The sequence below is a fragment of the Solanum lycopersicum genome, chromosome 11 (genome assembly GCF_036512215.1).
Source record: "Solanum lycopersicum chromosome 11, SLM_r2.1".
NCBI classification, from domain to species: Eukaryota; Viridiplantae; Streptophyta; class Magnoliopsida; order Solanales; family Solanaceae; genus Solanum; species Solanum lycopersicum.
Genome location: NC_090810.1, coordinates 9,268,502 through 9,340,590, shown reverse-complemented (window position 1 = coordinate 9,340,590; position 72,089 = coordinate 9,268,502). Strand labels below are relative to the sequence as shown.

The 72,089-nt window shown below is 34.1% G+C and overlaps 4 protein-coding genes and 1 long non-coding RNA gene across 5 annotated transcripts in view; 3 read left to right on the top strand and 2 right to left on the bottom strand.

Annotated features, from left to right (window-relative positions):
* Positions 1 to 1,229, top strand: part of LOC138339197 (uncharacterized) — a 2,204-nt gene extending 975 nt beyond the window's left edge. Inside the window, exon 2 of the mRNA XM_069290780.1 lies at positions 141 to 1,229. Coding sequence (XP_069146881.1) covers positions 141 to 1,229 — 1,089 coding nt within the window. The remainder of the gene's footprint in view (positions 1 to 140) is intronic.
* A 25,688-nt stretch (positions 1,230 to 26,917) lies between these two features.
* On the top strand, positions 26,918 to 29,087 carry LOC101266784 (uncharacterized). Its single transcript, XM_004250548.5, has 4 exons — positions 26,918 to 27,203; positions 27,509 to 27,638; positions 27,736 to 27,836; positions 28,370 to 29,087. Exons 2-4 carry the CDS (start codon positions 27,541 to 27,543, stop codon positions 28,867 to 28,869), a joined length of 699 nt encoding a protein of 232 aa, XP_004250596.2. The 5' UTR covers positions 26,918 to 27,203; positions 27,509 to 27,540; the 3' UTR covers positions 28,870 to 29,087.
* Positions 29,088 to 39,839: 10,752 nt separating this feature from the next.
* On the bottom strand, positions 39,840 to 41,338 carry LOC138339196 (uncharacterized). The gene is made up of 3 exons (XM_069290779.1): positions 41,141 to 41,338; positions 40,724 to 40,920; positions 39,840 to 40,668 (listed from the first exon to the last, which is right to left on the bottom strand). The coding sequence occupies exons 1-3, from the start codon at positions 41,336 to 41,338 to the stop codon at positions 39,840 to 39,842; spliced, it is 1,224 nt and encodes a 407-aa protein (XP_069146880.1).
* Positions 41,339 to 46,956: 5,618 nt separating this feature from the next.
* LOC104644505 (uncharacterized) lies at positions 46,957 to 48,975 on the top strand. The gene is made up of 4 exons (XR_011212383.1): positions 46,957 to 47,087; positions 47,393 to 47,522; positions 47,620 to 47,720; positions 48,254 to 48,975. It is a non-coding gene; the product is annotated as an uncharacterized lncRNA (long non-coding RNA).
* A 10,821-nt stretch (positions 48,976 to 59,796) lies between these two features.
* LOC138339195 (uncharacterized) lies at positions 59,797 to 61,314 on the bottom strand. Its single transcript, XM_069290778.1, has 3 exons — positions 61,222 to 61,314; positions 60,599 to 60,878; positions 59,797 to 60,515 (listed from the first exon to the last, which is right to left on the bottom strand). Exons 1-3 carry the CDS (start codon positions 61,312 to 61,314, stop codon positions 59,797 to 59,799), a joined length of 1,092 nt encoding a protein of 363 aa, XP_069146879.1.
* Positions 61,315 to 72,089: the final 10,775 nt, after the last annotated feature.

Genomic DNA, 72,089 nt, shown 5'->3' with positions numbered 1-72,089 from the left:
CCCCTCCCGAAGTACCAAGCTCTAGTGCCAAATTACTAGACAAACCCCTGCCCTAGAACCCAAGCTCCTCGCCCAAATACCCGCAATTATCAACAGGTTCCTCCCCCTCAGCAAAGTGGGTATGATCCTTCTCGTCCCAGGTTTGTACCGCACTGACTGAAAGCCGGAACAAACTCTTCGATAGACTATCAGCGGCCGGATACATCCACCCTGTGGGGCCCAAGCCCGTGGATGTCAACTCTAAGTTCTACAAACCGGAGCAAAGATGTTCTTATCATTCCAACAGTGTTGGACATGACACAGAAGATTGTATCAATCTTAAGCACAAGATCAAGGATCCGATCGACCAAGAGGTAGTCTCCCTCCAACCGGCAGTGCGAAACGTCAATACAAATCCGTTGCCGAATCATGGGGGTGGCAACATTAATATGATAGAAACGGACGAAGACGAGTGTGAAACCAAGAGGATTACTCCTGTTGCGCAGGAAGACTTGGAAAGGGTTGTCGCTTCTTTAACCCTCAAAGAAAAGAGAGATTTTGTTATTCTGACACCTACAAAGGTTGTTGCCTTGGTGACTTCGAAAGCTCTCGCCAAACCCAAGTTTGTCATTGAAACCGCTGTGGCCCAAGGCATGACTAGGTCCGGAAGATGCTACACTCCTGATGAGCTTGCTCTCGGAGGACAGAAGAAAGACCATGCCAAGAGGCCAATAAGCAAAGCAGAAGCAGAGAAGTTCTGGAGGAGGATGCAACCGAAAGATTATTCCATTGTCAAACACTTGGAGAAAACTCTGGCTCAGATCTCCGTGTGGGCCCTACTAATGAGTTCTCTGTCCCACCGGCAGGCTTTTATGAAAGCTCTTTATGATACGTATGTGCCCTCAGGTACAAGCAGCCATAACGTAGCTGCCATGATTCATCAAGTCATTCAGGGACACCGCTTCAGCTTCTGTGACGATGTGTTGCCAGCCGAAGGGAGATCCCACAACAAAGCTCTGCACGTCACTGTGATATGTCGTGGAAAGATCGTCAATCGTGTTTTGGTAGATAATAGATCTGGTTTGAATATATGCCTCTTGTCGACATTGAGGCAGTTGAGGTTTGACCTCGGAAAATTGGAGCACAACCAGGTTAATGTAAGAGCGTTTGATGGTGTGCAAAGAGACACATTAGGGGCAGTAAACTTGACCCTTCAAATGGGCCCCGCAGAGTTCAGTGCGAAATTCTAAGTGTTGGATATCGACACCAGCTATAACCTTCTTTTGGGAAGGCCATTCATTTACATGGATGGAGCTGTCCCCTCCACTCTCCATCAAATGATGAAGCTGGTATGGAAAAATGAGGAGCTAGTTGTTTAGGTGAGAGAAGTCACTCAGGCAAGCAGATGTCGGTCATTGACGAGATGTCGCAAGGTGCGGAGTTTTACACGGTGGAGTTGGTGAATGCCACCGATGAGGATTTTTCCCCGCAGTCCACCATGCCAGCCGTGTACAGAATGATCACCACAGTAATGCTGCAGAATGGGTTCGAGCCAAGTTTCGGAATTGGAAGAGATTCCCAAGGGATTATTGAACCTGTTCCGGTCCTTGCTAAAGGATCCAAATATGGCTAAACCGATCCCGCATCTTTATCAATCCTTTCCAATCCGGGAGTATGCCGAGCCTGAAGACTGTGGGGAAGGAATCTGTGACCTCTTCAAGGAGATCAATGCTATTATCGAGGAGGATATCGAGTCAGCTGGTATTCGTGATGCTGAACCAGGGGAGATGCTGCAGAACTGGACTTCCACGCCAATCCTGATGTCACGAACTCTTCGGTAGAAAGGAGTTATTTTATACACACTAAAATCGGTGGTTGTCCGGAAGAGGCCCAACACCCACCATTTCTGCATTTTTCTTAATTCTTCGAATTTTGAATTTTTTTGTGATGTTTAAAAAGGCAACATGGCCCTATGCCGTGACCAAAGTTTGCATTTTGTTTTAAATGAAAGCCTCTTTATTTTTAACTTTGTTTATTTAGTTGTTTGTTATACTTTACTTTCCTAATTTTGTTTGTTTATGATTTTAGTAACATAAGTTACAGACATGTCATGTCATGTCATGAGCTAAATGAACAAAATGAGACAAATGACAACAAGGTTGACGACTATGAAGAAGAAAGTGGGGAGCCAGATTATGTTGCCGAGGAATTTCGACAGTTTGAGAGTCAACATAAACCGAATCTAAAGGAGATGAAAATGGTGAATTTGGGAGATTCGGAATGTGTCAAAGAGGTTAAGATCAACACCTACCTGAATGAAACTCATAAGGAGAGCCTAGTTCATTTGCTTGCCGAATACAATGATGTGTTTGTTTGGGAAGTAGGTGATATGCAGGGGTTGATCACCGATGTCGTATCTCATATGCTACCTATCAACCCAGGGTTCGAGCCGGTAAAGCAAAAGACTCGAAAATTCAAGCCTAAACTGAGTTTGAAGATCAAGGAAGAAATCACCAAGCAAATAGAGTCTCGATTGGTGGAAGTAACCCAATATCCAACCTGGTTGGCCAATGTTGTTCCGGTCGCCAAGAAGGATGGAAAAATCAGGATCTGTGTTGCTTATAGAGATCTCAACAAGGCTAGTCCGAAGGATAATTTTTCGTTTCCAAATATCCATATTTTGATTGACAACTGTGCCAAACATGAGATGCAGTCATTTGTGGACTGATACGTAGGTTATCACCAAATTTTGATGGATGAGGAAGACGCGGAAAAAATGGATTTCATTACACCTTGGGGTGTATATCATTACAGGGTGATGTCGTTCGGCCTCAAGAACGCCGGTGCCACTTACATGAGATCCATAACGACTATTTTCCATGACATGATTCATAAGGAAATTGAAGTTTACGTGGACGACGTCATAATCAAATCCCGTGAGAGTTCAGATCATTTGACACACCTGAGAAAATTCTTTGAACGTCTGCGTCAGTACAACTTGAAGTTAAATCCCGCCAAATGCGCTTTTGGAGTTCCGACTGGGAAGTTTTAGGGATTTATAGTCAGAAGATGGGGTATTAAGCTTGAACCCTCCAATATTAAATCAACTCAAGAGTTACCTCCGCCGAAAACGAGAAAAGAGGTGATGAGTTTCTTAGGGAGGTTAAACTATATCAGCCGGTTTATAGCACAATCAACAGTGGTGTGTGAGCCTATTTTCAAGTTGCTGAAGAAAGACGCCCTAACTAAGTGGACCGAGGAGTGCCAAACTGCTTTCGATGCTATCAAGAGCTACTTGTCTAACCCACCGGTATTGGTTCGTCCGCGAGAAGGGAGTCCTTTGTTGTTGTACTTGTCTATTTCAGATAGTGCCTTTAGATATGTACTTGGTCAACACGACGAGACAGGAAAAAGGAAAGGGCTATCTACTATATAAGCAAGAAGTTTACTCCGTATGGGTCTCGTTACACTTTGCTGGAAAGAACATGTTGTGCTCTGACGTTGCTTGCTAAAAAATTGAGACATTATTTATCTTCGTATACTGCATATCTCATTTTCAGAATGGATCCATTGAAGTACATTTTCCAGAAAGCGATGCCGACTGGAAAGTTAGCTAAATGGCAAATGCTGTTGAGTGAGTTCGATATCGTGTATGTGACTCAGAAGGCAATAAAGGCAAAAGCTTTGGCTGATCATCTTGCAGAAAATCCCGTGGATGAAGAATATGAACCACTCAAGACTTATTTTCACGATGAAGAAGTATCCTTTGTGGGTGAAGATATTTCTGAAACATACCCAGGTTGGAGATTATTCTTTGACGGAGCGGCGATTCACCAAGGTAAAGGTATTGGAGCAGTCTTAGTATCAGAATCCGGTCAGCACTATCCCATGGCAGCTAAAACTCCAATTTAATTGCACAAACAACATGGCTGAATACGAAGCTTGTATTCTTGGTTTGAGAATGGCCATCGACATGAATGTTTACGAGTTATTGGTCATTGGAGACTCAGATCTTTTGATTCATCAAGTTCAAGGTGAATGGCTGCGAAGAACCCGAAGATTATACCTTACGTACAGTATGTGCAAAATCTGTGCAAAAGGTTTCGCAAGATCGAGTTCAGACATACTCCCAGAATACAGAATGAATTAGCCGACGCTCTTACCACCATCGCTTCGATGATCAAACATCCGAATACTGATTACATCGACCCGTTATATATAGAGTTGAAGGAACATCCAGTCCATTGTTCACATGTTGAATCAGAACCAAACGGTTTGCCTTGGTATTTTGACATAAAGAGGTACTTGGAGTCTGGGACATATCCAGAAGACGTTATATCTAATCAGAAGAAGTCGATATGCCGTATGGCTCTCAATTTCTTTCTAAATGGAGAAGTCCTGTATAGGAGGACTCCGGATTTGGGTCTTTTAAGATGTGTAGACGCTGCTGAAGCTGTGAAGCTTATTGAACAAATACATGCTGTAGATTGTGGCACACATATGAATGGGCTTACTTTGGCAAGAAAGATTCTTCGAGCCGGTTATTTCTGGATGACTATGGAGAATGATTGTTGCAAATTCGTGCAAAAATGCCACAAATGTCAAGTTCACGGCAATTTGATAAAGGTTCCACCTCATGAACTTAACGTTATGAGTTCACCTTGGCCATTTGTAGCTTGGGGAATGGATGTCATTGGCCCTATAGAGACGGCCGCTTCTAATGGACACAGATTCATTTTGGTTGCCATTGATTATTTTACCAAGTGGGTGGAGGCAGCCTGTTACAAGTCGGTAACCAAGAAAGTGGTGGCCGATTTTGTCCGCAACCATCTGATATGCAGATTTGGAGTTCCAGAATCTATCATTACTGATAACGGTGCAAATCTCAACAGTCATTTGATGAGAGAGATATGTGAGAAATTTAAGATTATTCATCGAAAGTCGACTGCTTATCGCCCCCAAATGAACGGAGCTGTAGAGGCCGCCAACAAGAATATCAAAAAGATTTTGAGGAAAATGATTGACAAACATCGAGGTTGGCATGAAATGTTGCCATACGCTTTACTAGGTTATCGAACGACGGTCAGAATATCGACTGGTGATACTCTATACTTGCTAGTATATGGAACAGAGACAGTCGTACATGTTGATGTCGAGATACGTCATTGTGGATCATCCAAGAAGCTGAGTTAAGTAACGCCGAATGGGTTAGCAAACGGATTGATCAACTAGATTTGATTGGTGAAAAGAGAATGATTGTCGTTTGTCATGGCCAGTTGTATAGACAGAGAATGACTCGCGCCTTTCACAAAAGAGTAAGAGCCAGAAATTTTGAAGTTGGCCAGTTGGTTCTTAAGCGTATTTTTCCTCATCAAGATGAGTTCAAAGGAAAGTTTGCGCCAAATTGGCAGGGTCCTTCATGGTTCGTAAAGTATTATCTAGAGGTGCTTTGGTCTTGTCAGAGATGGATGGCATTGTATGGTCCAAACCTAACAACTCAGATGGTGTCAAGAGATATTATGTGTGAAGTTTCATTTTGCATTTTCTGTTATTTACTTGTAATCGTTTTGTTTGCTTGCATTTATTCAATTTGAATTCTTATCCCTTTTGTAATGAACTACGTCTGACCTGAATTCTTGAAGACGAGATACGTAGGCGGCCTATGTCGGCTTCGGTCACTTCATTTATCCCTTTAATTATTTCTTTGTACCTGAACTACGTTCGACCTGAATTCTCAAGAATGAGATACGTAGGCGGCCTTTGTCGGCCTCGGTTAGTTTCTTTGTAAATTTTATTCTTGTTAACCTTTAAGGGGAACTACGTTTGACCTGATTCCTGCCTCAACGGGATACGTAGGCGCCACGAGGATTCGGTCAATTCTCCCGTAAGTTCCATTCCTCTTTGCAATAGAACAAGGACATAATTTTTTAGAGGGACTCAAAAATTCTCCAGAAGAAGCCTTCTCTTCAGCAAGTCAAACTAAAGATATTACGAGATCTACAACTGGGACAGAATTTTTGAGAAGATCTTAAAAATCCCGCGATCTGTTCAATTACAGTGGAAAGATAAGCAGGACAGTAATCTAAGACAAAAATTTTGAGAATGGCCTCAAAATTTTGATATGGGTCTTCCCTACATGTCCGGAGTGACTCTGAAACTCATCAGCGAATGTCAGATAGACCTTCAAGTGTCAGATTCAAAGAAGCTTGTTAAGCCTGATATGACATGACTTGGCAGTGACCTTTTCAAGATACTATTTCTTAAAAATTTTATTTCTCTCAAATTTTCTCTTTTATGTTTCATTGGTTTTGGCGTAAAATATTTTGTCTTATCTATCAAGAGTCGGGAAATTGGGAAATCAACCGGAGATATCAAGACAAGGAGTAAACAACTGAAGAAATCGACACAGATCAGTATGTTTTAAAATTGACAATTTTCCTGTGGATGTAGGTTTATAGCTTTGCTTTGAAATCAGCCCAATTCTCCCGACGAATGAACATGGAGAGCTCCAAAGAGGAGAAAACTCTCCCCAAAATCAGTAATTTTACTGAGAGCAGGAAGCGTTTCATATCGCTTATGTCGAAGACTTGGGAATGTGGTTTGCTTACTTCAAGCAATTTCCAACAATATTAAATTTACAAAGAGTGTCTAGCTAGATTCAAAGGTGAATAAAACAGGAATCTCAACGAAGATTTCACGATTTACGTAAAGGACGCTAATTGCATTACATTATCAAGCAAGATAATTATTGTCAATCAAGACAATGCATTGCCCTAGAAGGGACAGTTATTTTATTATTTTTATCGATCAAGGCCATATATTATCCGGAGGTCGTTTTGTTGTTATCATCAACAGAGACGATATGAGTATTCACGCATTGCAGAAAATCATGCATCGCAAAAAATCACGCATTGCGAAAAATCATGCATTGCGGAAAATCATACATTGCGGACAATCATGCATCGCGAAAATCATGCATAGCGGAAAATCATGCATCGCGGGAAATCATGCATCGCGGAAATCATGCATCGCGAAAAATCATGCATTGCGCAAAATCATGCATCGCGAGTTAGGAATTTATGCATCACGAGAAGATTTCATGTCTCGTCAAATTCATATATCGCAAGAAGACTTTATACCTCGCTAGAATTTATGCATCACGAGAAGATTTCATACCTCGCTGAAATTTATGCATTACGAGAAGAATCCATGCCTCGTTGAAAATCATACATTGCGGAAAATCATACATCGCGAGTCAACAATTATGCACAACGAGAAGATTTCATGCCTCGTCAAAAATTCATACATCGCGAGAAGATTTCATACCTCGCTGAAAATTTAGACATCGCGAGAAGAGTTCATACCTCGCTGAAATTTATACATCACGAGAAGAATCCATGCCTTGTTGAAATTTGTGCATCGCGAGAAGATTTCATGCCTCGCTGAAAGTTATGCATTGCGAGAAGATTTCATACCTCGCAAGAATTTACGTATCGCAGGAAGATATTCATGCCCTGCAAGAAGACATACATGGATAAAGAAAAGGAAATTTTGCATCCCAAGAGGGATATTTATTCATTGGCCTCAACTGCATTCTTTATTTTTGACAAAAGCAAACATCAAGAAAGTATCGAAGACGACGGCAAACGAAATATCGATATTGCATCATCATTTATTTATTTTAACATCAAATGAAGAGTACATTGAAGATTATATTGCAAAACACAAGTCATAAGCTTTATTTGATGTACGTCAGACCGATCGAGTCGACGTCGAATATTGAGGAGAACAATGAAGTGTCGACATGGTAAAAGACACTGTCTCCCATCCTAATTACATTTTAAGCTAACGAGTTTTTATCTCAGTCTTTTCCAAGAGCATCCAAAAAAGATGAATTCTCCAAAAACCACAGGTGCGAACAATATAAAAAAGGATGCAGCACAACGTGGAACTTTTCCTTAGCAGCAAACTGGGACACAGTCCAAAGAGGAATATCAAACTCTTAGGACGCGAGCAGAGGAACGAATTCCACCACAATCAAACCACACCCCTATCTTAAGGCATGTGGGTTTTTCTTTAGGTCTGTCAGTTTCAGTCTCGCATCTGGAAATTTTGATATATGTCGGAAGCAAGTTTTCAATCTGAGTGACAATGCGCCAAGATATTTGAAATTATGTCTGTGTAAGCTCTTAATTATGGGTGTGAAGCGCGCAACATTCATGGCTAAGAGGTTACAAGCCTCCTTTTCATACTTGTTTAATTTGTCACTTATCCAAAACCGAAGGTTATCTAGCATAATAGATTTCCTTTTCAACTGATCGAGTCGAACTACACACTACTTGATTCCTGAAGGTTTAAGGATATGTAGGCGGATTCAATGTTGAAAAATCGGCTGTATTCCAACATTTTCTCTCAAATTTTATTCTTGAGCATTTTGATACCTTCGAAATTCGGTATTGAGGTGGCTTTTGAATTCTTTCAAAATCGTGCGTTAAATCAAGCTTATTGAACTACAAGTAGCCCGAATTCTCATATAGCCTGAGATATGTAGGAAACTCATTTCAGGGGTTCGGCCATGATTCTTAAACCCTCTGTCAAATCCTTCCTTTAAAGATGAATGGGGTTGGTCAAAATTGGTTTGGTTAATTTCATTTCCCTCGAATTGCTTGCATAAACCCAAGTAAAATGAGGGACAGATGTTGACACCCAATTTTGACCTGCATCGGTATAAATTAATTCTCGAGCTTCGTAAGTTTTCCAAACAATTTAAATTAACTAGTTTTATAAATTTTGCAAAAATATAATAATATAATGCATGAACTTTATGTTACTTCGGATACTTTTATCATAACTTTAGATAATATATATACTTTATATCGTTATGTATATAATTATTATATTTTATGATTATTCAAAAACCATTTAAAAAATATTTTAAGTTTAGTAAGTATTCTATTAAGCTAGTTTAGTTTAAAATATGGTTATATTTTTAAATAACTATTTTACAATTTAAATAAATTACTAAATAAAGAAGCTCGTTAATTAATTATTACAAATTCGTTTTATTTACGTTTAGCCAGATTTATCATCTTAACTCTATTTGGCTACTTATTAAATTAACTCAAATCTCCTTCACATTCCCTTCCCAGCAGCCCACAAATTCCCTAAGCCCAATTCGTAGGCCCAACACCTTTCCTTTTACAACCATAATTGGGCCTTTATTTTATTCCCTTTCAGCAGCCCACTTCAACCCTTTTCTTTTTAATTCTCAACCCAAACTCCCAGGCCCAAACATTTTTTCAGCAGCCCACCTCAATTCTTTTAAACAACCATCCAACTAATAATAAATCCAGCCCATTTTTTCCCTATCCGGCCCACGAATCCGATCGGACCCAACTCCCCCTCTTTCATCCCCTTTCCCAGCCGCGATTGCCAGAAAAAATAGAACCCAGACGCCCAGAAAATTTCAGAAGCTACCCTCGTCTCTCTCACGCGCAAAACCTCTCCCCCAACGCCCTTCTCTCTCTCCTTCTCTCTATCGCGCGTGGATAAGCGAGGTAGCAACGGACACCTGCAGCTTTGCTGATGTCGTACGCCTTTACAGTTGTGCAAGACAACACAGAATCGTTATTGGCATCGTGGGATCGAGCCACGTCGCCTACTCGGTACAATGAAGCGATCTCCACCCTCCACCTCCCCTTATTCCGTTCGAATCGTCCATATTTGGATAAGGTTTTGGGAATTTGAATTCGTAAATGGGCCGAATATCTTGAAATCCCTCGTCTTACCCTCCCCTAATCAAAACCCTATTATTTATTCTATATAAACCCCCCATCTCCTTCAGAAAGGGGGTTGCAAATTTCAGAGGTTGGGAAAATTTGGTTTAGGCTTCATTATAGGGATTCTTTTGGGGTCTGATCTTAGGATTGTTTTTGAAAGAAGTTTCAGTCTTTCTTAGAAAAGTTTTCCAAAGAACATAATAGGTATAGAGATAAACAGAGAGAATTGAAATTTGGAAGGTTTGTTTCTGTTTTACCATAGTATATTCGCACCTCGACGTTCTATTGAGGAGTCTTAGTTATTATTCGAGTTCAAGTCGTGTGTGAATACCCATCCCTGCTCGCTTGATTCAGTTCGTTGCCGTTAAAAGGTAATTCCCTGCTGCGTATAATATTCTCGTCTTCTATATTTCTGAAATGACTCCTTCCATTACTTTAGAGGTTTGAACTGCTACCATGTTATAAAGTATTTGACCTTATTAGCTTTGTATGTGTTCTTTGTGAAATGTGATGTTGGCCAGATATGCAGTGCATCATCTGCTTCTCTTATGATGTGAGTTTCGCTAATTGCTAATCAATCATTGTTCATGGAATAGGCTGTCCTGGTTATTGTGTGTATGTCATCTCTTTGGGACTTTACTGTTGCACCTATGTAGGCATCTACATGTTTTTGATTTTATTTTTACTTTGATTCTTGATATTCAAGTATTAATCTCCCTATTCTTCCTCTCATTTAATAAAGTCATATTTATTTTTCAAACACAATACATGTTTTTTTTGTTTGCTTTTGTTCTGTCTTTCCGCTTGTTTATTTCGATTTGGATATACTTTACTCTTGATTTACATATCAGTAGTTTGTTTGTTTGCATTAACTTAGTTGATATGAGCCTTGTTTTGTTTAAATCTGTTCGTTTGAGTCAGATTTGGTTTTCTCCGGAAATTTTGCCTCCAAGTTAAGTTTTAATAGTCTTATAGTTAAATTCCTTGGGTAAAGAGTATATGACATTGAGTATTATTTGCTTGCTTTTACATGTTTGGTTATATGGTCTAGTTAGCTTAGGAATATCATTAAATATTTCTTCCTTTTTCTTTCAATAAGAAATATTACCACTCCTTTTGCTTCGATTATGTCTCATGTTTAAATGTGTAAAATTTTAGATGCGATAGAATAATTAGTCATTCTTTGTATTGTTGATGTTATGGGCAGATTCTAATTTTTTTTATTTTCTCTTCCTCCTCTATTTTGATGCATATAACATCGATTCGAGTCTATTTTGGACTCCATTCTCGCATTTCTCCGAGTTGCGGATCCTTGAGTCAGCCCGTTTCAAGTCTAGGAGGCCTTAAGGCCAATTTACAGGTCGAAATATGGCAATAGGTGCTGCTGGAAGTTACAGTTTGCAGAAACTTGACTGCAATTTTTTTTTGAAGTTGTGCACTTAGTTTATACACAGTGTATGCACTGATATATAGGTCGAAAATTCACAGGAAGTCCGAACTGAAAATCTGGGTTGATGACAGTGAAAATACACTGCTGAAAAGGAGTTTTCAACTTTCAAAAGTTGAAAAACAGGCTGATATACAGCCTGTACACGCAGATATTCAGGAACAGTATACCTTGAAGGGTTCATGACGACATTGGAAGAAGACTTGGATCCTCATTCTCCAAGTTGGGTAGGTCTTCACCACTTCGAGGACAATTCCATTTTCTAGCATTGGATGTTGATTTGTCTTAAAGACTCTTTGTTCATTCTCTTTCATTTGAATACTATAATTGTATAACATATATGTGGCTTTAATATTGATGTAAGGGATATGTCCAATTGTTATACTCTTGTTTAGACTGTTTAATATGAGACATCCATTTTGAGACTATGTTATGTACCTTATATTATATATACATGTGTCATAAATGTAGAAGACTATGTATTTTTTCCTATACGAATGGTTTATGTATACTCGCTACTAACATATTATGTGTAAGCGAGAGGTCAAAGTAAACCTCATGAAGTAGTCTAGACGAAAGTTTTAAATTTTTTTTCGTGTTTTTAACCTATGAAATGTAATGACGAATGCTAAGAGGCTAGTTTTAGTCCTCTTTGAGGACGACATCACCGGTTTCGTCTAGGGTGTACTTCCCGGATATGACATAATAAATATTAAAAGTATTGCTATGATGCCCCATTAAATGTTAAAATATTGTTGTTTTGAAAATTTTCCCAAGTTTAAATCCATCAAAATCTATTTTAGTCTTAATTGAATCACTTTGTTATATAATGTTAACTCTAGTATTATTTAATTGCGTAATTGAATTGACAATATCTTTTATGTGGATTACTCATGTACTAGGTGTTTTTGTCAATCGAGATACAATCGTTTTTTTGTGGATTGTTCATTTACTGGGTGATTGTGTCTATTGAATACGTACGTCCTCAAAAAAATCATTACTTTCAAACCGAATGAAACAGAAAAACTGAATCAAATCGACATTAACCAAACCGGGAGAAATTATTTATTTGTTTGGTTTAATTTGATTTTAGAAGTTTAAAAACTAACTGAATTGATTTAACTTTAATTTTAATAAATAATTGATCTAAACTTAACCACGAGCACCCCTATATATAAGTAAGTTAGATGACTGATTGTTTTAGATTAGTTTTTATCTAGATATGGTCTTGGGTTCAAATTCTTCATATGTGAAAGAAGAAAAAAGGCAAAATAAAAATTGTTTAAATCATTGCCGTAACAATTGTTAACATGTAACAATAAATTGCGATCAAGTGGTAAGTATCAAAAAATAAAAATCAAATAAAATTTCTTTTTCTTAAAAAGAGCAATGATTAAAACAAGATTCATCTTATATGTTATCGAACATCAAGTGAAAAACTTTTTTAAAAAACAATTATATATTAATACAAAATTCATATTATATTCTTTGATGTCAGTCATTAAATATGGGAAAATTTTATATATGGCAAACTTATTTGATTAAATACCATTATATGGGTATAGTTTACCTAATTACATTCTATGGGTATAGTTTAGTTATTTTAGGTATCTTTAATTTTGTATATAAGGTTTCTTTTGTTTTTTATTTATACAATTTTATTTTAAAAAGTGATTTGTAACTGAAGCGTTAAATATGCTAACAATAAATATAGATAATGCCATAATTTAAGGTAAACGTCCATTTTTTAAGGTAAACGTTCAAATTCAAATAAAAAAAATTCAAAAAAATAAGAATTATACAACAATTGAAACAAAAGATAAACTTGTTTTTGCTGTTTATGAAATAGTAGTTAATCATTTTTTTTTATTTTTTCTTTGTAATCGAATTCAGGTAAGTGTTCATTGGATGAAAATTCATATTTAATATTGCAATAATTATACAATGTTCTATTGGATTTACAAATTTTGATTTATGTGCGTTCGTTATTGTGGTGTCATAATTTATTTTATTTTTTTGAAAAAATAATTTCAAAATATGATTATTTTAAGCAGAAATTTCGTACTATACAATTATATACTTTTTGTTAATGTAGTATTTTCATATTATAAAGAAGATTAGTGTAAGCGAATACATGTAATCGTTGGTGATAATTGTATATAGCCATAAAGTAAGTGTTTTGCTTTTGATACAATTATATACTTTTTTTGATGTAGTATTTGTATATTAAAAAGAATATCACTGTAAAATCAATCAGTAATTTGATTGTATAATATATACAAAAACAGTCAATTTTTAAAAAAGTCATGTACAGATTAATTTTTTGTATATGTCTATAAACTTACCTTTTTTGTATATCAATATATGTACATGACTATAGTAGTTAAACATTGCAATATATACAACTGTCTAAATGACTTTGTATATGCTCCAATAATATATAAATTTAATATATACTAACTTCAATAATTTGTATATAACTACTAAAATATACAAATTACAATTTTTGTATATGTATATAAACTTAATATATACTAACTTCAATAATTTGTATATAACTAATAAAATATACAAATTATAATCATGTATGTAATTTTTTCATCTGTATAACTAAGTCCAATTACTTTTTGTATATATATACAAAAACAAAAATAATAATGAGCCTTTAATATACAATCTGCTACTACCACTATTAAGACTTAGTATATTATTCATTATACATAACTTAAAGTATGTATAAATTAATCAAATCTACAGACACATATACAAATATATAACTAAAACATGTGTGTACTAAACATGCAATATACTATATACAATTACGTGAATACAAAATTTACTTAAACAATAATTTTTTGTATATTGACATCTAAGTAACAAAAAAAATGTATCTAAATTTGTGTTTTAAGCCACTACCTCATGATTATGATGTTCTTCAGATCCGTCAACTTCACATGCATTTTTCTCTGAATCAATGTTTACTGCTTTCCTCTTTCTTCCTCCTTGTACAATTTTAATGCCTCTAGCTTTAGCATTGTTAATAACTTCTTGAACTGCCGTAGGGTCATATTTTTTCTTTGATCTCAATTCTTCCATTGTTTGTTCATGTTGAACTTGTTTTGAATTCACCATAGACCCTACATCAACCCCAAAAATCTTGAGTTAAACCCATTGAAAACGATGGTAAATTGTCAACAAAATTGACATGCAATGGAATACCTCTTGTAATCCTCATAGATGAAGATGATTCATTCATTCTGTGACTAATTTGAGATCTAATAAGAACAAACAACCGATTATTTCATCAAAAATTTTTTAAAAACATAAGAAACACAATACATATACAATTGTTGAATAAGAAAAAAAAGGAAAACGACTAAAATTTAGGAGTACCTACAAAAATTGAATTCAACTTCGGGAGGGAGTAATTGAATTTTGGACAATTTGAAATTCAAATCGGATAGAGTTATTAAATTGTAGGAGAAAAAGGTGGAATATGAATAGGAGAGATAATATTGTTTTGTGTAAAATTATATACAAAATTAAAAAAAAAAGATTTTTATACTATTGGTTATATAATAGGTGGTGGACCCCATTAATTATAGCAAAAAAAAAACTATAATTATAGAAAGTAAATAAATTAAACTATACCCCTATTATATAATTACTTATGAATGTTTGTCAGTCTATATAATTTTCCCTTATATTAATTCCATTGGTTAATATTTATATTAAAGATTTACCTTCTTTAGTTGATAAAAATGAAAAAGATATAAACGTAAGACCCAATTATCTAGACTATTGCCTTATCTAGAGTGTAGACTTGGTTTGAAAAATTAAAATTCATAAATTGTTCTTTTCATGTTTGATCAAGATCTGTTTCAAAAATTACTTTTAATTGTATGTAATTACATCGTCTGACCTTTTTGATTGAATATAGTCAGCAGGTATGTCACGACCCCAAACCGGGCCGCGACTGACACCCACACTTACCCTCCTATGTGAGCAAACCAACCAATCTAAACCTTAACATTTCAATGTTATATAAACATAAAGTAATGCGAAAGACTTAAACTCATTAATAAAAACAATTCAATAACTATTATTTCCCAAAATCTGGAAGTCATCACAATAAGAACATCTATGCTCAAATTACTAAACTAAGAGTATTCTAAGAAGCTAAAACAAATAAAAGCTAGTCCATGCCAGAACTTCAAGGCATCAAGACATGAAGAGGAAGATCCAGTCCAAGCTAGAAGCATTAGCTCACCCTGATATCCGGAGTAATGAAGACTGGCTAGAGTTACGGTTGAGTCGAAGATGACGGCATGTTTGCTGCACTCCACAAATAAACAAGAAGAAAACATAAAAGTAGGGGTCAGTACAAAACACGGGTACTGAGTAGATATCATTGGCCAACTCAAAATAGAAAACAATATATACCAAGTAATATCATAAAATCAACTATGATACTCAACATGTAGCAACAACAAGTACTATATCATTAACAATCACCGTCAAGTTCACACATGAGGACTCAAGCCTCAATACCATACTCATTTGGGAATTATGTTCATTAGATTGAGTATATTAACATCTTTCAAGATTCATTATCTTTATTTCTCTTGTGTCGGTACGTGACACTCCGCTCCCTCATATCCATTAATCCTCTTGTGTCGGTACGTGACACTCCGATCCCCTAAATCTACATGTCGGTTCGTGACACCCGATCCCCTAATTCTACATGTCAGTTCGTGACACCCGATCCCCTAAATCTACGTGTCGGTTCATGACACCCAATCCCCTAAATTTACGTATCGGTTCGTGACACCCGATCCCCTAAATCTACGTGTCGGTTCGTGACACCCGATCCCCTAATTCTACGTGTCGGTTCGTGACACCCGATCCTCTAAATCTACGTGTTGGTTCGTGACACCCAATCCCCTAATTCTACGTGTCGATTCGTGACACCCGATCCCCTAAATCTACGTATCGGTTCGTGACACCCGATCCCCTAATCTCATTCTATCAACTTATCAAGCCTTCTCCCTTACCAAGGCATCATCAATCTCATTACTTTAGTTCATCAAGCCTTCTCCCTTACCAAGGCATCATCATTAAAAAGAGATTAGGTTTTTATCAAGATTTGGGATTCAATAACTTCATCATGCTTAATATAATCACAATTATATAATCACGTTCATGCATGCATACAATTAAGCACATAGCAGGGTTTTACAATACTACCAATACATATCATTCTCTATTAAGAGTTTACTACGAAAGCATGAAAACCATAACCTACCTCCACCGAAGATTCGTGATCAAGCAAGCAAATTTTCTCCAAAGCTTTGTGTTTCCCCTTCTCGATCGACCCTCTCTCTCTCTTCTTGTCCTTTCTATTTTCTTTATTTAAACCCTTTTTCTTTTACCCTAATTAGTATATAATTAAGAATGAAAGATGACAATAATAACCTACTAATTAACTTAAGGTTACCTCTTTTAACCCCCAAGTAATTAGACTTATTAACATTAACCCACTAACTTTATAATTAAAGCAGGAATAGTCAAAAACGTCCCTTAAAACGTATCAAGAAATCCGACCCAAACTGGGATTACGCAACCTGCGACGGCCCGTCGTGCCTGCGATGGCCCGTCCTGCAGGTCGTCGCAAGGTTCAGAGACTGGATTTCCACTGAAGACTCTGTGACGGTCCGTCACGCCTGTGACGGTTCGTCCTTCCATTCCGTCACGAAGTTCAGAGAGTCGATTTTCAGTACCCAATTTCAGATTTTCTAAGTGTTTTGAAACGAGACCCTGCGACGGTCCGTCGTGCCCATGACGGTCTATCGTGGGCTTCTGCCAGTTTTTTCAGAATTGAAGTCTGCTGCTCAAAACGACTAAACAGGTCATTACAATAGATACCAATTTACCCATCGTTCGTCCCCAAACGATCACAAGAAGGAAAACAAGGGCGAAAAGGAGTACCTGAATCTATAAACAGGTGTGGGTATCTTTCTCGCATATCGACCTCCTTCTCCCAAGTTGCTTCTTCAACCGGCCGATTCTTCCATTGAACTTTGATGGATGCAATCTCCCTTGATCTCAACTTGCGAATCTCTCTATCTAGAATGGCAACAGGCTCCTCCTTATAAGACAAATTCTCATCAAGCAAAACTGAATCCCAACGGATAATGTAGTTTCCATCCCCATGGTATCTTTTCAACATAGACACATGGAATACCGGATGTACTCTGGACAGCCCTGGAGGCAAGACTAACTCATAAGGCACCTCCTCTACTCGCTTAAGTACTTCAAATGGTCCAATATACCTTGGACTTAGCTTACCCCTTTTACCAAACCGCATCACCCCTTTCATGGGCGAAACCTTCAGCAAGACTTGTTCTCCCTCCATGAACTCTAAGTCTCTAACCTTTCGATCTGCATATTCTTTTTGTCTACTTTGCGCCGCTAGAAGCTTTTCTTGAATAGATTTCACCTTCTCCATCGAATCCCTCAAGAGATCAGTACCCCAAGGTCTAACCTCGAATGTATCAAACCAACCAATGGGGGACCTACATCTTCTCCCATATAGTGCCTCAAATGGGGCCATATCAATGCTTGAGTGATAGCTATTGTTCTAGGAGAACTCTGCTAAGGGTAAGAAGCTATCCCAATGGCCACCAAATTCTATCACACATGCACGAAGCATATCCTCCAACACTTGAATCGTTCGCTCAGACTGACCATCGGTCTGAGGATGGAACGCAGTACTAAGGTCCAACCTATTACCCAATTCCGCATGCAATGTTTTCCAAAACTTAGAAGTAAACTGCGTACCTCTATCTGATATGATGGAGAGTGGAACCCCATGCAATCGCACCACTTCCGAGATGTAAAGTTTGGCTAACTTCTCTGCATTGTAAGTCACCTTGACCGGAATGAAGTGAGCAGACTTAGTTAACCTATCAACAATTACCCAAATGGAATCAAACTTTCCCAATGTCTTTGGAAGACCAACCACAAAATCCATTGCAATCCTTTCCCACTTCCATTCGGGAATGGGCATTCTCTGAAGTGTTCCTCCAGGCCTTTGGTGTTCATACTTTACCTGTTGACAGTTTGGACATTTGGCAATAAAATCCACAATATCATGCTTCATTCTACTCCACCAAAAGTTTTGTTTTAGGTCACAGTACATCTTGGTTGCACCCGTATGTATCGAATACCTTGAACTATGAGCCTCTGTCAGAATAGTGTTGATTAAATCATCGACGCGGGGTACACATACCCTTCCCTTGATTCTCAAAACACCTTCCTCATCGATTTGTGCTTCCTTAGCCTCTCCTCGCAATACCTTTTCTTGGATTCTGTGCAGTTTCTTGTCATCAAACTGTCTTCCCTTAATCTTGTCAAGAAAGGAAGACCTTGCCTCCACAGAAGCCAACAATCCTCCCTTCTCATTTACTTCTAATCTCATCAAGTCATTAGCTAGAGTTTGAACCTCTCTAGCCAATGGGTGTCTAGAAGCTTGCAAGTGAGCTAGACTTCCCATGCTTCCCGCCTTTCTACTTAAAGCATCCACTACAACATTCACCTTCCCCGGATGATACAAAATAGTGATGTCGTAGTCCTTCAGTAGTTCCATCCATCTCCTCTGTCTCAAGTTCAAATCTTTCTGAGTAAAGACATACTGTAGGCTACGATGATCCGTATAGACCTCACACTTAACCCCATATAAATAGTGTCACCATTGCTTTAATGTAAACACTACCACGGCCAATTCCAAATCATGAGTTGGATAATTACGTTCATGCACTTTTAATTGTCTTGAAGCATAAGCAATCACATTCTTCTCTTGCATTAGCACTGCACCCAAACCCGAATAGGATGCATCACAATAGACAATGAAGTTCTTACCCTCTACGGGCAAGGTGAGAATGGGTAAGGTAGTCAACAAAGTCTTGAGCTTCTGGAAGCTTTCCTCACACTCATCCGACCATACAAATGGAACATTTTGCTTAGTCAAGTTCGTCAGTTGGGAAGCAATAGAAGAGAATCCCTTGACAAATCGGTGGTAGTAGCTAGCTAACCCAACAAAGCTCCTTATTTCTGACACATTTGTAGGTCTTACCCAATTCTTTACTGTCTCAATCTTAGAAGGAACCACCATCACTCCATCCTTAGAAACCACGTGCCCCAAGAAGGACACTGCATCTAGCCAAAACTCACACTTAGAGAACTTGGCATAAAGCTTTTTCTCCCTCAACATTTCCAATACCATTCTCAAATGCTCCTCATGTTCTTTCTTGCTCTTTGAGTATATCAGTATATCATCAATAAATACGATCACGAAGAGGTCCAAATATGGCTTAAAAATCCCGTTCATCAAGCTCATGAAAGCAGCAGGGGCATTCGTAAGAACAAAAGACATCACTACAAACTCGTAATGCCCATACCTGGTTCTAAAAGCAGTCTTTGGCACATCCGTTGCCCGTATTTTCAATTGATGATAACCGGATCTCAAGTCAATCTTGGAGAAGACACAAGCACCTTGTAACTGATCGAACAAGTCATCAATGCGAGGAAGAGGATACTTGTTCTTTATGGTTACCTTGTTCAACTATCGGTAGTCTATGCATATCCGAAAGCTCCCATCCTTCTTCTTTACAAACAAAACCGGAGCACCCCAAGGGGATGCACTTGGTCTAATGAAGCCTTTGTTCAACAACTCTTGAAGTTGTGCCTTTAACTCTCTTAACTCCGCGGGAGCCATTCTATAAGGGGGTATAGAAATGGGGCGAGTACCCGATTCAAGATCAATATAGAAATCGATATCCCTATCTGGTGGCATACCAGGAAGATCTGAAGGGAACACATCTAGAAACTCACGGACCACCGAAACCGACTCAATCGAAGGTACTTAGGTAGTGTCATCCTTGAGATGTGCCAAGAAAGCTAAACACCCTTTACTAACCATTTTCTTAGCACGAAGAAAGGAGATGATACGCACCGGATTGGAAGTGTAGTCACCCTCCCACACTAACGGATCTGTCCCAGGCTTGACTAACGTCACCATTTTAGCATTACAATCCAAGATCGCAAATTGCGGAGAAAGCCAAGTCATACCCAGAATTACATCAAAATCATCCATTTCTAAGATAACCAAATCTACATAAGTGTTGCTCCCCACAAAGTTCACCAAACAAGACCTATATACCTTTTTAACTACCACAGACTCACCCACCGGAGTAGAAACACGAATAGGCATATCAAGTAATTCACAATGTAAATTTAGACCACTAGCAAATGAGGAAGATACATAAGAAAATGTGGATCCAGGATCAAACAATACAGAAGCCATGCAATCACAAATCAGAAGATTACCTGTGATGACAGCATCAGATGCCTCCGCTTCAGATCTCCCAGGGAAAGCGTAGCAATGGGCCTCTCACCCGTCTGTCCGTTGCCCCTACCATGTTGTGATGTAGTGGCTACAGGTTTCCCATCACCTCGGCCGTTCTGGTGACCACCATTACCTCGACCACCACGTCCTCCAGAATAACGACCTCTACTATGACCACCTCTACCTCTAACATTTGGAGGTCGGTAACTCTATTTTGGACAATATCTCTTAATATGTCCAATCTCCCCACATCCATAGCACTCTCTGAGTTCATGCATAGGTCTCTCAGAGAAATGTTGACCGGTCGGAGGTGGACCCCCAACTACAGTCTGTAGTGAAGACTGAATTGCTCGGACTGAGTAACCTTCGAAACCTTGTTCTCTAGAGTAAGAACCATTAAACTCACCTCCCTTTCGACACCTTTTTGATGTCGATGTCATGGTGAAGTCATCTGGCTTCACTCCTTCCACCTCTATCACGAAGTTTACCACCTCTTGGAAGGATTTTGCCGTAGCCGCTACCTGTAAGGCTGAAATCCGCAACTCTGACCTCAACCCCTTCACAAAACGACGAATCCGCTCTTGTGGACTGAAACAAAGTTGAGTGGCATATCTGGATAGTGCACGAAACTTATCCTCATATGAATTGACCGACATCCTACCTTGATCTAGGCTCAAGAACTCATCCCTTTTCCTATCCCTCAAAGTCCGGGGATATACTTTTCCATAAACAAGTTAGAGAATGAGGCCCAAGTCATAGGTGGTGCCTCTGTTGGTTGACACTCAACATGTGACCGCCACCACATTTTGGCGTTCCCTTGAAACTGATAACTCACGAACTCAACACCAAACTGTTATACTATACCCATCTTGTGTAGTAGTTTATGACAGTCAACCAAAAAATCGTAAGCATCCTCAGATTCAGCACCCTTGAAGACTGGAGGTTTCAATTTCAAGAACTTACTAAAAAGTTCATGATGATCATTTGTCATTGTAGACCCAGTAGTCAGACGTGGAAACGTGCCTATGTCCAATGAGGAATCCATACGAGGAGCCATAGTGGCTGCATGTTGTACCTCTGAAACCGGAGGTGTTGGTGCAGAAAACACTGGAGGTGCCTGACCCTGATCAGACAACCCACTAAGATAAGCGAGCAACTGATTTATCATCTCTGGGGTAGGCTGGGGTGGCAATCCCTCATTCTGCACTTGTTCATTTTCCCCATCCTCCCCTTCTCTTATTACCTCCTCAGTCGGTGGAGGAGTCACTGCCCTAGTATCAGATGGGCTAGGTGCTCGTCCTCTTCCCCTAGAGGACGTCCTCCCACGACCTCTACCACGGCCTCTTGCCGCTACTCTTCCTCTAGCTACAGCCCCAGTGGCTGGTTCAGACGCACCCTGTCCCATCGGTGCTGGTGTTGGCACGGTTGTTGCTCTAGTTCTAACCATCTGCGAAATAGAGTGAAGATGGTCAGATACAAATTTGTATCACCTAGATACCAATTGGACCCAAGTAATAGCACGAAAGAAAGAATGAAAGAATGGAATTTTCCTAAAGTCTTATAGCCTCTCAAAGAAAAGTAAAGGCGTCCCCCTACCGTTCCTTAAGACTCTACTAGACTCGTTCTTGTGTGATGAGACCAACGAACCTAATGCTCTGATACCAAGTTTGTCACGACCCCAAACCGGGCCGCGACTGGCACCCATACTTACCCTCCTATGTGAGCGAACCAACCAATCTAAACCTTAACATTTCAATTTAATATCAACATAAAGTAATGCGGAAGACTTAAACTCATTAATAAAAACCAATTCAATAACTATTATTTCCCAAAATCTGGAAGTCATCACCACAAGAACATCTATGCTCAAATTACTAAACTAAGAGTATTCTAAGAAGCTAAAACAAATAAAAGCTAGTCCATGCCGGAACTTTAAGGCATCAAGACATGAAGAGGAAGATCCAGTCCAAGCTAGAAGCATTAGCTCACCCTGATATCCGGAGTAATGAAGACTGGCTAGAGTTACGGTTGAGTCGAAGATGACGGCACGTTTGCTGCACTCTACAAATAAACAAGAAGAAAACATAAAAGTAGGGGTCAGTACAAAACACGGGTACTGAGTAGATATCATCGGCCAACTCAAAATAGAAAATAATATATACCAAGTAATATCATAAAATCAACTATGATACTCAACATGTAGCAACAACAAGTACTATATCATTAACAATCACCGTCAAGTTCACGCATGAGGACTCAAGCCTCAATACCATACTCATTTGGGAATTATGTTCATTAGATTGAGTATATTAATATCTATCAAGATTCATTATCTTTATTTCTCTTGTGTCGGTACGTGACACTCCGCTCCCTCATATCCATTAATCCTCTTGTGTCGGTACGTGACACTCCGATCCCTTAATTCTACGTGTCGGTTCGTGACACCCGATACCCTAATTCTACGTGTCGGTTCGTGACACCCGATCCCCTAAATCTACGTGTCGGTCGGTTCATGACACCCAATTCCCTAAATCTACGTGTCGGTTCGTGACACCCGATCCCCTAAATCTACGTGTCGGTTCGTGACACCCGATCCCCTAATTCTACGTGTCGGTTCGTGACACCCGATCTCTTAAATCTACGTATCGGTTTGTGACACCCGATCCCCTAATTCTACGTGTCGGTTCGTGACACCCGATCCCCTAAATCTACGTGTCGGTTCGTGACACCCGATCCCCTAATCTCATTCTATCAACACATCAAGCCTTCTCCTTTACCAAGGCATCATCAATCTCATTACTTTAGTTCATCAAGCCTTCTCCCTTACCAAGGCATCATCATTAAAAAGAGATTAGGTTTTTATCAAGATTTGGGATTCAATAACTTCATCATGCTTAATATAATCACAATTATATAATCACGTTCATGCATGCATACAATTAAGCACATAGCAGGGTTTTACAATACTACCAATACATATCATTCTCTATTAAGAGTTTACTACGTAAGCATTAAAACCATAACCTACCTCCACCGAAGATTCGTGATCAAGCAAGCAAATTTTCCCCAAAGCTTTGTGTTTCCCCTTCTCGATCGACCCTCTCTCTCTCTTCTTGTCCTTTCTATTTTCTTTATTCAAACCCTCTTTCTTTTACCCTAATTAGTATATAATTAAGAATAAAAGATGGCAATAATAACCCACTAATTAACTTAAGGTTACCTCTTTTAACCCCCAAGTAATTAGACTTATTAACATTAACCCACTAACTTTATAATTAAAGCAGGAATAGTCAAAAACGTCCCTTAAAACGTATCAAGAAATCCGACTCAGACTGGGATTAAGCAACCTGCGATGGCCCGTCGTGCCTGCGACGGTCCGTCCTGCAGGTCGTCGCAAGGTTCAGAGACTGGATTTCCACTGAAGACTCTGTGACGGTCAGTCACGCCTGTGACGGTCCGTCCTACCATTCGGTCACGAAGTTCAGAGAGTCGATTTTCAGTACCCAATTTTAAATTTTCTAAGTGTTTTGAAACGATACCCTGCGACGGTCCGTCTTGCCCATGACGGTCTGTCGTGGGGTCCGTCGCTTCTGCCAATTTTTCCAGAATTGAAGTCTGTTGCTAAAAACAACTAAACAGGTCGTTACAAGGTAATTGAGTTTAATTGACATATTGTATTACTTCTTATTTCTATTTCTATTTTTTCATTTTAATTTATTTCTTATTTCTATTATTTTAACTTTTTTAATATTCTAAAAAGTTCTAAAATTTTTATATTTTATTATTTATATTTTATTTTCTTTTCATTCTCAACATTTACTTCATATGATTCCACGTAATTTTTTGTAGTATCTAAATTTTTTATGCCATATATATTATTTATTGGCATAATATTGTCAGTATTATATTTTTTAAAATTAAAATAGAATTACTTGATGAGTTGGTTATAGAGTTAAATTTATCTTTTTCTAAGAGTATTATGATAAAAATTCTGTGTTGAATTTAGAACTTATGCTAGTATATTTTTAAGTGTCATTTACTTAGTAGTATTGACTTTGAGACTTCCCATTACAAGTTATTTATTTTTTAGTTAGACTTGATAGATTATCATTTTGTCAAATATTTTAATAATTTATGATATTTTATTTATAATATTAATGTTTTTGTCAAACCATGCATTTCATGATGTTCATATAAATCTTGCACTTTTATTTTTATGATATGAAATATACTAATTTGAAAAATATAAAATCAAATTATTTTTTTTTAAATATTAGTTAAGAACATGTATTTATTAATTATCATATTTTCAAAAGATAATATATATCTTATATATTTAATTTAATATCATTTATAAAACTTTTTAGTTGTACAATATAAGTTTTAAAATAATTGATTTATATACCACAATATATTAAACATTAGCTGAAAGAAATACATGAGAATGGCTAGTACAACATCCTAACAACGAGAAACGTTATTCTTAAAGAAAACAACATTTCAATGAACCTGACATAAATGCTAAAAACGCACACATTTTCTGGTATATTTCATCGCTTGTGTTCAACAATAACAATAACTAACCAATTCATGTCAAGGTCAATTATAGGAATTTTCCAATTTTTTTTATTGAAAATTCAATTTTCACATCACCATACCAATAGAACTAATTTATTCATATCTATTAATGCTAAGATCGAAATTGATTTTGTTCTCCTACAGACTTGAGCAAACAAAAAATACTTCATTATGTATTTATAACCTCCTCAGATTTCTCTTTAAAATCACTCAAGAAACAAAGATTTATATAACTAAATATATTATAGATTCAATCTTTCTTATTTTTTTTTGGATAATAAGTACTGAAATTTATAATGTTAAATACCTTTTTCACATACTTTTCAGAGACATAGTATCTAATTAATTATACTTTTGCCACAATATGTCTGAATTTCAATATTAATTTGTCAAAAAAAAAAACTTAAATTTCGATACTAAAGACGTCGATAACTCTATAAATACCTCATCGATCCTTCTTGATTCATTTCTCAATGACTTCCAACATAGTGGATCTTTATTGCACACCATTTCAAAGGAAAATAGCAATTACGGAAAGGTAAAAATGTAGATTCAATGGAAAAAGTAGGGGAACAATATGTATCTTTTGAGAGGGGTAATTCATTTATTCCTATCGAATATTATTTTTTGTAATGACTGAATTCTAAATATTTCATAAAGTTGAATAGAAAAATAAATCATAACAATTCATGGTAAAATTAATCATTATAAATATAAATATAATGAACGAATTCATATTCTAACATAAAACAATAAAAGTTAAAATTCACTTTTCTTATAGTGTAACAAATTCACTTGATTTCTTATCATAAAATTACCAAATAACTTATATATAGAGGAAATATCTCACAAAGTTACTCAACTATAAAAAATTATATAGAAAAATCGTACTTTGTTCTATACTAAAAAAGTTACTCAACTTAAAATTTTTCTCTTATAAAATCAAACAATTAAATTTGTCATTAAAAAATTACTTTTAGCCCTTTAAATTTAATGTTTGAAAAATAATACACTTTTTACATTTTAAACTATATAATATATACTCTCGATGTTAAATCAATGGCTAGAAATAAGCCATATATTTTTAAGATATGTCAATAAAAATCTCACTAAAACAAATTTTCTGTTCTCAAAATTTTTAGGATTACTATAAAACTTACTCACACATACCTAGAATTCTAGAATTTTTTTTGATGATATTTATTTTTTATTTAAAGAAAGTATTAAAGCCTATCTGACACACTCCGAAAATTCTAAGACCTAGATTAGAGCCTCACAAAATGAATAATGATGATTCTAGACCTAAATAAGTGTAAATAACTTGTTTAAGAAGTATTAGAACCAAAACGCCAAGAAATGATCATGACGTCTGGAAACTAGCGAAATTGAATAAGTGAACGTCCTTAGATCTTGTGAAGGTTTGGGAGTGTTGTATGAAGTCTAAAACTTGTAAAAAGACTTTTAAATAGATAAAATAATGTATGTAGGGTCAAAACGCCCAGGTCCGACCCCCCAAGGATCGCCCAAGGGGTCCACGAAGGGACCCCACTCTGGATCAAGCAAGCTGCCAAGAGGCAGAAAGCTTTTTCTCTTGGAGGGAGCCAGTCCGCGTCGCGAACTTGGCACACCCAAGGCCAAAAGTTTGGTCTGCAACGTGTACACATCGCGGACTCCTCTGGTTTGAAAATTCTTTTTGGAAATTTTGCGGGAGCAGCTTCATGACGCAGACTTGTTCCTCGACGAAAAATCTAAAATTTGAATTTGAGTTTGACTTCATTAAAGGGTCAACTTAAGTGAGGGTCTTTTGGGTATTTTAGAGGAGGGTTATATATTGATTTTAAATCAGTTTTCACCACAATTTTCCACCAACACCAAAATCCAAATCAAACCCAAAAGCTCTCACCTCTCTCTACTTTCCTCTCCATTCATCCTCCATTGAAGAAGTTTTGTAGGTTGAAGAAGAAGATCAAATCCTCCAAGATTCTACTCAATTTCGTGGTACTTCATCTTTAAGGTATAATTTCTTTCACTCTTGGAATTCTTTTTCCAAAGAGGTCCCTCCAAAAAGATGATTTCTAAATCCCTCAAAACTAGGATTTTTCTCCTCACATGGGTATTCTTTGAAAAACCAAAATTTTGAATCAATTGTGTTGGTTATATTGCCAAAACGAGAAAACTATTTAAGCTTTCTTAAGAAAAATCAACTTCCTGTAAGTTTTCCTTTTTCCCTTTTCAGTTTTAATGGATTAGTATAGTAAGATTATATATCCTTTGTTGAATTCATTAATAATTAGTGAATGATAATTTATTTAATTGCAGGAAAATGGTGAGTTTGTTATAATTAGTGGAGAATGGGGAATGTGATGGGTACATTATTATCAGGTTTTGGTGATATCGTTGGCAAATTGTTTGGTCATCCACTTGATTTTTTGTCTGGAAAAACTTGTAGGTATGTAAATATTTTTGACAATAATTAATCATATTCATTCTTTTTTAAAAAAAATCATATTTTAACATAGTTAATTAATTGATTAACATGATTTCAGTACAGTATGTGCCCCAACATGGGATTTTCTTTGTTATATAGAAAATTTTTGCATCCCTCAACTCTTGAAATCAGCCATGGTGTCAATCCTCTTATACTTTGGTTAGTTTCTTAATTTCGCGCTATTATATTATTCTGTTGTTGTTTATTTTGTTTTTAGGTTAGGTTTGCACCGGTTCTCTTATTAATTGTTATGTTTTCTTTATTTTTTTTAAAACCTAAAATTGTTGCAATTGAATCGAGGATCTTTGTCAAGGTAATAGCAAAGCCTCCTGCGTATACTCTATCCTCTTCGGACTCTATTCGTGAAATTTTCATTGCGTTTGTTGTTGGAAAATAGACTGATTGAATATGACTTCTTATGTAGAAGGTTTTTAATGTTAAAGTAAAAATGATATCAAGGAATATTTAAACTTCAATTTCAATTTGTCTTAGTTACTTTTTGATTCATTTTATTTGTCTTAGTTACTATTTGCATAGCAAAAGAATATTTACATTTTATTTTAAAAAGTTGAAGATTCTATGTCCGTATTTACACCAAACAGTTGTTAGTTTGATTCTCCTACTCCGAATCAAGTCAAACAAATCGAAATAGAAGTAGTAACTAACTTGATTTATCCTTTGTTTATTTGCAGTTTTCTTGTTCCTCTACTTGCTTTACAAGTTGGGAATTTGTCAGTGTATTTGTCACATACTTTGTAGAACTACATGGGCATGTTTCTCCACTTGCTTTTCAGCCTTAGATTGTTGTTGCCCTTGCATTTGTTTCAACATTCAGAAACTTCTTCTTACACCTAGGCATAATAGAAGAAGAAGAAGACATCAAAAAGATATTGAAGAAGCACTTGTTGATATTTCTAGTAACTCTAGTGAATCACAAGGCTCTATTAAATTTGATGATACAAAAAGAAGAAAATCATTGAGGGAACATAGAAAAGATCATATGAGAAAGTCTTTGAGGCCAAAGAGTCATCATATGCAAGTCCAAATTGTTAATGATTCAATCCATCACCACAAGAAGAAGAAGTTCAAAAATGGTCCTATCGATGATCATATTCGAGTGAGTAGAAGAACAAAATTTGCACAAAAGGGTATTTTCGTTAAGGGTTCAACACGTTCACGAAGGAGAGTATAAAAGACGGGGGTTCTCAGACTCTTCAAAAATCTCACAGGGTGTTTGTTTTATCTCACAATATATATAGTTTTGGAGAGTGAACAATATAGGTTTTCAATTCTATGGTCTTCTAAATCTTGTAAATTCTGAAGTTTTCGCCTAATATATTGTATAACTTGTATACTCTGATAGTGTAAAGAATTGTAATTCATTTAATATTGTTTTAACAAAGAATTTGGTTTGTATTTTATGATAATAGTTCACTTTTTTTTTGTTGACAGTAATCTGTGCTAAACTCTCCTCTGTTTCCTCCCTCCAAATACATATTAGAATTAATGGTGTGTATCATTTTTTATTTCTTAACCTTTGATCACCACTTCTCGGTTACCTTGCTCAACGCGGAGGCTAAACACACATGTTGTGCCTTCCCTAGGCGTTCAACGAGTAAGTCTTTGAGTTGTTCCTTTGTTCTAACATGAAGAGTTCTTTTAATCAGCTCTTGATGCAATTTCTATGACACCAACGAATAACGTAACCAAACTTAATAATGTATCTAGTCATCGATATCCTGGCTTGTGGTTATGAAAAGTAACATAAAATCTGGTCATGATCCTATTGTGTTGACATGAACAGGCCTAAACAAGTACGCTTCTGATGAATTTGAGAGGAATATTACTCATGTGAGATACACTTAGTTTGTGCATAAATTGACTACATAGCCAATGTTGGGCATCGATATAGTGAGATAAGCTAATTTGTATAGCTTTATCAAAGTGAAAAGCCTCCACAATATATGGTAAATGAGATGGATTCACAGGGGATGAGGAGGAAATAATGATAACAAGGATGCAGATTAATGACAACAAGATCAATGATAAAAGATGTAAAAACTCGGACTTTTTATCGGGTTTTAATGGTGTGAACAAAAAATGGAGGGTTGTGACTCTACTGAAGGATTGTAACTATGTCAAAGGATTGTGACCTTTATGAAAGGTTGTGTCCTTTCTAAAGGCTTGTGACCGTTTGAAATGTTGTGGTTATTTGTTTTTTCTTTTCATCTATTATTGTATCTGATTTGCTAATCTGAATACAGAAGTCAACAAAGATTTGAATCATTCTACGTATGTAACATGACCTGAACTCAATTAAGTTGATAGTATCTAGGTAAAGGTCAAGTCTTAAGTGGGGTTTGAACCGAAACTTCAGGTTCGCATGGACACTCATTATCTCTGAGCCAAAGAAAACTTTTTTCAGTACAGAATTTGACATATATATACAACGAAAATTTTCGTTGAAGGGTGTCCACACCCTTGGGTGGCTATAGCTCTACCATTGGTGGGAATTGTGTTAGGATGTGAATTAAGGTCATGAAGAAGCACAAAGTCATGTTGCTGGCTTATCTATCGATTTAGTTTTAATATAAACTTATATACAAGATAAGGTCAAACTTCAAACGATCATATTTCCCCGCTCAGCCACTGTACAAGGTCAACTTCAAAGCATATCTCCTACAATTTCTTCATGTTCATTTTCAAAATTATCTTCGTCACTCGAGTTGCTTAGCGTTTGTTCTTTGATATAATTAATTGATCAACATGATTTTAGTACAGCTTGTGCCCAAACATGGGATTTTCTTTGTTACATAGAAAATCAGCCAGGTGTCAATCCAGTTTCTTAATTCCTTACAATCTCTTATATATATATATATATATATATATATATATATATATATATATATATATATATATATATATATAATTATTACGTTTTCTTTTTTTGTTAAAACCTAAAAAATTGAGTTGAGGGTCTTTCTCGAAGTGATAGCAAGGCATGCATATACTCTATCCTCTCCGGATCCCATTTGTGTAATTGTTGTTAAGAATAGACTGATTGAAATGGCAAAAATATAAATGAGCCCAAACTATAACAGAGAATGAAATCAAGATATTTTGCATTATTTACCCTTTTGATTGTCTCAGTTGAATTGTTATATTTTTCAAACGAACTCATATATACTCTCTATTTCAATTTATTATGTATGTTAGAATGACAAAGATTTTGATAATTGACAAATACAGAAATAGATGAAAGAAACAGGTTGTAGAGACGTGTTCCTTACAGAACGAATCCGACTTGGATAAGGAGAACGTCAACCACGTGAATTTAGAAATTATAAAGCTGCGGAATTATTAGTTTTTCGACAAGCAACAAGTACAAAAAGTTTCCTTTTATAAAGGAGTTCAAAGCCAAGTGAAAGAAGGAAAACTAATTCCTATTTAAGGAAATTGTGTTTTCTTATTTATTTAAGGAAATTCTGTAGAAAAGAAGTCCAAGTAGAAGTCAACAAGGATTTGTAGAGGGCAAATACAAGTTGAATTATACAAGGATTTGTTGAAGTTCTGATCTATAAATATGGAGCTATTTGCATCAAAAAAATTGCGCACTTACATAGAGAGAAGATCAAAACACGATCAAGAATTTTGAAAAAGTTTTGAGATTTATTGGGAGTCTAGCAATTTGTGAGAAAAAATTTTAAGATTGTATCCAAGAGTCTTGTTTACAATTTGAGTTTTGTGAGTAGGAGTTGTTCGACAAGTTGTAGAATTGAAGAACATTGGAAGATATAAAATCGGGGGTTTTGTGTCTTTGGGTAGCTAGAAATTAGAGTTTATAATTTCTTAGCTAGGAATTAGAGTTTATAATTCCTCTAGGAAATAGAGTTTATAATTCCTTAGGTTACATAGCTTTGTAATCTTTTGTTGAGACTTGAAATCTAATAAAATGGAGTTAAATCCTACAGAGGTGTAGGTCGTAGTTTTTACCCATGTGAGTTGGGGTTTTCCGCGATAAAGTATTGTGTCATTATTTTATTTACTTCACAAAACGTAACTATTGTAATTTTTCAAAGGAACATATAAAATAAACCTGTTCCTAAGGCGAATTTGGGGGTCAGAATTCCAACAATTGGTATCAAAGCAGGTTATCTTTGAAGATTCTAACAACTCAAGATAAGATCATAGTGAATTTTGCACCTCCTCTTGGGCATGGTCAAGGGAAACACATCAACAGACCACCATTATTTAATGGATAATACTACTCTTAGTGGAAGACAAGAATGGAAGATTTCATTCAAGCTGAAGATAACCATCTATGGTTAGAATTACTAATGGACCATTAATTCCTACTATTACTGATAGTGAATGGAATAATGTACCTAAACCTACAGAAAAGTACGTACAAGCCGATTAAAAAATGTTAGGAAATAAAGCAAAAGCTAAGTGCATTCTGGTATGTGGATTAGGACCTGATGAGTTTAACTGTATCTCTAGTTGTACCTCTACAAAACAAATATGGGACTCTTTAAAAGACGCTCACGAAAGTACAACTCAAGTTCGTAAATTTAAAATTTCCAAACTTTGTTCTGAATATGAAGCCTTTAAGATGAAATTCGGAGAATCACTTCAAGATATGATCACCAGATTTACCACTGGTATAAACGAGTTAATATCCTTGGGCAAAGTATACACCACTGAGGAACAGGTAGACAAAGTACTAAGGACTTTGTCTAGATCACAGGAAATAAAAGTTACTGTAATCAGAGAAGCCAAAGATCTAACCAATATGAATAATGATGATTCTAGACCTAAATAAGTGTAAATAACTTGTTTAAGAAGTATTAGAACCAAAATGCCAAGAAATTATCATGACGTCTGGAAACTAGCGAAATTGAATAAGTGAACGTCCTTAGATCTTGTCAAGGTTTGGGAGTGTTGTATGAAGTCTAAAACTTGTAAAAAGACTTTTAAATAGATAAAATAATGTATGTAGGGTCAAAACGCCCAGGTCCGACCCCCCAAGGATCGCCCAAGGGGTCCACGAAGGGACCCCACTTTGGATCAAGCAAGCTGCCAAGAGGCAGAAAGCTTTTTCTCTTGGAGGGAGCCAGTCCGCGTCGCGAACTTGGCACACCCAAGGCCAAAAGTTTGGTCTGCGACGTGTACACGTCGCGGACTCCTCTGGTTTGAAAATTCTTTTTGGAAATTTTGCTGGAGCAGCTTCATGACGCAGACTTGTTCCTCGACGAAAAATCTAAAATTTGAATTTGAGTTTGACTTCATTAAAGGGTCAACTTAAGTGAGGGTATTTTGGGTATTTTAGAGGAGGGTTATATATTGATTTTAAATCAGTTTTCACCACAATTTTCCACCAACACCAAAACTCAAATCAAACCCAAAAGCTCTCACCTCTCTCTACTTTCCTCTCCATTCATCCTCCATTGAAGAAGTTTTGTAGGTTGAAGAAGAAGATCAAATCCTCCAAGATTCTAATCAATTTCGTGGTACTTCATCTTTAAGGTATAATTTCTTTCACTCTTGGAATTCTTTTTCCAAAGAGGTCCCTCCAAAAAGATGATTTCTAAATCCCTCAAAACTAGGATTTTTCTCCCCACATGGGTATTCTTTGAAAAACCAAAATTTTAAATCAATTGTGTTGGTTATATTGCCAAAACGAGAAAACTATTTAAGCTTTCTATGTGAGGAGTCTATATAAACTCCACATATGATATGCGAGAAATCTATGTATACTTCACTACGTAAAATTTTTAATTATTTCGCATTTTTGACTTATGATGTACTATGACGTATGCTAAGGGCTTGTCTAAGTCCTCTTCAAGGATAAGGACGCCAGTTACGCCTAGTGGATACTTTGGATCGTAACACTAAAAAATTTAAAAAATTATTTTTTTGAATCTATTAGACAATTATAAGTTATAACTGTCATAAACCATTTCTTTTGATAAAATCATAACTGTTATAAACATACTTGTATTATAGTGAATGTCTAATTATGTGGAGTCCTTTTAGGATATGGTTAAGAATCCTACTTGGGATAAAGTTAGGTTTCTCCTATAAATAAAGGGTTTTCCTTAATTGTAAAGAAGATCAATGAAATCTGAATATACTTCAAGATGAATAAGAAATCTTTTCTCTTCTCTCTATTTTATTCTTCTTCTTGTTTATATAGTTTCATAATATGTTATCAGCATGATTGTTCTATTTTTAAAGAATTGTTATAGAAGATGGCAAAAGTGCAAAAGAGATCTTGAATAAGTTATGCAATAAGATTCATATATCTTCAAGGTATGATTTACCTCTACGTTATAATTATTTATGTGATAGATTTAATGTTACCATCTGGAGTAATATCATGATCGTGAAGCGCCCCCTAGACGTAACCGGTGTCGTCGTCCTTGAATAGGACTAAGACTAGTCTCTTAGCATTCGTCATAACATATTATAGGTTAAAATGCAGAAAAATTATATTTTTTCATACATATAACTATATAGTGAGGTTTACATAGACCTCTCACATACTACATACAGAGGTTACATAAACTCCTCGCATAGGAAGCTTACATATGATTCTCACATAAGCAATATAACCAATATACTAAAAGATGGTCTAATAAGATCTTCTCATATAAAATCATCTAAAGCGGAATAGATCATTCGGGCATAGCCCTAAATTTCATCAAATTCCGACTCCTAAAATTCCATGAAATAGGTCGAGGCACACTAGCACATATTTCACTAATCTCCAGACGTCATGGACGTTCCTTGACATTTTAACTATAAAACCTCCTAAATGGTTTATAAACATTATTTTAGGTCTTCAAATAGTGTTACAAGTCTTGGCTATACATGTAAGACTCTAGATTAGGTCATATGAACTTTCGGAGTATTACAAGTAAGTATTTAAAGAGACTTGTCGACTTTTTAAACGTTTAATTTTAACCAATTGGGAAGAGAACTCCATAAGTAATTTTAATAATTAACTAAACACGATGTAGTGAAAGGTATGTTTTCAATCTTTATATAAGGTATGTGATTATTAAGCTATATCTATTAACTACTATTGTTGATTATAATAAATCAACAATCTCAATTTTGTGTGTAATTATAATATACAATCATATTAATGATTACCAAAAGTGATAAAATTACAATTATTTGAAGGCTTGAGGTTGAGCCTCAATGTGGGTAACGCGATAGACTTAAGTTTTATCGCACCAAAAGAATAAGACAATGGATTTATGTCCATCGATTTATGGCCTAAAACATTTTTAGATGGATAAGACATTGAATTTGAGTCTTCCATATTAATGATATAATAATGACTAAAGAAAAACTAATGTGTTTTTTATGAGAAGTCATGAACTTTACTAAATTTGCTCCATTATTAAAGTGAATGTGGTAGTAGTGCATATATAAAAGAAAACAAGTGATTGAATAATGCACATAAATATGGAATGAGGTACTAAAGCTATCATAATTTGATATATTCACATGTTTGTGTTCCATCACAAAGAATGAGAACTTTTGATAAATGCTAAAAATATAGATTCATTCACTACGACACAAAGAGGATTTAACATCCACTAAAAATAACAACGATTGTTATACCCTTTACCAGCCAATAGACTTTGGCCGCTGTATCAGGGGTTGGCAAAGGTTGTTGCGGCATTTCGGATGATCGCCGGTAAATCTAGGGTCTATTGCCGCTAAAACTCATTTGTTTTAGTGGCAATTGTTTGTGACAATTAGGTAGCCGCTAAATCCAATCCAAATTAGCTAGTTATGCTCATATAATGTCTATTTTTATAGCCGCTAGATCTAGCTACATGGCCAATAAATGCATTAGTTTTAGTGGCAATTGAGATGGCTGTTGAATCCAATACGAAATGGTTAATCATGAACATGTAGCGTCCATTTTTATAGTTGGTCAATTTAATATATTGCCGCTAAAAATTGATACCTCTAGCTACAATAATTTTCTAACAATTACAAAGGCTAGATTATCGCTTGAAAAAACACCTTAATTTTCATCGTTTTTTATGGCTAGTAAATTCGTCTAAAATTTGACCATAAATAGTTACATATTTTAACAACTAATTGCTTAGCCACCATTAATAATAACTAAATCAATTGACCAAATTATCTAGTTTGCACGTCTAGTGCTAAGTAGATAACTAGTAAATCCAACAAAATTGTCATTATAAGAGAATCTCTTAAAGGCAACTATGTGTTTTCAAATTCTAAAACATATAATATTAATTCATAAAACGTAATATATCTCAATCTATGTTAACAAAGAAGAAATTGTAAATCCAAAATATAGTATTACAACTTAAAATAACTGATATGATTATATAATCAATTTTGTCTAATAATGTCTTCAAAGAATTTCCATAATTGTTCATCACATCGTAACATTTTTGAACTTCAAACTATATGACCTGAATGAATAAAATATCAAACGAAGAAATATAGAACGACTTGTATAAAGTGTCACTAACAGGTTGCATACATTTCATAAGGAGTGGTGTTTCCTAATGTATACTTATTGTATTAGTATTTCTTAGATGAAACAAATAAGGATTGTGCTTGTTGTTGCTTCAAATCATAGCTTTTGGAGATACCACTCTGATCACCTACTTATTACCTTACACTCTTCGTACATTTTGTGAACTACATCTATACAATACGTAGTGAGATAAAAGATGACAAGATACAAGATTGTCATTTATATGAATATTTCCCACAACAAATTACAATATGTTTGCAACATTTCCCCCCTCTTATAAAGCAATAAATTAGTTTTTTTTGTTCAATAAGCAAGAATAAAATAAAAATATTTAACCAATGGGGAGACACCACGTGTATTTTTTTTTATTTTTTTTAAAAATAGTTTTCTGTTTTATCGGCTCCTTTTAAATCCATTATGGACCAAATTCATATACCTATAAATTATAATCTAAGACTCTTTAGTCAATTTAAATCCCAAATAGTTGGATTTACATTTATTCACACTCACGAGATTCGTCATTCATTTCTAAAGTTCAAACTTGAAAGTTTTAGTTAAGATTCAATGTCCGAAGCTTATAGGAGTTTCAACTAAATTCCGATCGCGCTCTGTAGGATCCATTCAGGAGTGGCGCTCCAACAAAATTTTTTTGATGAGCTTGAACCTGAAACCTCTGATTAATGGTAAAGCAATCTTATCAGTGCACCACAACCTATGTTGATCACCAATTCTAGTTAAAAGCAGAGAAATCACTGCCGTATTGTATGTGTAATAAGTGTGACAGAAGTATTTTTGAATTTTTTAATTACAAGGCCAACTTTTACTTGTCCTCTAAATCATGTTTTTTTGGTACATATTTCAAATTTCTTACAATGCAAAAACATAGAAAAGAAGAAGGGAAGAAAATAAAATTGCAGACTGCAGTTTGAAAGAATAACATAGGAGCAAGCTCGCAACACAAAAACCAAAAAAATAAGAATAGATAAAGAGATGAAAACTTTAATTAGGAGTTGCTTGAAGGAGTGTTGCGGCAAGCTAAGTTGCGCAGACTCTTCACTTTTGATGCCGCGCCCGTCTAGAATTCTTCAAAAATATACTACTTTTGGCGAATCCAACACGCACCCATTGACATTTTTGAAGAGTCCGTGCAACATAGGTGGCAATGTGAAGTCAGACATACTGAAAACAGGGAATAGATTTTCTGTTGTTATCACCTACACTGCTCCACTCACGCTATTTTATACCATTTGCTCTACCAATTTTACCTCCTTTCCCGTGAACTTCTTTTTTTCTAAACATAATCCCCAAGCCTTTTGGGAGGAATGACCTTTCTAGCCGTCTTACGTGGCAGTCCCATGTGCTCATCCTGAGTGGCATCCCAGTCAACACTCGTCTCATTCACAACATTACTCCCTTCCTGGAAATCAACCTTGTCCTAGAGGTTGGACTTAGCGAGATCCTCTGTATTAGGAACACTCAGATGTAGAGGAGTCACTTGCTGATCCGGAGTGCCAACACAACGCTTCAACATAGAAATATGAAAAACAAAATGGATTTTTGTATATTCAGGCAGTTCCAGGCGATAAGCAATAGGACCAATGCGTTTTAACACCTGATAGGGCCCGAAATAACACCTCCCAAGCTTATGATCTCGCTGCAGGCGTAGAGTATTCTGCCTGAAGGGCTTAAGTTTGACATACACACAATCACCCACTTCAAGGAAGGTATCAGTCGTAGGCTTATCAGCCAACCGTTTCATGCGATTCTGAACCTTCAACAAAGTATTTTTGAGGATGTGCAAGACTTCATCCCACTGCAAAAGATAGGAATCAACCAGTTCGCTTGCACTACTTCCCAAAATGTACCGAGCAACAGTAGCAGGTTCACGACCATATAATGCCTGGAAAGGGGTCATACCAGCTGAAGTTTGATATGAAGTATTATACCAAAATTCTGCCCATGGCAACATAGCAACCCATTTGGAAGGCACCTCAGCGACGTAGCAACGCAAATATTGCTCCACACATTTGTTAAGAGCCTCAGATTGCCCATCTGTTTGAGGATGATAGGCTGTACTCATGGCTAAAGTGGATCACTGTAAGCGATTAATCTCTTGCAAAAAAGAATGCAAGAACTGTGGATCACGATCTGTGACAATAGAACGTGGAGGGTCATGAAGCCTAATAATATCCACCACAAAGGCCTCAGCTACTGTACGAGTAGAGAAAATAGATGGCAATGGAATAAAATGAACGTACTTAGTGAGACGGTCTACGGCTGTCATTATCGTGGTCTTTCCATTGAAGATTTGAAGACAAGTAATGAAGTCCATTGCGATATCCTCAAAGACCTAGTTTGGAATCAACAATGGTTGTAATAGCCCAGCAGGATGTAGGTGAGAATTTTCATTTGTTGACATATATGACACGCAGCCACAAATGTTTGTACATCCTTGCGCATCTTTTTCCAAAAGAAATTAGATAAAAAACATAGAATGTGCGTGTAACCCCGGCAAGTCCTCCTATAGCAGTAGCATGCAACTCAAGTAGTAATTTATGACGCAACGGAGAGTCCGATGGAATCACTATCCTCCTTTTATAAAATAATATCCCTTCTTTGCACTGATAGTCATCAAATTTTTTATTCCCAAGATCCAAGGCTTGTTGTATTGGTACTAACTCGGGGTTGGTCTGATTAAGCTGCTTTAAATCAACCTCTATAGATAAAGAATTAACTGAAATAGTCATGAGAACATCCTCTGAAGTATGGGACAAGGCATCTGCTGCTGTGTTCTGTTTTCCAGGCCTATATAAGATCCAAAAGTCATAGCCGACAAGTTTTGTGAGCCATTTTTGTTGCTCAGGGGTCTGTTGGGTAGTTAAGTTACACAGTGATTGTTGATCAGTAAGGATAGTGAACTGACGCCCCAATAGATACTGTCGCCATTTACTCACAGCTTGAGTAATGGCAAACATCTCTCGGTGATATGTTGAAGCTTGTTGCATCCTAGAGCTTAACTTTTGGCTAAAGAAAGCAATAGGGTGGCTTTGCTATGACAAAATAGCTCCAATACCTCGCCCAGATGCATCAGTTTCCACCTGAAACTCCTGACTAAAATTAGGCAAGGCCAAAACAGGGGTAGAGATTAATTGAGATTTTAAAGTGTTGAAAGCATGTTGTTCAATTGCTGTCCATTTGAAGGAATCTTTGCGCAACAGGTCAGTTAATGGACCCGCAATAGATGCATAATGGTGAATAAACCTGCGATAATACCCAGCTAGCCCAAGGAAACTACGAACTTCTTTCACTGATCTTGGTGGCGACCACTGCTCAATAGTACTGATTTTTCCTGGATCTACTGAGAGGCCTTAAGCAAAGATGATGTGGCCTAGGTAATAGATAGAGGATTGACCAAACAAGCATTTTGAGCGTTTAGCCACAAGTTGATGTTGCCTTAACAACTGCAATACCGCTGCTAAATACTCCAAATGGTCACTCCAAGATGCACTATAGACCAATATATCATCGAAAAATACCAGAACAAAGCGACGCATATGTGGACGAAAAATTTCAGTCATAGTAGCTTGAATTGTTGAAGGGGCATTAGTTAATCCAAATGGCATTACTCAAAATTCATAATGACCATCATGAGTACGAAAGGCTGTCTTAGCCACATCCTCAAGCTTGACTTTTATCTGATGGTAACCTGATAACAAGTCCAACTTTGAAAAGAATTTAGCACCATGTAATTCGTCAAACAACTCATCAATGGTTGGAATAGGGAAGCGATCTCGGATTGTGATGGCATTGAGTGCTCGATAATCAACACAGAAGCGCCATGTACCATCCTTCTTACAGACTAACAACACCGGTGATGAAAATGGACTGGTGCTGGGCTGTATAACTCCATCTTTAAGCATATCTTTCACCATCTGCTCCATGACCTGCTTTTGGAAGTGCGGGTACCTATATGGTTTAACATTCACTGGTTGTGCCCCTGGGACGAGGTGTATCGAATGATCCTGAGCACGAGAAGGTGGTAATCCTGTGGGTTTCCGAAACACATCATGATATGACTCCAATAGACCACTCAAATTTGTGGTCATTTCACCTGCACAACTCCCTTCAGGAGTAATCATTGCCAGAAAAAAGAACGAAGCAATAGCATCAGTCGTTGTCATACGCCTTAAACTATGCAACTGAATTTGATGAGCATCAGTAGGTGGATCTCTCTTCCATAACCACTTAGACCCACGTAAAGTAAATTCAAATTCTCTTGTTGCATAATCAGTTATAACACACCCTAATGTAGCCAACCATGCCACTCCAAGGACTACATCCGCACCTTGGAAAGGAAAGACATAAAGGTCCTCGACTATAGTACACCCTTGAATCAATACGGTGACTTGTCTCACCACACCTTCACACGGGAGCCTTTGCCACTGCCCACCATAACTGCAAAACGGGGAATAACCTCAACCTTGAATTCTCTCCACGGAAGCGTCCAAACTCCACCGAAGGTGGTTTGTGACGGAAGTTAGGGGCTGTCGGAAAACGGTCATCATGTGAGTCCCTCTCCGGGCGTTGGGTTTTGCTTCCCACCACTTCCAGTAACAAAGAGCGAATGTCTGCGAGAATGGAGTCCTTCATACCCTGAACTGATTCTTCAACAAGTGACTTGAGTCTTTGGTCATCCATTGAAGACCTCTGGATGAAAGCACCAATGTAACAAATTGACACAGTGAACACTAACACCCTTATATTAATACTCTTTACTCAACTTACAAGTAGTATATATATATATATTGAAGTTCCTAGAATCAGAAATACAATATTAAATTGCAGAAGTAATAAAACTAATGATAGAAGAAGAAAGAGGTGAGAAACGTAAAAGAAATTGAGAGAAAGAGAGTCCAGTGATAACAACAGAAAATCGATCCCCTGCACTGCTCCACTCACGCTGCTTTATGCCATTTGCTCTGCCAATTTTACCTCCTATCACGTGAACTTCCTCTTTTCCAAACGTAATCCCCAAGCCTTTTGGGAGGAATGACCTTTCTAGTCGTCTTGCGTGGCAGTCCCATGTGCTCATCCTGAGTGGCATCCCAGTCAACACTCGTCTCATTCACAACAGTGGCGGGCTTCACCACAAAGATCTTGGTGAGTAGAATACTATAGGTTATGGGCAGCAATAGAGGAAATAGGGTTTTTTTTATTTTAAATTTTTTTCTTAATGTAATGGAAAATATTGGAGGGAAAATTAATGGACAAAAGTAGCGTTAAATTAGTAATTTTGCTGGACGATCGACTTTATTGTCATTAAAAATATCTTTTAGCGTCTATTGTTTATTTGTCGCTAATATTTCAGCTTAAATAATTAATTAGCGGCAAATGATGAATTGTCGCTAAATAATTGCCACCAAATCCTATTTTGTTGTAGTGATTCTTTAAAACGAATGAGGTGTAAGTCATCATGCTAGGCGTGGGAAAGATTGCAATCTTTGGTCATGTGGTATCACAAAGAATGTCTCTAAAAAGACATGTTTTATACATACAAAAGTTTATATATATATATATATATATATATATATATATATATATATGCATTTATTGTTGTTTATATAATTTTTCAATTAATTATTTATCCATGAAATTATGTACCCTTCAAGAACAAGATTATATTACAAATCACACTTTTTGTATTAAGGGCAATATGATCTTCCACTGATTATGTTGTTGCTTAAAGAAAAATTTTGATATAACTTTTGTCTTTTGGATATACAATACATATTCTATATCGATATATATTATGTATATAACATGTTAATATGCCATAATTTTTCGATCAAAAATATTCCATCATCTTTTGTTTTGATGATAGCTTCTTTTCATTCTAATTTAGATGATATAACACATTTCTTTCTTTTGTGGATTTTGAATTGACTAAAAAGGAGATGAGATTCCCTCCATTAAGTTTTCATTTCGTATTTGTTAACACTTGTATAAAATTAGTCTATATATATGATTGTGGGACTCAAAATTCATAAAACATTTAATTCTTCTAATTTAATGAAATTTTTCAGAACCAAGTTTGTTCTGCCAATATCCAATTATAATGAACATATTTTCTAAGTTATAGAGAAAATTGATGTTTGTTTAAGCTGATTATAAAATTGAAAAAATGAGTTTACTCACTTCATTAATTAATTTGTTTCATAACTAAAAAAATTATAATGTTTATTACCGCTAATGATATTCATAAATTACAAAAACCTTTGTTTATTCACTTTTCTACTAAAATGACATATCTCCTCAATTCCTTTCTATGATTCTATTCATTACCTCTACATTTAGTTTTCGCAAACTATAATGAATTTAGATTTTAGTCTATCATTTACACATCAACTATTCAAGATTTGCACGTAAAACATTTTTATGGTAACATATGTTTTTTCTTTATTTGTGGTTGTACACTTTTGGTAACATAGACATACTCTAATTTTTTTTAAAATTAATAAGGAAATACTACTGTATTGCTTTGTTCTTTTTATTAGCGGGTTGATCCATTTCACGACATACAATTCTTTTTATCTATTTATTTTGCTAAATAAACATGTCTCCTCAATTCCTTTTTACTTAATTCGTTATCTCTCTTTTTAAGACTTCTTTTCTTTTTTCTTTCATTTATATCATATAACAAATTTACTCAAAATTAAGTCATTTATTTATTTGTACATATTATATATTTAAAAACTCATTTATTTTATAATTATTTAACATTGAAAATGAGGGCAAAAATAAAAGAATTTTTCAACATCTCTCTTAATTTTGGACCAATTCACTTATTTTGAACTATGACAAAAAGGCTTCAACAATTTAACTTATTTTGAAATAGAAGGAGTATGTATTATTTATTAAAACTTGAGATTTTAAAAGTTTTGTACTAAAATAATGAAATTTTTTTCTTCTAACTGTTTCGTAATTAAATAAAATGACCACAACAAAACATACAAAATACACACTAAAATGAACTGAATAATTATTTTAGTGAAATATATTGAGTAAGAGTCTGTTTGGATGAACTTTTAAGTTGGTCAAACTACCTTAAAAGTCAGTTTTTGACTCATTAGAGTGTTGGACAATTATCAAAATAACTTATTTTAAGTCAAAAATGACTTATTTTAAACCAAAAGTTAAAAGTTAGGTAATTGGGTGTTTTTTTTAACTTAAAAGTCATTTTATATTAACCAAGTGTATTACGTTTTTGCCCTTAATTCTTTTATTACTTTTTATTATTATTATTATGTATTATTATTATAATTATTATTTTATTATTATTATTATTTTTATTATTATTTTTTTTATTATTTTTATTTTTATTATTATTATTTACTATTATTATTATTATTATTATTTTATTATTACTATTATTACTATTATTATTATTATTGTTTTATTATTTTTTTATTTTTTTATATTTTTATTGTTATTATTATTATTTATTTATTTTATTTTTTTAAATTATAATTATTATTATTATAAGTTGTGCATATAAAATTAACTTAAATAATAAATTTAAATTCCTTTTATAAATAATTTGTGACGATAAGAAATATGTGAATGACCGGAAATACTATTACTTATTGATGTAAAATATAAATTAATTTTATTTAATTTTTTCAAGTATAAAAACCTTAAATTAAATAAATTTTTATCATGTCAACGACTTTAAGGGTATTTCAGACATTCTAATCAAAAAAGTGTTTGTCAGCACTTATTTGTCAAACACATCAACAACTTTTTTTCAAATGCAACACTTTTATCCAGACATATAACTACTTATTTAAAAATAAGTTTCAGCACTTTAAAAGTTGTTCTTTTAAGTCAATCTAAACGGGCTCTAAATATAGATAAACTTTTTTAATTTGTGTGAATACAAAAAGAAATTATAAATAATTTCAATATGATATAAAAACAAACAATAACAGAAACTCTTATATACTAAAAGTCTTACTTATTCTTTTTCTCCAATTCTGTGCTTTTTTTGTCATTATTTAAATTGTAATTTTCTCTAAATAGTTATACATTTAGTGAATTTTGTAACTCCTCAAGAGTTAAAATATTCACTATTTATTATTTGTACAATTATTCTTTGATAATTAAAACAAATAAAAATGACTATAATTTTGTATCGAGTTGTTTTTTGAAATATTAATATTGGTTGCTTTTCAATTTTATTATTATAATTTTTTATATTTATATTTTATGTGATTGAGATAGTTAGTCGTTCTTTCCTTTGTATTACTATTGACATGCTTTTTGTAATTTTCATATTTTAACTTGCATAATTTTCTTTAAAAATAAAGAATTTTATAAAAAATTATATACCTAACAAGTATGTTTTTTTTGTTAAATAAATCATATTGAAGAACTATATTTAAAAAGCTCTAAGTTCAGTAGTTCCTTCTATAAAAATAAGCATCCATACTTTAAAAAACAAGGAGGACAGATTATATACGTATTTGCTTTCCATATATAACAAAATAATACGAAACAATATGTTAGTGAAAAAATTTACAAGATAATAAAATTGCAAAATTACAATTGAAAATAAAATAAAGAAATTAATCTCTTCAGGTTGAGGCGCGGATATCTCGCTCTCTTTAGGGAGATTCAAGTCCACTGCAGCAAATGTTTTCACCGGTCCAGCAATAGTCCTCTTTGACTTGTCCCCTCCAGAATACAACAGCCTTCACAAAGTATAACTCAACAACTCTGGACAAGAGTTGAGTCCAAAGCTCCACAAAAAAGAACACATCCCTTCAACTAATAAAAACTCCCTTTTAGACTAACTCTTTCACTCTTTGTTTTCTCTTGTGTTTTGTGTGTACCAAACCAAATGAAGACCACCACTATTTATACTACAAGAAGTCTTCTTAGCAATGAATAGGAAGATAATGGAGGTAGTAAATAATGAAGATAATGGCCTTAGGAGTTTATAGGTTACATATGTTACAATAGGAGTTACATAGGTTACAAAGAGTAATGGAGAAATTAAGAATGAAATAAAGTGATGGACAACCAATGCTAATGGATGATGTAGAAGTTATCCATTCCAATGTTTATTGGAATGTTTTTATCTCACAATGAATTCAACTAATAAAGCATAAAGTAATGGCACTACATGACTACCAAGTCAAAGATGAATGCCTATCAATGGTCATTCTTATAACTCCAAAATAAAGCAATTTAATATGTTAAATATTAATATTAAAATGCTAATAACCTAACACAATATCTTACAAAATTGAAACAATTATTATAAACATTTTATAGTTTTATTAAGTATTGTTCATATTTCTTCTTTTTTAGTAAGTGCTAATTTATAAAAGAAATTATTTTTAAAATAATTGTTAGTTCACGCGAACATAAGTAGTATATAATAAATCAATATATTTCTAATAATTGATTTAACATCAATTGGTCTATTATTACATTTAATTTAAAATGTGAAAGAGGTATAGTTTCTCAAATTCAAAACGTTGAGGGTGTAAATTACAGTGGGTTTTATCTAAAAGCAAATTTAATTGAGTAATTTTACAAGGAAAAAAAATTACTGACTTTTATGTATAATTTCTCGTTTATAAGATAAGAATTAAAAGTAATCTCCCACTGTTGCTATCACATGAAACGTGAAAGAAAGTAGTTATATTTACTGTTTTTTTTCCTTTTGGCAGAAGAATGGCTAATTAATTAAATATTCTTGTCATTATTTATTGAGTGGAGAATATATATGGTCATTAATTCATTCTAAGGTGGAGTTAAGGTTAGGAGTTTGGAAGTTTTAAATTAATTTTATTTGGAAGTTCACGTGTTAATATATATGTATATATATTTGTTTATTTTTCAATATAAATATAAGATCTATGAAAAAATTAATGATTTATCCGAACTGATAAATCACCACCTATCTCCGTCTCCGTCCACTTGATTTTTTGTCTGAAAAGGCTTGTAGGTATGTTAATTTTTAGGGCAAAAATTTCTCTTTAAGGGTGAAAGAAAAGAAATTAAAGGGTAAAAAGTATGAAATTTAATATTTTTATGAAATTATTTCTTAATGTTTTAAAAATTTTATTTATATTACACACTTTTAACTCATTAATTGAAGGCCATTAATTTCTACATTTTAAAAATATATACAATAAATCAATTCATTTTCTAACAATTGATTTAACATCTCAAAATGTGTAAGAGGTATAATAATTACTCAAATTCAAAATGTAAAGGTGTAAAGCGTTTTTTTTAAAAATAAAAAATCTCTTTTTAATATAAAATAAAATTTAACGACTTTACTAAGTAATAATTTTTCGTATTTACTGTCATTTATAAAACACATGACACAAACGTGAAATATAGCAGTTATTCAGTGTTGGCAAAATGCCTAATTAATTTATTCGATTCTTAAGAAAAATCAACTTCCTGTAAGTTTTCCTTTTTCCCTTTTCAGTTTTAATGGATTAGTATAGTAAGATTATATATCCTTTGTTGAATTCATTAATAATTAGTGGGAGCAGCTTCATGACGCAGACTTGTTCCTCGACGAAAAATCTAAAATTTGAATTTGAGTTTGACTTCATTAAAGGGTCAACTTAAGTGAGGGTCTTTTGGGTATTTTAGAGGAGGGTTATGTATTGATTTTAAATAAGTTTTCACCACAATTTTCCACCAACACCAAAACCCAAATCAAACCCAAAAGCTCTCACCTCTCTCTACTTTCCTCTCCATTCATCCTCCATTGAAGAAGTTTTATAGGTTGAAAAATAAGATCAAATCCTCCAAGATTCTACTCAATTTCGTGGTACTTCATCTTTAAGGTATAATTTCTTTCACTCTTGGAATTCTTTTTCCAAAGAGGTCCCTCCAAAAAGATGATTTCTAAATCCCTCAAAACTAGGATTTTTCTCCTCACATGGGTATTCTTTGAAAAACCAAAATTTTGAATCAATTGTGTTGGTTATATTGCCAAAACGAGAAAACTATTTAAGCTTTCTTAAGAAAAATCAACTTCCTGTAAGTTTTCTTTTTTCCCTTTTCAGTTTTAATGGATTAGTATAGTAAGATTATATATCCTTTGTTGAATTCATTAATAATTAGTGAATGATAATTTATTTAATTGCAGGAAAATGATGAGTTTGTTATAATTAGTGGAGAATGGGGAATGTGATGGGTACATTATTATCAGGTTTTGGTGATATCGTTGGCAAATTGTTTGGTCATCCACTTGATTTTTTGTCTGGAAAAACTTGTAGGTATGTAAATATTTTGGGCAATAATTAATCATATTCATTCTTTTAAAAAAAAAATCATATTTTAACATAGTTAATTAATTGATTAACATGATTTCAGTACAGCATGTGCCCCAACATGGGATTTTCTTTGTTATATAGAAAATTTTTGCATCCCTCAACTCTTGAAATCAGCCATGGTGTCAATCCTCTTATACTTTGGTTAGTTTCTTAATTTCGCGCTATTATATTATTCTGTTGTTGTTTATTTTCTTTTTAGGTTAGGTTTGCACCGGTTCTCTTATAAATTGTTATGTTTTCTTTATTTTTTTTAAAACCTAAAATTGTTGCAATTGAATCGAGGATCTTTGTCAAGGTAATAGCAAAGCCTCCTGCGTATACTCTATCCTCTTCGGACTCTATTCGTGAAATTTTCATTGCGTTTGTTGTTGGAAAATAGACTGATTGAATATGACTTCTTATGTAGAAGGTTTTTAATGTTAAAGTAAAAATGATATCAAGGAATATTTAAACTTCAATTTCAATTTGTCTTAGTTACTTTTTGATTCATTTTATTTGTCTTAGTTACTATTTGCATAGCAAAAGAATATTTACATTTTATTTTAAAAAGTTGAAGATTCTATGTCCGTATTTACACCAAACAGTTGTTAGTTTGATTCTCCTACTCCGAATCAAGTCAAACAAATCGAAATAGAAGTAGTAACTAACTTGATTTATCCTTTGTTTATTTGCAGTTTTCTTGTTCCTCTACTTGCTTTACAAGTTGGGAATTTGTCAGTGTATTTGTCACATACTTTGTAGAACTACATGGGCATGTTTCTCCACTTGGTTTTCAGCCTTAGATTGTTGTTGCACTTGCATTTGTTTCAACATTCAGAAACTTCTTCTTACACCTAGGCATAATAGAAGAAGAAGAAGACATCAAAAAGATATTGAAGAAGCACTTGTTGATATTTCTAGTAACTCTAGTGAATCACAAGGCTCTATTAAATTTGATGACACAAAAAGAGGAAAATCATTGAGGGAACATAGAAAAGATCATATGAGAAAGTCTTTGAGGCCAAAGAGTCATCATATGCAAGTCCAAATTGTTAATGATTCAATCCATCACCACAAGAAGAAGAAGTTCAAAAATGGTCCTATCGATGATCATATTCGAGTGAGTAGAAGAACAAAATTTGCACAAAAGGGTATGTTCGTTAAGGGTTCAACACGTTCACGAAGGAGAGTATAAAAGACGGGGGTTCTCAGACTCTTCAAAAATCTCACAGGGCGTTTGTTTTATCTCACAATATATATAGTTTTGGAGAGTGAACAATATAGGTTTTCAATTCTATGGTCTTCTAAATCTTGTAAATTCTGAAGTTTTCGCCTAATATATTGTATAACTTGTATACTCTGATAGTGTAAAGAATTGTAATTCATTTAATATTGTTTTAACAAAGAATTTGGTTTGTATTTTATGATAATAGTCCACTTTTTTTTTGTTGACAGTAATCTGTGCTAAACTCTCCTCTGTTTCCTCCCTCCAAATACATATTAGAATTAATGGTGTGTATCATTTTTTATTTCTTAACCTTTGATCACCACTTCTCGGTTACCTTGCTCAACGCGGAGGCTAAACACACATGTTGTGCCTTCCCTAGGCGTTCAACGAGTAAGTCTTTGAGTTGTTCCTTTGTTCTAACATGAAGAGTTCTTTTAATCAGCTCTTGATGCAATTTCTATGACACCAACGAATAACGTAACCAAACTTAATAATGTATCTAGTCATCGATATCCTGGCTTGTGGTTATGAAAAGTAACATAAAATCTGGTCATGATCCTATTGTGTTGACATGAACAGGCCTAAACAAGTACGCTTCTGATGAATTTGAGAGGAATATTACTCATGTGAGACACACTTAGTTTGTGCATAAATTGACTACATAGCCAATGTTGGGCATCGATATAGTGAGATAAGCTAATTTGTATAGCTTTATCAAAGTGAAAAGCCTCCACAATATATGGTAAATGAGATGGATTCACAGGGGATGAGGAGGAAATAATGATAACAAGGATGCAGATTAATGACAACAAGATCAATGATAAAAGATGTAACAACTCGGACTTTTTATCGGGTTTTAATGGTGTGAACAAAAAATGGAGGGTTGTGACTCTACTGAAGGATTGTAACTATGTCAAAGGATTGTGACCTTTATGAAAGGTTGTGTCCTTTCTAAAGGCTTGTGACCGTTTGAAATGTTGTGGTTATTTGTTTTTTCTTTTCATCTATTATTGTTTCTGATTTGCTAATCTGAATACAGAAGTCAACAAAGATTTGAATCATTCTACGTATGTAACATGACCTGAACTCAATTAAGTTGATATTATCTAGGTAAAGGTCAAGTCTTAAGTGGGGTTTGAACCGAAACTTCAGGTTCGCATGGACACTCATTATCTCTGAGCCAAAGACAACTTTTTTCAGTACAGAATTTGACATATATATACAATGAAAATTTTCGTTGAAGGGTGTCCACACCCTTGGGTGGCTATAGCTCTACCATTGGTGGGAAGTGTGTTAGGATGTGAATTAAGGTCATGAAGAACCTCTGGCACAAAGTCATGTTGCTGGCTTATCTATCGATTTAGTTTTAATATAAACTTATATACAAGATAAGGTCAAACTTCAAACGATCATATTTCCCCGCTCAGCCACTGTACAAGGTCAACTTCAAAGCATATCTCCTACAATTTCTTCATGTTCATTTTCAAATTTATCTTCGTCACTCGAGTTGCTTAGTGTTTGTTCTTTGATATAATTAATTGATCAACATGATTTTAGTACAGCATGTGCCCAAACATGGGATTTTCTTTGTTACATAGAAAATCAGCCAGGTGTCAATCCAGTTTCTTAATTCCTTACATTCTCTTATATATATATATATATATATATATATATATATATATATATATATATATATATATATATATATATATATATATATATATATATATATATATATATATATATATATATATATATATATATATATATATAAAATTATTACGTTTTCTTTTTTTGTTAAAACCTAAAAAATTGAGTTGAGGGTCTTTCTCGAAGTGATAGCAAGGCATGCATATACTCTATCCTCTCCGGATCCCATTTGTGTAATTTTTGAGAATAGACTGATTGAAATCGAAAAAATATAAATGAGCCCAAACTATAACAGAGAATGAAATCAAGATACTTTGCATTATTTACCCTTTTGATTGTCTCAGTTGAATTGTTATATTTTTCAAACGAACTCATATATACTCTCTCTATTTCAATTTATTATGTATGTTAGAATGACAAAGATTTTGATAATTGACAAATACAGAAATAGATGAAAGAAACAGGTTGTAGAGACGTGTTCCTTACAGAACGAATCCGACTTGGATAAGGAGAACGTCAACCACGTGAATTTAGAAGTTATAAAGCTGCGGAATTATTAGTTTTTCGACAAGAAACAAGTACAAAAAGTTTCCTTTTATAAAGGAGTTCAAAGCCAAGTGAAAGAAGGAAAACTAATTCCTATATAAGGAAATTGTGCTTTCTTATTTATTTAAGGAAATTCTGTAGAAAAGAAGTCCAAGTAGAAGTCAACAAGGATTTGTAGAGAGCAAATACGAGTTGAATTATACAAGGATTTGTTGAAGTTCTGATCTATAAATATGGAGCTATTTATATCAAAAAAATTGCGCACTTACATAGAGAGAAGATCAAAACACGATCAAGAATTTTGAAAGAGTTTTGAGATTTATTGGGAGTCTAGCAATTTGTGAGAAAAAATTGTAAGATTGTATCCAAGAGTCTTGTTTACAATTTGAGTTTTGTGAGTAGGAGTTGTTCGACAAGTTGTAGAATTGAAGAACATTGGAAGATATAAAATCGGGGGTTTTGTGTCTTTGGGTAGCTAGAAATTAGAGTTTATAATTTCTTAGCTAGGAATTAGAGTTTATAATTCCTCTAGGAATTAGAGTTTATAATTCCTTAGGTTACATAGCTTTGTAATCTTTTGTTGAGACTTGAAATCTAATAAAATGGAGTTAAATCCTACAGAGGTGTAGGTCGTAGTTTTTACCCATGTGAGTTGGGGTTTTCCGCGATAAAGTATTGTGTCATTATTTTATTTACTTCACAAAACGTAACTATTGTAATTTCTCAAAGGAACATATAACATAAACCTGTTCCTAAGGCGAATTTGGGGGTCAGAATTCCAACAATTGGTATCAAAGCAGGTTATCTTTGAAGACTCTAACAACTCAAGATAAGATCATAGTGAATTTTGCACCTCCTCTTGGGCATGGTCAAGGGCAACACATCAACAGACCACCATTATTTAATGGAGAATACTACTCTTAGTGGAAGACAAGAATGGAAGATTTCATTCAAGCTGAAGATAACCAACTATGGTTAGAATTACTAATGGACCATTAATTCCTACTATTACTGATAGTGAATGGAATAATGTACCTAAACCTACAGAAAAGTACGTACAAGCCGATTACAAAATGTTAGGAAATAAAGCAAAAGATAAGTGCATTCTGGTATGTGGATTAGGACCTGATGAGTTTAACTGTATCTCTAGTTGTACTTCTACAAAACAAATATGGGACTCTTTAAAAGACGCTCACGAAAGTACAACTCAAGTTCGTAAATTCAAAATTTCCAAACTTTGTTCTGATTATGAAGCCTTTAAGATGAAATTCGGAGAATCACTTCAAGATATGATCACCAGATTTACCACAGGTATAAACGAGTTAATATCCTTGGGCAAAGTATACACCACTGAGGAACAGGTAGACAAAGTACTAAGGACTTTGTCTAGATCACAGGAAATAAAAGTTACTGTAATCAGAGAAGCTAAAGATCTAACCAATATGACTAATGATGATTATAGACCTAAATAAGTGTAAATAGCTTGTTTAAGAAGTATTAGAACCAAAACGCCAAGAAATGATCATGACGTCTGGAAACAAGCGAAATTGAATAAGTGAACGTCCTTAGATCTTGTGAAGGTTTGGAAGTGTTGTATGAAGTCTAAAACTTGTAAAAAGACTTTTAAAAAGATAAAATAATGTATGTAGGGTCAAAACGCCCAGGTCCGACCCCACAAGGATCGCCCAAGGGGTCCACGAAGGGACCCCACTTTGGATCAAGCAAGCTGCCAAGAGGCAGAAAGCTTTTTCTCTTGGAGGGAGCCAGTCCGGGTCGCGAACTTGGCACACCCAAGGCCAAAAGTTTGGTCTGCGACGTGTACACGTCGCGGACTCCTCTGGTTTGAAAATTCTTTTTGGAAATTTTGCGGGAGCAGCTTCATGACGCAGACTTGTTCCTCGATGAAAAATCTAAAATTTAAATTTGAGTTTGACTTCATTAAAGGGTCAACTTAAGTGATGGTCTTTTGGGTATTTTAGAGGAGGGTTATATATTGATTTTAAATCAGTTTTCACCACAATTTTCCACCAACACCAAAACCCAAATCAAACCCAAAAGCTCTCACCTCTCTCTACTTTCCTCTCCATTCATCCTCCATTGAAGAAGTTTTGTAGGTTGAAGAAGAAGATCAAATCCTCCAAGATTCTACTCAATTTCGTGGTACTTCATCTTTAAGGTATAATTTCTTTCACTCTTGGAATTCTTTTTCCAAAGAGGTCCCTCCAAAAAGATGATTTCTAAATCCCTCAAAACTAGGATTTTTCTCCTCACATGGGTATTCTTTGAAAAACCAAAATTTTTAATCAATTGTGTTGGTTATATTGCCAAAACGAGAAAACTATTTAAGCTTTCTATGTGAGGAGTCTATATAAACTCCACATATGATATGCGAGAAATCTATGTATACTTCACTACGTAAAATTTTTAATTATTTCGCAGTTTTGGCTTATGATGTACTATGACGTATGCTAAGGGCTTGTCTAAGTCCTCTTCAAGGATAAGGACGCCAGTTACGCCTAGTGGATACTTTGGATCGTAACACTATAAAAAATTTAAAAAATTATTTTTTTGAATCTATTAGACAATTATAAGTTATAACTGTCATAAATTATTTCTTTTGATAAAATCATAACTGTTATAAACATACTTGTATTATAGTGAATGTCTAATTATGTGGAGTCCTTTTAGGATAAGGTTAAGAATCCTACTTGGGATAAAGTTAGGTTTCTCCTATAAATAAAGGGTTTTCCTTCATTGTAAAGAAGATCAATGAAATCTGAATATACTTCAAGATGAATAAGAAATCTTTTCTCTTCTCTCTATTTTATTCTTCTTCTTGTTTATATAGTTTCATAATATGTTATCAGCATGATTGTTCTATTTTTAAAGAACTGTTATAGAAGATGGCAAAAGTGCAAAAGAGATCTTGAATAAGTTATGCAATAAGATTCATATATCTTCAAGGTATGATTTACCTCTACGTTATAATTATTTATGTGATAGATTTAATGTTACCATCTGGAGTAATATCATGATCGTGAAGCGCCCCCTAGACGTAACCGGCGTCGTCGTCCTTGAATAGGACTAAGACTAGTCTCTTAGCATTCGTCATAACATATTATAGGTTAAAATGCAGAAAAATTATATTTTTTCATACATATAACTATATAGTGAGGTTTACATAGACCTCTCACATACTACATACAGAGGTTACATAAACTCCTCGCATAGGAAGCTTACATATGATTCTCACATAAGCAATATAACCAATATACTAAAAGATGGTCTAATAAGATCTTCTCATATAAAATCATCTAAAGCGGAATAGATCATTCGGGCATAGCCCTAAATTTAATCAAATTCCGACTCCTAAAATTCCATGAAATAGGTCGAGGCACACTAGCACCTATTTCACTAATCTCCAGACGTCATGGACGTTCCTTGACATTTTAACTATAAAACCTCCTAAATGGTTTATAAACATTATTTTAGGTCTTCAAATAGTGTTACAAGTCTTGGCTATACATGTAAGACTCAAGATTAGGTCATATGAACTTTCGGAGTATTACAAGTAAGTATTTAAAGAGACTTTTCGACTTTTTAAACGTTTAATTTTAACCAATTGGGAAGAGAACTCCATAAGTAATTTTAATAATTAAATAAACACGATGTAGTGAAAGGTATGTTTTCAATCTTTATATAAGGTATGTGATTATTAAGCTATATCTATTAACTACTATTGTTGATTATAATAAATCAACAATCTCAATTTTGTGTGTAATTATAATATACAATCATATTAATGATTACCAAAAGTGATAAAATTACAATTATTTGAAGGCTTGAGGTTGAGCCTCAATGTGGGTAACACGATAGACTTAAGTTTTATCGCACCAAAAGAATAAGACAATGGATTTATGTCCATCGATTTATGGCCTAAAACATTTTTAGATAGATAAGACATTGAATTTGAGTCTTCCATATTAATAATATAATAATGACTAAAGAAAAACTAATGTGTTTTTTATGAGAAGTCATGAACTTTACTAAATTTGCTCCATTATTAAAGTGAATGTGGTAGTAGTGCATATATAAAAGAAAACAAGTGATTGGATAATGCACATAAATATGGAATGAGGTACTAAAGCTATCATAATTTAATATGTTCACATGTTTGTGTTCCATCACAAAGAATGAGAACTTTTGATAAATGCTAAAAATATAGATTCATTCACTACGACACAAAGAGGATTTAACATCCACTAAAAATAACAACGATTGTTATACCCTTTACCAGCCAATAGACTTTGGCCGCTGTATCAGGGGTTGGCAAAGGTTGTTGCGGCATTTCGGATGATCGCCGGTAAATCTAGGGTCTATTGCCTCTAAAACTCATTTGTTTTAGTGGCAATTGTTTGTGACAATTAGGTAGCCGCTAAATCCAATCCAAATTAGCTAGTTATGCTCATATAATGTCGATTTTTATAGCTGCTAGATCTAGCTACATGGCCAATAAATGCATTAGTTTTAGTGGCAATTGAGATGGCTGTTGAATCCAATACGAAATGGTTAATCATGAACATGAAGCGTCCATTTTTATAGTTGGTCAATTTAATATATTGCCGCTAAAAATTGATACCTCTAGCTACAATAATTTTCTAACAATTACAAAGGCTAGATTATCACTTGAAAAAACACCTTAATTTTCATCATTTTTTATGGCTAGTAAATTCGTCTAAAATTTGACCATAAATAGTTACATATTTTAACAACTAATTGCTTAGCCACCATTAATAATAACTAAATCAATTGACCAAATTATCTAGTTTGCACGTCTAGTGCTAAGTAGATAACTAGTAAATCCAACAAAATTGTCATTATAAGAGAATCTCTTAAAGGCAACTATGTGTTTTCAAATTCTAAAACATATAATATTAATTCATAAAATGTAATATATCTCAATCTATGTTAACAAAGAAGAAATTGTAAATCCAAAATATAGTATTACAACTTAAAATAACTGATATGATTATATAATCAATTTTGTCTAATAATGTCTACAAAGAATTTACATAATTGTTCATCACATCGTAACATTTTTGAACTTCAAACTATATGACCTGAATGAATAAAATATCAAAAGAAGAAATATAGAACAACTTGTATAAAGTGTCACTAACAGGTTGCATACATTTCATAAGGAGTGGTGTTTCCTAATGTATACTTATTGTATTAGTATTTCTTAGATGAAACAAATAAGGATTGTGCTTGTTGTTGCTTCAAATCGTAGCTTTGGAGATACCACTCTGATCACCTACTTATTACCTTACACTCTTCGTACATTTTGTGAACTACATCTATACAATACGTAGTGAGATAAAAGATGACAAGATACAAGATTGTCATTTATATGAATATTTCCCACAACAAATTACAATATGTTTGCAACATTTCCCCCCTCTTATAAAGCAATAAATTAGTTTTTTTTGTTCAATAAGCAAGAATAAGATAAAAATATTTAACCAATGGGGAGACACCACGTGTATTTTTTTTATTTTTTTTAAAAATAGTTTTCTGTTTTATCGGCTCCTTTTAAATCCATTATGGACCAAATTCATATACCTATAAATTATAATCTAAGACTCTTTAGTCATTTTAAATCCCAAATAGTTGGATTTACATTTATTCACACTCACGAGATTCGTCATTCATTTCTAAAGTTCAAACTTGAAAGTTTTAGTTAAGATTCGATGTCCGAAGCTTATAGGAGTTTCAACTAAATTCCGATCGCGCTCTGTAGGATCCATTCAGGAGTGGCGCTCCAACAAAATTTTTTTCATGAGCTTGAACCTGAAACCTCTGATAAATGGTAAAGCAATCTTATCAGTGCACCACAACCTATGTTGATCACCAATTCTAGTTAAAAGCAGAGAAATCACTGCCGTATTGTATGTGTAATAAGTGTGACAGAAGTATTTTTGAATTTTTTAATTACAAGGCCAACTTTTACTTGTCCTCTAAATCATGTTTTTTTGGTACATATTTCAAATTTCTTACAATACAAAAACATAGAAAAGAAGAAGGGAAGAAAATAAAATTGCAGACTGCAGTTTGAAAGAATAACATAGGAGCAAGCTCGCAACACAAAAACCAAAAAAATAAGAATAGATAAAGAGATGAAAACTTTAACTAGGAGTTGCTTGAAGGAGTGTTGCGGCAAGCTAAGTTGCGCAGACTCTTCACTTTTGATGCCGCACCCGTCTAGAATTCTTCAAAAATATACTACTTTTGGCGAATCCAACACGCACCCATTGACATTTTTGAAGAGTCCGTGCAACATAGGTGGCAATGTGAAGTCAGACATACTGAAAACAGGGAATAGATTTTCTGTTGTTATCACCTACACTGCTCCACTCACGCTATTTTATACCATTTGCTCTGCCAATTTTACCTCCTTTCACATGAACTTCTTTTTTTCTAAACGTAATCCCCAAGCCTTTTGGGAGGAATGACCTTTCTAGCCGTCTTACGTGGCAGTCCCATGTGCTCATCCTGAGTGGCATCCCAGTCAACACTCATCTCATTCACAACATTACTCCCTTCCTGGAAATCAACCTTGTCCTAGAGGTTGGACTTAGCGAGATCCTCTGTATTAGGAACACTCAGATGTAGAGGAGTCACTTGCTGATCCGGAGTGCCAACACAACGCTTCAACATAGAAATATGAAAAACAAAATGGATTTTTGTAGATTCAGGCAGTTCCAGGTGATAAGCAACAGGACCAATGCGTTTTAACACCTGATAGGGCTCGAAATAATACCTCCCAAGCTTATGATCTCGCTGCAGGCGTAGAGTATTCTGCCTGAAGGGCTTAAGTTTGACATACACCCAATCACCCACTTCAAGGAAGGTATCAGTCCTAGACTTATCAGCCAACCGTTTCATGCGATTCTGAGCCTTCAACAAAGTATTTTTGAGGATGTGCAAGACTTCATCCCACTGCAACAGATAGGAATCAACCAGTTCGCTTGCACTACTTCCCAAAATGTACCGAGCAACAGTAGCAGGTTCACGACCATATAATGCCTGGAAAGGGGTCATACCAGCTGAAGTTTGATATGAAGTATTATACCAAAATTCTGCCCATGGCAACATAGCAACCCATTTGGAAGGCACCTCAGCGACGTAGCAACGCAAATATTGCTCCACACATTTGTTAAGAGCCTCAGATTGCCCATCTGTTTGAGGATGATAGGCTGTACTCATGGCTAAAGTGGATCCTTGTAAGCGATTAATCTCTTGCCAAAAAGAATGCAAGAACTGTGGATCACGATCTGTGACAATAGAACGTGGAGGGTCATGAAGCCTAATAATATCCACCACAAAGGCCTCAACTACTGTACGAGTCGAGAAAATAGATGGCAATGGAACAAAATGAACGTACTTAGTGAGACGGTCTACGACTGTCATGATCGTGGTCTTTCCATTGAAGCTTTGAAGACAAGTAATGAAGTCCATTGCGATATCCTCAAAGACCTAGTTTGGAATCAACAATGGTTGTAATAGCCCAGTAGGATGTAGGTGAGAATTTTCATTTGTTGACATATATGACACGCAGCCACAAATGTTTGTACATCCTTGCGCATCTTTTTCCAAAAGAAATTAGATAAAAACGATGGAATGTGCGTGTAACCCCGACATGTCCTCCTATAGCAGTAGCATGCAACTCAAGTAGTAATTTATGACGCAACGGAGAGTCCGATGGAATCACTATCCTCCTTTTATAAAATAATATCCCTTCTTTGCACTGATAGTCATCAAATTTTTTATTCCCAAGATCCAAGGCTTGTTTTATTGGTACTAACTCGGGGTTGGTCTGATTAAGCTGTTTTAAATCAACCTCTATAGCCAAAGAATTAACTGAAATAGTCATGAGAACAGCCTCTGAAGTATGGGACAAGGCATCTGCTGCTGTGTTCTGTTTTCCAGGCCTATTAAGATCCGAAAGTTATAGCCGACAAGTTTTGTAAGCCATTTTTGTTGCTCAGGGGTCTGTTGGGTAGTTAAGTTACGCAGTGATTGTTGATCAGTAAGGATAGTGAACTGACGCCCCAATAGATACTGTCGCCATTTACTCGCAGCTTGAGTAATGGCAAACATCTCTCGGTGATATGTTGAAGCTTTTTGCATCCTAGAGCTTAAATTTTGGCTAAAGAAAGCAATAGGGTGGCTTTGCTGTGACAAAATAGCTCCAATACCTCGCCCAGATGCATCAGTTTCCACCAGAAACTCCTGACTAAAATTAGGCAAGGCCAAAACAGGGGTAGAGAATAATCGAGATTTTAAAGTGTTGAAAGCATGTTGTTCAATTTCTGTCCACTTGAAGGAATCTTTGCGCAACAGGTCAGTTAATGGACCCGCAATAGATGCATAATGGTGAATAAACCTGCGATAATACCCAGCTAGCCCAAGGAAACTACGAACTTCTTTCACTGATCTTGGTGGCGACCACTGCTCAATAGTACTGATTTTTTCTGGATCTATTGAGAGGCCTTAAGCAAAGATGATGTGGCCTAGGTAATAGATAGAGGATTGACCAAACAAGCATTTTGAGCGTTTTTTAGCCACAAGTTGATGTTGCCTTAACAACTACAATACCGCTGCTAAATACTCCAAATGGTCACTCCAAGATGCACTATAGACCAATATATCATCGAAAAACACCACAACAAAGCGACGCATATGTGGACGAAAAATTTCATTCATAGTAGCTTGAATTGTTGAAGGGGCATTAGTTAATCCAAATGGCATTACTCAAAATTCATAATGATCGTCATGAGTACGAAAGGATGTCTTAGCCACATCCTCAAGCTTGACTTTTATCTGATGGTAACCTGATAACAAGTCCAACTTTGAAAAGAATTTAGCACCATGTAATTCATCAAACAACTCATCAATGGTTGGAATAGGAAAGCGATCTCGGATTGTGATGGCATTGAGTGCTCGATAATCAACACAGAAGCGCCATGTACGATCCTTCTTACAGACTAACAACACCGGTGATGAAAATGGACTGGTGCTGGGCTGTATAACTCCATCTTTAAGCATATCTTTCACCATCTGCTCCATGACCTGCTTTTGGAAGTGCGGGTACCTATATGGTTTAACATTCACTGGTTGTGCCCCTGGGACGAGGTGTATCAAATGATCCTGAGCACGAAAAGGTGGCAATCCTGTGGGTTTCCGAAACACATCATGATATGACTCCAATAGACCACTCAAATTTGTGGTCATTTCACCTGCACAACTCCCTTCAGGAGTAATCATTGCCAGAAAAAAGAACGAAGCAATAGCATCAGTCGTTGTCATACGCCTTAAACTATGCAACTGAATTTGATGAGCATCAGTAGGTGGATCTCTCTTCCATAACCACTTAGACCCACGTAAAGTAAATTCAAATTCTCTTGTTGCATAATCAGTTATAACATGCCCCAATGTAGCCAACCATGCCACTCCAAGGACTACATCCGCACCTTGGAAAGGAAAGACATAAAGGTCCTCGACTATAGTACACCCTTGAATCAATACGGTGACTTGTCTCACCACACATTCACACGGGAGCCTTTGCCCACTGCCCACCATAACTGCAAAACGGGGAATAACCTCAACCTTGAATTCTCTCCACGGAAGCGTCCAAACTCCACCGAAGGTGGTTTGTGACGGAAGTTAGGGGCTGTCGGAAAACGGTCATCATGTGAGTCCCTCTCCGGGCGTTGGGTTTTGCTTCCCACCACTTCCAGTAACAAAGAGCGAATGTCTGCGAGAATGGAGTCCTTCATACCCTGAACTGATTCTTCAACAAGTGACTTGAGTCTTTGGTCATCCATTGAAGACCTCTGGATGAAAGCACCAATGTAACAAATTGACACAGTGAACACTAACACCCTTATATTAATACTCTTTACTAAACTTACAAGTAGTATATATATATTGAAGTTCCTAGAATCAGAAATACAATATTAAATTGCAGAAGTAATAAAACTAATGATAGAAGAAGAAAGAGGTGAGAAACTTAAAAGAAATTGAGAGAAAGAGAGTCCAGTGATAACAACAGAAAATCGATCCCCTGCACTGCTCCACTCACGCTGCTTTATGCCATTTGCTCTGCCAATTTTACCTCCTTTCACGTGAACTTCCTCTTTTCCAAACGTAATCCCCAAGCCTTTTGGGAGGAATGACCTTTCTAGTCGTCTTGCGTGGCAGTCCCATGTGCTCATCCTGAGTGGCATCCCAGTCAACACTCGTCTCATTCACAACAGTGGCGGGCTTCATCACAAAGATCTTGGTGAGTAGAATACTATAGGTTATGGGCAGCAATAGAGGAAATAGGGTTTTCTTTTTATTTTAATTTTTTTTCTTAATGTAATGGAAAATATTGGAGGGAAAATTAATGGACAAAAGTAGCGTTAAATTAGTAATTTTGCTGGACAATCGACTTTATTGTAATTAAAAATATCATTTAGCGTCTATTGTTTATTTGTCGCTAATATTTCAGCTTAAATAATTAATTAGCGGTAAATGATGAATTGTCGCTAAATAATTGCCACCAAATCCTATTTTGTTGTAGTGATTCTTTAAAACGAATGAGGTGTAAGTCATCATGCTAGGCGTGGGAAAGATTGCAATCTTTGGTCATGTGGTATCACAAAGAATGTCTCTAAAAAGACATGTTTTATACATACAAAAGTTATATATATATATATATATATATATATATATATATATATGCATTTATTGTTGTTTATATAATTTTTCAATTAATTATTTATCCATGAAATTATGTACCCTTCAAGAACAAGATTATATTACAAATCACACTTTTTGTATTAAGGGCAACATGATCTTCCACTGATTATGTTGTTGCTTAAAGAAAAATTTTGATATAACTTTTGTCTTTTGGATATACAATACATATTCTATATCGATATATATTATGTATATAACATGTTAATATGCCATAATTTTTCGATCAAGAATATTCCATCATCTTTTGTTTTGATGATAGCTTCTTTTCATTCTAATTTAGATGATATAACACATTTCTTTCTTTTGTCGATTTTGAATTGACTAAAAAGGAGATGAGATTCCCTCCATTAAGTTTTCATTTCGTATTTGTTAACACTTGTATAAAATTAGTCTATATATATGATTGTGGGACTCAAAATTCATAAAACATTTAATTCTTCTAATTTAATGAAATTTTTCAGAACCAAATTTGTTCTGCCAATATCCAATTATAATGAACATATTTTCTAAGTTATAGAGAAAATTGATGTTTGTTTAAACTGATTATAAAATTGAAAAAATGAGTTTACTCACTTCATTAATTAATTTGTTTCATAACTAAAAAAATTATAATGTTTATTACCGCTAATGATATTCATAAATTACAAAAACCTTTGTTTATTCACTTTTCTACTAAAATGACATATCTCCTCAATTCCTTTCTATGATTCTATTCATTACCTCTACATTTAGTTTTCGCAAACTATAATGAATTTAGATTTTAGTCTATCATTTACACATCAACTATTCAAGATTTGCACGTAAAACATTTTTATGGTAACATATGTTTTTTCTTTATTTGTGGTTGTACACTTTTGGTAACATAGACATACTCTAATTTTTTTTAAAATTAATAAGGAAATACTACTATATTGCTTTGTTCTTTTTATTAGCGGGTTGATCCATTTCACGACATACAATTCTTTTTATCTATTTATTTTGCTAAATAAACATGTCTCCTCAATTCCTTTTTACTTAATTCGTTATCTCTCTTTTTAAGATTTCTTTTCATTTTTCTTTCATTTATATCATATAACAAATTTACTCAAAATTAAGTCATTTATTTATTTGTACATATTATGTATTTAAAAACTCATTTATTTTATAATTATTTAACATTGAAAATGAGGGCAAAAATGAAAGAATTTTTCAACATCTCTCTTAATTTTGGACCAATTCACTTATTTTGAACTATGACAAAAAGGCTTCAACAATTTAACTTATTTTGAAATAGAAGGAGTATGTATTATTTATTAAAACTTGAGATTTTAAAAGTTTTGTACTAAAATAATGAAATTTTTTTCTTCTAACTGTTTCGTAATTAAATAAAATGACCACAACAAAACATACAAAATACACACTAAAATGAACTGAATTATTATTTTAGTGAAATATATTGAGTAAGAGTCTGTTTGGATGAACTTTTAAGTTGGTCAAACTAACTTAAAAGTCAGTTTTTGACTCATTAGAGTGTTGGACAATTATCAAAATAACTTATTTTAAGTCAAAAATGACTTATTTTAAACCAAAAGTTAAAAGTTAGGTAATTGGGTGTTTTTTTTCAACTTAAAAGTCATTTTATATTGACCAAGTGTATTACGTTTTTGCCCTTAATTCTTTTATTGCTTTTATTATTATTATTATTATTATTATTATTATTATTTATTATTATTATTATAATTATTACTTTATTATTATTAATATTTTTATTATTATTATTTTTATTATTACTATTTATTATTATTATTATTATTATTATTATTATTTTATTATTACTATTATTATTATTATTGTTGTTGTTTTATTATTTTTTATTTTTTTATGTTTTTATTGTTATTATTCTTATTTATTTTTTTTATTTTTTAAAATTATTATTATTATTATTATAAGTTGTGCCTATAAAATTAACTTAAATAATAAATTTAAATTCCTTTTATAAATAATTTGTGACGATAAGAAATATGTGAATGACCGGAAATACTATTACTTATTGATGTAAAATATAAATTAATTTTGTTTAATTTTTTCAAGTATAAAAACCTTAAATTAAATAAATTTTTATCATGTCAACGACTTTAAGGGTATTTCAGACATTTTGATCAAAAAAGTATTTGTCAGCACTTATTTGTCAAACACATCACCAACTTTTTTTCAAATGCAACAGTTTTATCCAGACATATAACTACTTATTTAAAAATAAGTTTCAGCACTTTAAAAGTTGTTCTTTTAAGTCAGTCCAAACGGGCTCTAAATATAGATAAACTTTTTTAATTTGTGTGAATACAAAAAGAAATTATAAATAATTTCAATATGATATAAAAACAAACAATAAGAGAAACTCTTATATACTAAAAGTCCTACTTATTCTTTTTCTCCAATTCTGTGCTTTTTTTGCCATTATTTAAATTGTAATTTTCTCTAAATAGTTATACATTTAGTGAATTTTGTAACTCATCAAGAGTTAAAATATTCACTATTTATTTTTTGTACAATTATTCTTTGATAATTAAAACAAATAAAAATGACTATAATTTTGTATCGAGTTGTTTTTTGAAATATTAATATTGGTTGCTTTTCAATTTTATTATTATAATTTTTTATATTTATATTTTATGTGATTGAGATAGTTAGTCGTTCTTTCCTTTGTATTACTATTGACATGCTTTTTGTAATTTTCATAGTTTAACTTGCATAATTTTCTTTAAAAATAAAGAATTTTATAAAAAAATTATATACCTAACAAGTATGTTTTTTTGTTAAATAAATCATATTGAAGAACTATATTTAAAAAGCTCTAAGTTCAGTAGTTCCTTCTATAAAAATAAGCATCCATACTTTAAAAAACAAGGAGGACAGATTATATACGTATTTGCTTTCCATATATAACAAAATAATACGAAACAATATGTTAGTGAAAAAATTTACAAGATAATAAAATTGCAAAATTACAATTGAAAATAAAATAAAGAAATTAATCTCTTCAGGTTGAGGCGCGGATATCTCGCTCTCTTTAGGGAGATTCAAGTCCACTGCAGCAAATGTTTTCACCGGTCCAGCAGTAGTCCTCTTTGACTTGTCCCCTCCAGAATACAACAGCCTTCACAAAGTATAACTCAACAACTCTGGACAAGAGTTGAGTCCAAAGCTCCACAAAAAAGAACACATCCCTTCAACTAATAAGAACTCCCTTTTAGACTAACTCTTTCACTCTTTGTTTTCTCTTGTGTTTTGTGTGTACCAAACCAAATGAAGACCACCACTATTTATACTACAAGAAGTCTTCTTAGCAATGAATAGGAAGATAATGGAGGTAGTAAATAATGAAGATAATGGCCTTAGGAGTTTATAGGTTACATATGTTACAATAGGAGTTACATAGGTTACAAAGAGTAATGGAGAAATTAAGAATGAAATAAAGTGATGGACAACCAATGCTAATGGATGATGTAGAAGTTATCCATTCCAATGTTTATTGGAATGTTTTTATCTCACAATGAATTCAACTAATAAAGCCAAAAGTAATGGCACTACATGACTACCAAGTCAAAGATGAATGCCTACCAATGGTCATTCTTATAACTCCAAAATAAAGCAATTTAATATGTTAAATATTAATATTAAAATGCTAATAACCTAACACAATATCTTACAAAATTGAAACAATTATTATAAACATTTTATAGTTTTATTAAGTATTGTTCATATTTCTTCTTTTTTAGTAAGTGCTAATTTATAAAAGAAATTATTTTTAAAATAATTGTTAGTTCACGCGAACATAAGTAGTATATAATAAATCAACATATTTCTAATAATTGATTTAACATCAATTGGTCTATTATTACATTTAATTTAAAATGTGAAAGAGGTATAGTTTCTCAAATTCAAAACGTTGAGGGTGTAAATTACAGTGGGGTTTTTCTAAAAGCAAATTTAATTGAGTAATTTTACAAGGAAAAAAAATTACTGACTTTTATGTATAATTTCTCGTTTATAAGATAAGAATTGAAAGTAATCTCCCACTGTTGCTATCACATGAAACGTGAAAGAAAGTAGTTATATTTACTGTTTTTTTTCCTTTTGGCAGAAGAATGGCTAATTAATTAAATATTCTTGTCATTATTTATTGAGTGGAGAATATATATGGTCATTAATTCATTCTAAGGTGGAGTTAAGGTTAGGAGTTTGGAGGTTTTAAATTAATTTTATTTGGAAGTTCACGTGTTAATATATATGTATATATATTTGTTTATTTTTCAATATAAATATAGGATCTATGAGAAAATTAATGAGTTTATCCGAACTGATAAATCACCACCTATCTCCGTCTCCGTCCACTTGATTTTTTGTCTGAAAAGGCTTGTAGGTATGTTAATTTTTAGGGCAAAAATTTCTCTTTAAGGGTGAAAGAAAAGAAATTAAAGGGTAAAAAGTATGAAATTTAATATTTTTATGAAATTATTTCTTAATGTTTTAAAAATTTTATTTATATTACACACTTTTAACTCATTAATTGAAGGCCATTAATTTCTACATTTTAAAAATATATACAATAAATCAATTAATAACAATTGATTTAACATTTCAAAATGTGTAAGAGGTATAATAATTACTCAAATTCAAAATGTAAAGGTGTAAAGCGTTTTTTTTAAAAATAAAAAATCTCTTTTTAATATAAAATAAAATTTAACGACTTTACTGAGTAATAATTTTTCGTATTTACCGTCATTTATAAAACACATGAAACAAACGTGAAATATAGCAGTTATTCAGTGTTGGCAAAATGCTTAATTAATTAATTCGATTCTTAAGAAAAATCAACTTCCTGTAAGTTTTCCTTTTTCCCTTTTCAGTTTTAATGGATTAGTATAGTAAGATTATATATCCTTTGTTGAATTCATTAATAATTAGTGAATGATAATTTATTTAATTGCAGGAAAATGATGAGTTTGTTATAATTAGTGGAGAATGGGGAATGTGATGGGTACATTATTATCAGGTTTTGGTGATATCGTTGGCAAATTATTTGGTCATCCACTTGATTTTTTGTCTGGAAAAACTTGTAGGTATGTAAATATTTTGGGCAATAATTAATCATATTCATTCTTTTTTAAAAAAAAATCATATTTTAACATAGTTAATTAATTGATTAACATGATTTCAGTACAGCATGTGCCCCAACATGGGATTTTCTTTGTTATATAGAAAATTTTTGCATCCCTCAACTCTTGAAATCAGCCATGGTGTCAATCCTCTTATACTTTGGTTAGTTTCTTAATTTCGCGCAATTATATTATTCTATTGTTGTTTATTTTCTTTTTAGGTTAGGTTTGCACCGGTTCTCTTATTAATTGTTATGTTTTCTTTATTTTTTTTAAAACCTAAAATTGTTGCAATTGAATCGAGGATCTTTGTCGAGGTAATAGCAAAGCCTCCTGCGTATACTCTATCCTCTTCGGACTCTATTCGTGAAATTTTCATTGCGTTTGTTGTTGGAAAATAGACTGATTGAATATGACTTCTTATGTAGAAGGTTTTTAATGTTAAAGTAAAAATGATATCAAGGAATATTTAAACTTCAATTTCAATTTGTCTTAGTTACTTTTTGATTCATTTTATTTGTCTTAGTTACTATTTGCATAGCAAAAGAATATTTACATTTTATTTTAAAAAGTTGAAGATTCTATGTCCGTATTTACACCAAACAGTTGTTAGTTTGATTCTCCTACTCCGAATCAAGTCAAACAAATCGAAATAGAAGTAGTAACTAACTTGATTTATCCTTTGTTTATTTGCAGTTTTCTTGTTCCTCTACTTGTTTTACAAGTTGGGAATTTGTCAGTGTATTTGTCACATACTTTGTAGAACTACATGGGCATGTTTCTCCACTTGCTTTTCAGCCTTAGATTGTTGTTGCACTTGCATTTGTTTCAACATTCAGAAACTTCTTCTTACACCTAGGCATAATAGAAGAAGAAGAAGACATCAAAAAGATATTGAAGAAGCACTGGTTGATATTTCTAGTAACTCTAGTGAATCACAAGGCTCTATTAAATTTGATGACACAAAAAGAAGAAAATCATTGAGGGAACATAGAAAAGATCATATGAGAAAGTCTTTGAGGCCAAAGAGTCATCATATGCAAGTCCAAATTGTTAATGATTCAATCCATCACCACAAGAAGAAGAAGTTCAAAAATGGTCCTATCGATGATCATATTCGAGTGAGTAGAAGAACAAAATTTGCACAAAAGGGTATGTTCGTTAAGGGTTCAACACGTTCACGAAGGAGAGTATAAAAGACGGGGGTTCTCAGACTCTTCAAAAATCTCACAGGGTGTGTGTTTTATCTCACAATATATATAGTTTTGGAGAGTGAACAATATAGGTTTTCAATTCTATGGTCTTCTAAATCTTGTAAATTCTGAAGTTTTCGCCTAATATATTGTATAACTTGTATACTCTGATAGTGTAAAGAATTGTAATTCATTTAATATTGTTTTAACAAAGAATTTGGTTTGTATTTTATGATAATAGTCCACTTTTTTTTTTGTTGACAGTAATCTGTGCTAAACTCTCCTCTGTTTCCTCCCTCCAAATACATATTAGAATTAATGGTGTGTATCATTTTTTATTTCTTAACCTTTGATCACCACTTCTCGGTTACCTTGCTCAACGTGGAGGCTAAACACACATGTTGTGCCTTCCCTAGGCGTTCAACGAGTAAGTCTTTGAGTTGTTCCTTTGTTCTAACATGAAGAGTTCTTTTAATCAGATCTTGATGCAATTTCTATGACACCAACGAATAACGTAACCAAACTTAATAAAGTATCTAGTCATCGATATCCTGGCTTGTGGTTATGAAAAGTAACATAAAATCTGGTCATGATCCTATTGTGTTGACATGAACAGGCCTAAACAAGTACGCTTCTGATGAATTTGAGAGGAATATTACTCATGTGAGACACACTTAGTTTGTGCATAAATTGACTACATAGCCAATGTTGGGCATCGATATAGTGAGATAAGAAAATTTGTATAGCTTTATCAAAGTGAAAAGCCTCCACAATATATGGTCAATGAGATGGATTCACAGGGGAAGAGGAGGAAATAATGATAACAAGGATGCAGATTAATGACAACAAGATCAATGATAAAAGATGTAACAACTCGGACTTTTTATCAGGTTTTAATGGTGTGAACAAAAAATGGAGGGTTGTGACTCTACTGAAGGATTGTAACTATGTCAAAGGATTGTGACCTTTATGAAAGGTTGTGTCCTTTCTAAAGGCTTGTGACCGTTTGAAATGTTGTGGTTATTTGTTTTTTCTTTTCATCTATTATTGTTTCTGATTTGCTAATCTGAATACAGAAGTCAACAAAGATTTGAATCATTCTATGTATGTAACATGACCTGAACTCAATTAAGTTGATAGTATCTAGGTAAAGGTCAAGTCTTAAGTGGGGTTTGAACCGAAACTTCAGGTTCGCATGGACACTCATTATCTCTGAGCCAAAGACAACTTTTTTCAGTACAGAATTTGACATATATATACAACGAAAATTTTCGTTGAAGGGTGTCCACACCCTTGGGTGGCTATAGCTCTACCATTGGTGGGAAGTGTGTTAGGATGTGAATTAAGGTCATGAAGAACCTCTGGCACAAAGTCATGTTGCTGGCTTATCTATCGATTTAGTTTTAATATAAACTTATATACAAGATAAGGTCAAGCTTCAAACGATCATATTTCCCCGCTCAGCCACTGTACAAGGTCAACTTCAAAGCATATCTCCTACAATTTCTTCATGTTCATTTTCAAAATTATCTTTGTCACTCGAGTTGCTTAGTGTTCGTTCTTTGATATAATTAATTGATCAACATGATTTTAGTACAGCATGTGCCCAAACATGGGATTTTCTTTGTTACATAGAAAATCAGCCAGGTGTCAATCCTATTATACTTTGGTCAGTTTCTTAATTCCTTACAATCTCTTATATATATATATATATATATATATATATATATATATATATATATATATATATATATATATATATATATATATATATATATATAATTATTACGTTTTCTTTTTTTGTTAAAACCTAAAAAATTGAGTTGAGGGTCTTTCTCGAAGTGATAGCAAGGCATGCATATACTGTATCCTCTCCGGATCCCATTTGTGTAATTGTTGTTGAGAATAGACTGATTGAAATGGCAAAAATATAAATGAGCCCAAACTATAACAGAGAATGAAATCAAGATATTTTGCATTATTTACCCTTTTGATTGTCTCAGTTGAATTGTTATATTTTTCAAACGAACTCATATATACTCTCTCTATTTCAATTTATTATGTATGTTAGAATGACAAAGATTTTGATAATTGACAAATACAGAAATAGATGAAAGAAACAGGTTGTAGAGACGTGTTCCTTACAGAACGAATCCGACTTGGATAAGGAGAACGTCAATCACGTGAATTTAGAAGTTATAAAGCTGCGGAATTATTAGTTTTTCGACAAGCAACAAGTACAAAAAGTTTCCTTTTATAAAGGAGTTCAAAGCCAAGTGAAAGAAGGAAAACTAATTCCTATTTAAGGAAATTGTGCTTTCTTATTTATTTAAGGAAATTCTGTAGAAAAGAAGTCCAAGTAGAAGTCAACAAGGATTTGTAGAGGGCAAATACGAGTTGAATTATACAAGGATTTGTCCAAGAGTATTGTTTACAATTTGAGTTTTGTGAGTAGGAGTTGTTCGACATGTTGTAGAATTGAAGAACATTGGAAGATATAAAATCGGGGGTTTTGTGTCTTTAGGTAGCTAGAAATTAGAGTTTATAATTTCTTAGCTAGGAATTAGAGTTTATAATTCCTTAGGTTACATAGCTTTGTAATCTTTTGTTGAGACTTGAAATCTAATAAAATGGAGTTAAATCCTACAGAGGTGTAGGTCGTAGTTTTTACCCATGTGAGTTGGGGTTTTCCGCGATAAAGTATTGTGCCATTATTTTATTTACTTCACAAAACGTAACTATTGTAATTTCTCAAAGGAACATATAAAATAAACCTGTTCCTAAGGTGAATTTGGGGGTCAGAATTCCAACAATTGGTATCAAAGCAGGTTATCTTTGAAGACTCTAACAACTCAAGATAAGATCATAGTGAATTTTGCACCTCCTCTTGGGCATGATCAAGGGCAACACATCAACAGACCACCATTATTTAATGGAGAATACTACTATTAGTGGAAGACAAGAATGGAAGATTTCATTCAAGCTGAAGATAGCCAACTATGGTTAGAATTACTAATGGACCATTAATTCCTACTATTACTGATAGTGAATGGAATAATGTACCTAAACCTACAGAAAAGTACGTACAAGCCGATTACAAAATGTTAGGAAATAAAGCAAAAGCTAAGTGCATTCTGGTATGTGGATTAGGACCTGATGAGTTTAACTGTATCTCTAGTTGTACCTCTACAAAACAAATATGGGACTCTTTAAAAGACGCTCACGAAAGTACAACTCAAGTTCGTAAATTCAAAATTTCCAAACTTTGTTCTGAATATGAAGCCTTTAAGATGAAATTCGGAGAATCACTTCAAGATATGATCACCAGATTTACCACTGGTATAAACGAGTTAATATCCTTGGGCAAAGTATACACCACTGAGGAACAGGTAGACAAAGTACTAAGGACTTTGTCTAGATCACAGGAAATAAAAGTTACTGTAATCAGAGAAGCCAAAGATCTAACCAATATGAATAATGATGATTCTAGACCTAAATAAGTGTAAATAACTTGTTTAAGAAGTATTAGAACCAAAACGCCAAGAAATGATCATGACGTCTGGAAACTAGCGAAATTGAATAAGTGAACGTCCTTAGATCTTGTCAAGGTTTGGGAGTGTTGTATGAAGTCTAAAACTTGTAAAAAGACTTTTAAATAGATAAAATAATGTATGTAGGGTCAAAACGCCCAGGTCCGACCCCCCAAGGATCGCCCAAGGGGTCCACGAAGGGACCCCACTTTGGATCAAGCAAGCTGCCAAGAGGCAGAAAGCTTTTTCTCTTGGAGGGAGCCAGTCCGCGTCGCGAACTTGGCACACCCAAGGCCAAAAGTTTGGTCTGCGACGTGTACACGTCGCGGACTCCTCTGGTTTGAAAATTCTTTTTGGAAATTTTGCGGGAGCAGCTTCATGACGCAGACTTGTTCCTCGACGAAAAATCTAAAATTTAAATTTGAGTTTGACTTCATTAA

Coding starts and splice junctions, on each gene's coding strand:
- LOC101266784 (XM_004250548.5), top strand. CDS start 27,541: ATGGGGAATGTGATGGGTACATTATTATCAGGTTTTGGTGATATCGTT. Junction 27,639..27,735: donor TTGTCTGGAAAAACTTGTAG/GTATGTAAATAT, acceptor ACATGATTTCAG/TACAGTATGTGCCCCAACAT. Junction 27,837..28,369: donor GTCAATCCTCTTATACTTTG/GTTAGTTTCTTA, acceptor GTTTATTTGCAG/TTTTCTTGTTCCTCTACTTG.
- LOC138339196 (XM_069290779.1), bottom strand. CDS start 41,338: ATGAGACGAGTGTTGACTGGGATGCCACTCAGGATGAGCACATGGGAC. Junction 40,921..41,140: donor GTGCAGGGGATCGATTTTCT/GTTGTTATCACT, acceptor GCTTTCATCCAG/AGGTCTTCAATGGATGACCA. Junction 40,669..40,723: donor CACAAACCACCTTCGGTGGA/GTTTGGACGCTT, acceptor CCCGTTTTGCAG/TTATGGTGGGCAGTGGCAAA.
- LOC138339195 (XM_069290778.1), bottom strand. CDS start 61,314: ATGAAGCCCGCCACTGTTGTGAATGAGACGAGTGTTGACTGGGATGCC. Junction 60,879..61,221: donor CACGCAAGACGACTAGAAAG/GTCATTCCTCCC, acceptor GCTTTCATCCAG/AGGTCTTCAATGGATGACCA. Junction 60,516..60,598: donor GGCAGTGGGCAAAGGCTCCC/GTGTGAATGTGT, acceptor TTCCTTTCCAAG/GTGCGGATGTAGTCCTTGGA.